Source organism: Aegilops tauschii, chromosome 7 (genome assembly GCF_002575655.3).
Source record: "Aegilops tauschii subsp. strangulata cultivar AL8/78 chromosome 7, Aet v6.0, whole genome shotgun sequence".
Classification (NCBI taxonomy): domain Eukaryota; kingdom Viridiplantae; phylum Streptophyta; class Magnoliopsida; order Poales; family Poaceae; genus Aegilops; species Aegilops tauschii.
Window position 1 is genome coordinate 392,954,218 of NC_053041.3, and position 72,089 is coordinate 393,026,306.

The window sequence follows — 72,089 nt, forward strand, 5'->3', positions numbered from 1 at the left end:
CATAGATTGCACCATATCCAATAAAGTGCGGTTATGATGTTCTGACACACCATTATGCTGTGGTGTTCCAAGTGGCATGAGTTTGTGAAACTATTCCATGTTGTTTTAATTGAAGGCCAAACTCATAACTCAAATATTTGCCTCTGCGATAAGATCGTAGAAACTTTATTTTCTTGTTACGATGATTCTCTACTTCACTCTGAAAATCTTTGAACTTTTCAAGTGTTTCAGACTTGTGTTTCATCAAGTAGATATACACATATCTGCTCAAATCATCTGTGAAGGTCAGAAAACAATGATACCCGCCGTGAGCCTCAATACTCATTGGACCGCGTACATCGGTATGTATTATTTCCAATAAGTCAGTGGCTCGCTCCATTGTTCCGAAGAATGGAGTCTTAGTCATCTTGCCCATGAGGCATGGTTCGCAAGCATCAAGTGATTCCAAAAGCCCATCAGCATGGAGTTTCTTCATGCGCTTTACACCAATATGACCTAAACGGCAGTGCCACAAATAAGTTGCACTATCACTATTAATTTTGCATCTTTTGGCTTCAATATTATGAATATGTGTATCACTGAGATTCAATAAACCATTCACCTTGGGTGTATGAGCATTGAAGGTTTTATTCATGTAAACAGAACAACAATTATTCTCTGACTTTAAATGAATAACCGTATTGCAATAAACATGATCAAATCATATTCATGCTTAAGGCAAACACCAAATAACATTTATTTAGGTTCAACACTAATACCGAAAGTATAGGGAGTGTGTGATGATGATCATATCGATCTTGGAACCACTTCCAACACACATCGTCACTTTACTCTTAACTAGTCTATGTTCATTCTGCAACTCCCGTTTCGAGTTACTAATCTTAGCAACTGAACTAGTATCAAATACTGAGGGTTGCTATAAACACTAGTAAAGTACACATCAAGAAGAAGTATATCAAATATACCTTTGTTCACTATGCCATCCTTCTTATCCGCCAAATACTTGGGGCAGTTCCGCTTCCAGTGACCAGTTCCTTTGCACTAGAAGCACTTAGTCTCAGGCTTAGGTCCAGACTTGGGCTTCTTCGCTTGAGCAGCAACTTGCTTGTCGTTGTTTTTGAAGTTCCCCTTCTTCCCTTTGCCCTTTTCTTGAAACTAGTGATCTTGTCAACCATCAACACTTGATGCTTTTCTTGATTTCTACCTTCGTCGATTTCAGCACCACGAAGAGCTTGCGAATCGTTTCCGTTATCCCTTGCATATTATAGTTCATCACGAAGTTCTAGTAACTTGGTGATAGTGACTAGAGAACTCTGTCAATCACTATCTTATCTGGAAGATTAACTCCCACTTGATTCAAGTGATTGTAGTACTCAGACATTCTGAGCACATGCTCACCAGCTGAGCTATTCTCCTCCATTTTGTATGCAAAGTACTTGTCAAAGGTCTCATACCTTTCGACACGGGCATGAGTCTGAAATACCAATTTCAACTCTTGGTACATCTCATATGCTCCATGGCGTTTCAAAAACGTCTTTGAAGCCCCGATTCTAAGCCATAAAGCATGGTGCACTAAACTATCAAGTAGTCATCATATCGAGCTTGCCAAACATTCATAACGTCTGCATCTGCTCCTGCAATCGGTCTGTCACCTAGCGGTGCATCAATGACATAATTCTTCTGTGCAGCAATAAGGATAATCCTCAGATCACGGATCCAATCCGCATCATTGCTACTAACATCTTTCAACTTAGTTTTCTCTAGGAACATATAAAAAATAAAATAGGGGAGCTAAACGCGAGCTATTGATCTACAACATAGATATGCTAATACTACCAGGACTAAGTTCATGATAAATTAAAGTTCAATTAACCAAATTACTTAAGAACTCTCACTTAGATAGACATCCCTCTAATCATCTAAGTGATCACGTGATCCATATCAACTAAACCATGTCCGATCATCACGTGAGATGGAGTAGTTTTCAATGGTGAACATCACTATGTTGATCATATCTACTATATGATTCACGCTCGACCTTTTGGTCTCAGTGTTCCGAGGCCATATCTGCATATGCTAGGCTCATCAAGTTTAACCCGAGTATTCTGCGTGTGCAAAACTGGCTTACACCCGTTGTATGTGAACGTAGAGCTTATCACACCCGATCATCACGTGATGTCTCGGCACGACGAACTTTCGCAATGGTGCATACTCAGGGAGAACACTTGTACCTTGAAATTTAGTGAGAGATCATCTTATAATGCTACCGTCGAACTAAGCAAAATGAGATGCATAAAAGATAAACATCACATGCAATCAATATAAGTGATATGATATGGCCATCATCATCTTGTCCCTTTGATCTCCATCTCCAAAGCACCGTCATGATCACCATCGTCACCGGCGCGACACCTTGATCTCCATCGTAGCATCGTTGTCGTCTCGCCAACTATTGCTTCTACGACTATCGCTACCGCTTAGTGATAAAGTAAAGCAATTACATGGCGATTGCATTTCATACAATAAAGCGACAACCATATGGCTCCTGCCAGTTGTCGATAACTCGGTTACACAACATGAACATCTCATACAACAAAATTTAGCATCATATCTTGACCATATCACATCACAACATGCCTTGCAAAAACAAGTTAGACGTCCTCTACTTTGTTGTTGCAAGTTTTACGTGGCTCCTACGGGCTGTGAGCAAGAACGTTCTTACCTACGCATCAAAACCGCAACGATATTTCGTCAAGTATGTGATGTTTTAACCTTCACAAGGACCGGGCGTAGCCACACTCGAGTCAACTAAAGTTGGAAAAACTGACACCCGCCAGCCACCTGTGTGCGAAGCACGTCGGTAGAATCAGTCTCGCATAAGCGTACGCGTAATGTCGGTCCGGGCCGCTTTATCCAACAATACCGCCGAATCAAAGTATGACATGCTGGTAAGCAGTATGACTAGTATCACCCACAACTCACTTGTGTTCTACTCGTGCATATAACATCTATGCATAAACCTGGCTCTAATACAACTGTTGGGGAACGTAGTAATTTCAAAAAAAATCCTACGCACACGCAAGATCATGGTGATGCATAGCAATGAGAGGGGAGAGTGTTGTCTATGTACCCTCGTAGACCGAAAGCGGAAGAGTTATGACAACGCAGTTGATGTAGTCGTACGTCTTCACGATCCGACCGATCCAAGTACCAAACGCACGGCACCTCCGAGTTCAGCACACGTTCAGCTCGATGACGTCCCTCGAACTCACGATCCAGCAGAGCTTCGAGGGAGAGTTCCGTCAGCACGACGGCGTGATGACGGTGATGATGATGCTACCGACGCAGGGCTTCGCCTAAGCACCGCTACGATATAATCAAGGTGGATTATGGTGGAGGGGGCACCACACACGGCTAAAAGATCAACTGATCAACTTGTGTGTCCATGGAGTGGCCCCTCCCCCGTATATAAAGGAGTGGAGGAGGGGGAGGGCCGGCCCTCTACTACGGCGCGCCCTGGGGAGTCCTACTCCCACCGGGAGTAGGATTCCCCCCTTCCAAGTAGTAGGAGTAGGAGAGAAGGAAGGGGAAGAGAGAAGAGAAGGAAGGAGGGGGCGCCGCCTCTCCCCCTAGTACAATTCGGACTAGGCCTTGGGGGGGCGTGTTGGAAATATGCCCTAGAGGCAATAATAAATGGTTATTATTATATTTCTTTGTTCATGATAATAGTCTATTGTTCATGCTATAATTGTATTGTCCGGAAATCGTAATACATGTGTGAATACATAGACCACAATATGTCCCTAGTAAGCCTCTAGTTGACTAGCTCGTTGATCAACAGATAGTCATGGTTTCCTGACTATGGACATTGGATGTCATTGATAACGGGATCACATCATTAGGAGAATGATGTGATGGACAAGACCCAATCCTAAGCATAGCATAAAAGATCGTGTAGTTTCGTTTGCTAGAGCTTTTCCAAATGTCAAGTATCTTTTCCTTAGACCATGAGATTGTGCAACTCCCGGATACCGTAGGAGTGCTTTGGGTGTGCCAAACGTCACAACGTAACTGGGTGACTATAAAGGTGCACTACGGGTATCTCCGAAAGTGTCTGTTGGGTTGGCACGGATCGAGACTGGGATTTGTCACTCCGTGTGACGGAGAGGTATCTCTGGGCCCACTCGGTAATGCATCATCATAATGAGCTCAATGTGACTAAGGCGTTAGTCACGGGATCATGCATTGTGGTACGAGTAAAGAGACTTGCCGGTAACGAGATTGTAAAAGGTATTGGGATACCGACGATCGAATCTCGGGCAAGTAACATACCGATTGACAAAGGGAATTGCATACGGATTGATTGAATCCTCGACACCATGGTTCATCCGATGAGATCATCGTGGAACATGTGGGAGCCAACATGGGTATCCAGATCCCGCTGTTGGTTATTGACCGGAGAGGCGTCTCGGTCATGTCTGCATGTCTCCCGAACCCGTAGGGTCTACACACTTAAGGTTCGGTGACGCTAGGGTTGTAGAGATATATGTATGCGGAAACCCAAAAGTTGTTCGGAGTCCCGGATGAGATCCCGGACGTCACGAGAGGTTCCGGAGGTGAAGAATTATATATAGGAAGTCAAGTTTCGGCCACCGGGAAAGTTTCGGGGGTTACCGGTATTGTACCGGGACCACCGGAAGGGTCCCGGGGGTCCACCGGGTGGGGCCACCTATCCCGGAGGGCCCCGTGGGATGAAAGTGGAAGGTAACCAGCCCTTAGTGGGCTGGGGCGCCCCCCTTGGGCCTCCCCCCATGCGCCTAGGGTTGGGAACCCTAGGGTGGGGGAGCTTCCCCCTTGCCTTGGGGGGCAAGGCACCCCTTCCCCCCTTTTGGCCGCCGCCCCCCCTTGGAGATCCCATATCCCTGGGCCGGCGCCCCCCAGGGGGCCTATATAAAGGGGGGGAGGGAGGGCAGCAACCAACAGCCTTGGGCGCCTCCCTCCTCCCCTGCAACACCTCTCTCTCTCTCGCAGAAGCCCTGCCGGAGACCCGCTACATCCACCACCACGCCGTCGTGCTGCTGGATCTCCATCAACCTCTCCTTCCCCCTTGCTGGATCAAGAAGGAGGAGACATCGATGCACCGTACGTGTGTTGAACGCGGAGGTGCCGTCCGTTCGGCACTCGGTCATCGGTGATTTGGATCACGGCGAGTACGACTCCGTCATCCACGTTCATTGGAACGCTTCCGCTCGCGATCTACAAGGGTATGTAGATGCACTCCTTTCCCCTCGTTGCTAGTAGACTCCATAGATGCATCTTGGTGAGCATAGGAAAATTTTAAAATTATGCTACGATTCCCAACAGTGGCATCATGAGCCAGGCCTATGCGTAGTTACTATGCACGAGTAGAACACAAAGCAGTTGTGGGCGTTGAGTTTGCCAATTCTTCTTGCCGCTACTAGTCGTTTCTTGTTTCGTCGGCATTGTAGGATGAAGCGGCCCGGACCGACCTTACACGTACGCTTACGTGAGATAGGTTCCACCGACTAACATGCACTAGTTGCATAAGGTGGCTAGCGGGTGTCTGTCTCTCCTACTTTAGTCAGAACGGATTCGATGAAAAGGGTCCTTATGAAGGGTAAATAGAAATTGGCAAATCACGTTGTGGTCATACGTAGGTAAGAAAACGTTCTTGCTAGAAACCTACAAACCACGTAAAAACTTGCAACAACAATTAGAGGACGTCTAACTTGTTTTTGCAGCAAGTGCTATGTGATGTGATATGGCCAGAAGATGTGATGAATGATATATGTGATGTATGAGATTGATCATATTCTTGTAATAGGAATCACGACTTGCATGTCGATGAGTATGACAACCGGCAGGAGCCATAGGAGTTGTCTTTATTATTTTGCATGACCTGCGTGTCATTGAATAACGCCATGTAATTTACTTTACTTTGTTGCTAAACGCGTTAGCCATACAAGTAGAAGTAATCGTTGGCGTGACGACTTCATGAAGACACAATGATGGAGATCATGATGATGGAGATCATGGTGTCATGCCGGTGACGAAGATGATCATGGTGCCCCGAAGATGGAGATCAAAGGAGCATGATGATATTGGCCATATCATGTCACTATTTGATTGCATGTGATGTTTATCATGGTTTTTGCATCTTATTTGCTTAGAACGACGGTAGTAAGTAAGATGATCCCTTGTAATAATTTCAAGAAAGTGTTCACCCTAATTGTGCACCGTTGCGAAGGTTCGTTGTTTCGAAGCACCACGTGATGATCGGGTGTGAGAGATTCTAACATTCGAATACAACGGGTGTTGACGAGCCTAGCATGTACAGACATGGCCTCGGAACACACGCAATACACTTAGGTTGACTTGACGAGCCTAGCATGTACAGACATGGCCTCGGAACACGGAGGACCGAAAGGTCGAGCATGAGTCGTATAGAAGATACGATCAACATGGAGATGTTCACCGATCTTGACTAGTCCGTCTCACGTGATGATCGGACACGGCCTAGTTGAATTCGGATCATGTTTCACTTAGATGACTAGAGGGATGTCTATCTGAGTGGGAGTTCATTAAAATTTTGATTAGATGAACTCAATTATCATGAACTTAGTCTAAAATCTTTACACTATGTATTGTAGATCAAATGGCCAACGTTGTCCTCAATTTCAACGCGTTCCTAGAGAAAACCAAGCTGAAAGATGATGGCAGCAACTATACGGACTGGGTCCGGAACCTGAGGCTCATCCTCATAGTAGCCAAGAAAGATTATGTCTTAGAAGCACCGCTAGGTGAAGCACCAATCCCAGAGAACCAAGACGTTATGAACGCTTGGCAATCACGTGCTGATGATTACTCCCTCGTTCAGTGCGGCATGCTTTACAGCCTAGAACCGGGTCTCCAAAAGCGTTTTGAGAAACATGGAGCATATGAGATGTTCGAGGAGCTGAAATTAGTTTTTCAAGCTCATGCCCGGGTCGAGAGATATGATGTCTCCGACAAGTTCTTCAGCTGTAAAATGGAGGAGAACAGTTCTGTTAGTGAGCACATACTCAGAATGTCTGGGTTGCACAACCGCTTGTCTCAGCTGGGAGTTAATCTCCCGGATGATGCGGTCATTGACAGAATCCTCCAGTCGCTTCCACCAAGCTACAAGAGCTTTGTGATGAACTACAATATGCAGGGGATGGAAAAGACCATTCCCGAGGTATATTCAATGCTGAAATCAGCGGAAGGGGAGATCAGAAAAGAACATCAAGTGTTGATGGTGAATAAAACCACTAAGTTCAAGAAGGGCAAGGGTAAGAAGAACTTCAAGAAGGACGGCAAGGGAGTTGCCGCGCCCTGTAAACCAGTTACTGGGAAGAAGTCAAAGCATGGACCCAAGCCCGAGACTGAGTGCTTTTATTGCAAGGGAAGTGGTCACTGGAAGCGGAACTGCCCCAAATACTTAGCGGACAAGAAGGCCGGCAACGCGAAAGGTATATGTGATATACATGTAATTGATGTGTACCTTACCAGTACTCGTAGTAGCTCCTGGGTATTTGATACCGGTGCGGTTGCTCATATTTGTAACTCAAAACAGGAACTACGGAATAAACGGAGACTGGCGAAGGATGAAGTGACGATGCGCGTCGGGAATGGTTCCAAGGTCGATGTGATCGCCGTCGGCACGCTACCTCTGCATCTACCTACGGGATTAGTTTTAAACCTCAATAATTGTTATTTAGTGCCAGCTTTGAGCATGAACATTGTATCTGGATCTCGTTTAATTCGAGATGGCTACTCATTTAAATCCGAGAATAATGGTTGTTCTGTTTATTTGAGAAATATGTTTTATGGTCATGCCCCGCTGGTCAATGGTTTATTTTTGATGAATCTCGAACGTGATGTTACACATGTTCATAGTGTGAATAACAAAAGATGTAAAGTTGATAACGATAGTCCCACATACTTGTGGCACTGCCGCCTTGGTCACATTGGTGTCAAGCGCATGAAGAAGCTCCATGCAGATGGACTTTTGGAGTCTCTTGATTACGAATCATTTGACACGTGCGAACCATGCCTCATGGGTAAGATGACCAAGACTCCGTTCTCCGGAACAATGGAGCGAGCAACCAACTTATTGGAAATCATACATACCGATGTGTGCGGTCCAATGAGTGTTGAGGCTCGCGGAGGATATCGTTATGTTTTCACTCTCACTGATGATTTAAGTAGATATGGGTATGTCTACCTAATGAAACACAAGTCTGAAACCTTTGAAAAGTTCAAGGAATTTCAGAGTGAAGTTGAGAATCAACGTGACAGGAAAATAAAATTCTTACGATCAGATCGTGGTGGAGAATATTTGAGTCACGAGTTTGGTGCACACTTAAGGAAATGTGGAATAGTTTCACAACTCACGCCGCCTGGAACACCTCAGAGAAATGGTGTGTCCGAACGTCGTAATCGCACTCTATTGGATATGGTGCGATCTATGATGTCTCTTACCGATTTACCACTCTCATTTTGGGGCTATGCTTTAGAGACTGCCGCATTCACTTTAAATAGGGTTCCGTCGAAATCCATTGAGATGACACTGTATGAATTATGGTTTGGGAAGAAACCTAAGCTGTCGTTTCTAAAAGTTTGGGGATGCGATGCTTATGTCAAGAAACTTCAACCTGAAAAGCTCGAACCCAAATCGGAAAAATGCGTCTTCATAGGATACCCTAAGGAAACTATTGGGTATAGCTTCTACCTCAGATCCGAAGGCAAGATCTTCGTTGCCAAGAACGGGTCCTTTCTGGAAAAGGAGTTTCTCTCGAAAGAATTGAGTGGGAGGAAAGTGGAACTTGATGAGGTGATAGTCACCCCTTCTGAACCGGAAAGAAGCGCAACGCGGGAAAATGTTCCTGTGGTGCCTACACCGACTGGGGAGGAAGTTAATGATGATGATCATGAAGCTTCGGATCAAGTTACTAAACTTCGTAGGTCCACAAGGACACGTTCCGCACCAGAGTGGTACGGCAACCCTGTCCTGGAAATCATGTTGTTAGACAACGGTGAACCTTCGAACTATGAAGAAGCGATGGCGGGCCCGGATTCCGACAAATGGCTAGAAGCCATGAAATCCGAGATAGAATCCATGTATGAAAACAAAGTATGGACTTTGACTGACTTGCCCGATGAGCGGCGAGCCATAGAAAACAAATGGATCTTTAAGAAGAAGACGGACGCAGATGGTAATGTGACCATCTACAAAGCTCGACTTGTCGCTAAGGGTTATCGACAAGTTCAAGGGGTTGACTACGATGAGACTTTCTCACCGTAGCGGAGCTGAAGTCCGTCCGAATCATGTTAGCAATTGCCGCATAGTATGATTATGAGATATGGCAGATGGACGTCAAAACGGCATTCCTTAATGGCTTCCTTAAGGAAGAGTTGTATATGATGCAGCCGGAAGGTTTTGTCGATCCTAAGAATGCTAACAAAGTATGCAAGCTCCAGCGCTCAATCTATGGGCTGGTGCAAGCATCTCGGAGTTGGAACATTCGCTTTGATGAGATGATCAAAGCGTTTGGGTTTACACAGACTTATGGAGAAGCCTGTGTTTACAAGAAAGTGAGTGGGAGCTCTGTAGCATTTCTCATATTATATGTGGATGACATACTATTGGTGGGAAATGACATAGAATTCTTGGAAAGTATAAAGTCCTATTTGAATAAGTGTTTTTCGATGAAGGACCTTGGAGAAGCTGCTTATATATTAGGCATCAAGATCTATAGAGATAGATCAAGACGCCTCATTGGTCTTTCACAGAGTACATACCTTGACAAGATATTCAAGAAGTTCAGTATGGATCAGTCCAAGAAGGGTTCTTGCCTGTATTGCAAGGTGTGCGATTGAGCACGGCTCAATGCCCGACCACGGCAGAAGATATAGAAGAGATGAGTGTCATCCCCTATGCCTCGGCCATAGGGTCTATTATGTATGCCATGCTGTGTACCAGACCTGATGTAAACCTTGCCATAAGTTTGGTAGGAAGGTACCAAAGTAATCCCGGCAAGGAACACTGGACAGCGGTCAAGAATATCCTGAAGTACCTGAAGAGGACTAAGGATATGTTTCTCGTTTATGGAGGTGACAAAGAGCTCGTCGTAAAGGGTTACGTCGACGCTAGCTTCGACACAGATCTGGATGACTCGAAGTCACAGACCGGATACGTGTATATATTGAATGGAGGAGCAGTAAGCTGGTGTAGTTGCAAGCAAAGCGTCGTGGCGGGATCTACATGTGAAGCGGAGTACATGGCAGCCTCGGAGGCAGCACAGGAAGCAGTCTGGATGAAGGAGTTCATTACCGACCTAGGGGTGATTCCCAATGCGTCGGGCCCGATGACTCTCTTCTGTGACAACACTGGAGCTATTGCCCTTGCGAAGGAGCCCAGGTTTCACAGGAAGACCAGGCATATCAAGCGTCGCTTCAACTCCATTCGTGAAAGTGTTCAAAATGGAGACATAGATATTTGTAAAGTACATACGGACCTGAATGTAGCAGATCCGTTGACTAAACCTCTCCCTAGGGCAAAACATGATCAACACCAGGACGCAATGGGTGTTCGATTCATCACAATGTAACTAGATTATTGACTCTAGTGCAAGTGGGAGACTGTTGGAAATATGCCCTAGAGGCAATAATAAATGGTTATTATTATATTTCTTTGTTCATGATAATAGTCTATTGTTCATGCTATAATTGTATTGTCCGGAAATCGTAATACATGTGTGAATACATAGACCACAATATGTCCCTAGTAAGCCTCTAGTTGACTAGCTCGTTGATCAACAGATAGTCATGGTTTCCTGACTATGGACATTGGATGTCATTGATAACGGGATCACATCATTAGGAGAATGATGTGATGGACAAGACCCAATCCTAAGCATAGCATAAAAGATCGTGTAGTTTCGTTTGCTAGAGCTTTTCCAAATGTCAAGTATCTTTTCCTTAGACCATGAGATCGTGCAACTCCCGGATACCGTAGGAGTGCTTTGGGTGTGCCAAACGTCACAACGTAACTGGGTGACTATAAAGGTGCACTACGGGTATCTCCGAAAGTGTCTGTTGGGTTGGCACGGATCGAGACTGGGATTTGTCACTCCGTGTGACGGAGAGGTATCTCTGGGCCCACTCGGTAATGCATCATCATAATGAGCTCAATGTGACTAAGGCGTTAGTCACGGGATCATGCATTGCGGTACGAGTAAAGAGACTTGCCGGTAACGAGATTGAACAAGGTATTGGGATACCGACGATCGAATCTCGGGCAAGTAACATACCGATTGACAAAGGGAATTGCATACGGATTGATTGAATCCTCGACACCGTGGTTCATCCGATGAGATCATCGTGGAACATGTGGGAGCCAACATGGGTATCCAGATCCCGCTGTTGGTTATTGACCGGAGAGGCGTCTCGGTCATGTCTGCATGTCTCCCGAACCCGTAGGGTCTACACACTTAAGGTTCGGTGACGCTAGGGTTGTAGAGATATATGTATGTGGAAACCCGAAAGTTGTTCGGAGTCCCGGATGAGATCCCGGACGTCACGAGAGGTTCCGGAATGGTCCGGAGGTGAAGAATTATATATAGGAAGTCAAGTTTCGGCCACCGGGAAGTTTCGGGGGTTACCGGTATTGTACCGGGACCACCGGAAGGGTCCCGGGGGTCCACCGGGTGGGGCCATCTATCCCGGAGGGCCCCGTGGGCTGAAAGTGGAAGGGAACCAGCCCTTAGTGGGCTGGGGCGCCCCCCTTGGGCCTCCCCCCATGCGCCTAGGGTTGGGAACCCTAGGGTGGGGGAGCTTCCCCCTTGCCTTGGGGGGCAAGGCACCCCTTCCGCCCTTTTGGCCGCCGCCCCCCCTTGGAGATCCCATCTCCCTGGGCCGGCGCCCCCCCAGGGGGCCTATATAAAGGGGGGGGAGGGAGGGCAGCAACCAACAGCCTTGGGCACCTCCCTCCTCCCCTGCAACACCTCTCTCTCTCTCGCAGAAGCTCGGCAAAGCCCTGCCGGAGACCCGCTACATCCACCACCACGCCATCGTGCTGCTGGATCTCCATCAACCTCTCCTTCCCCCTTGCTGGATCAAGAAGGAGGAGACGTCGCTGCACCGTACGTGTGTTGAACGCGGAGGTGCCGTCCGTTCGGCACTCGGTCATCGGTGATTTGGATCACGGCGAGTACGACTCCGTCATCCACGTTCATTGGAACGCTTCCGCTCGCGATCTACAAGGGTATGTAGATGCACTCCTTTCCCCTCGTTGCTAGTAGACTCCATAGATGCATCTTGGTGAGCGTAGGAAAATTTTAAAATTATGCTACGATTTCCAACAGGGCGCGGCCTGCCCTAGGCAGCCCCTCTCTCTCTCTCCCCTAAAGCCCAATAAGGCCCATATACTCCCCGGCGAATTCCCGTAACTCTCCGGTACTCCGATAAATACCCGAATCACTCGGAACCTTTCCGATGTCCGAATATAGTCGTCCAATAATCGATCTTTACGTCTCGACCATTTCGAGACTCCTCGTCATGTCCCCGATCTCATCCGAGACTCCGAACTACCTTCGGTACATCAAAACACATAAACTCGTAATACCGATCGTCACCGAACGTTAAGCGTGCGGACCCTACGGGTTCGAGAACTATGTAGACATGACCGAGACTCATCTCCGGTCAATAACCAATAGCGGAACCTGGATGCTCATATTGGTTCCTACATATTCTACGAAGATCTTTATCGGTCAAACCGCATAACAACATACGTTGTTCCCTTTGTCATTGGTATGTTACTTGCCTAAGATTCGATCGTCGGTATCTCAATACCTAGTTCAATCTCGTTACCGGCAAGTCTCTTTACTCGTTCCGTAATGCATCATCCCGCAACTAACTCATTAGTCACATTGCTTGCAAGGCTTATAGTGATGTGCATTACCGAGAAGGCCCAGAGATACCTCTCCGACAATCGGAGTGACAAATCCTAATCTCGATCTATGCCAACTCAACAAGTACCATCGGAGACACCTGTAGAGCACCTTTATAATCACCCAGTTACGATGTGACGTTTGGTAGCACACAAAGTGTTCCTTCGGTATTCGGGAGTTGTATAATCTCATAGTCATAGGAACATGTATAAGTCATGAAGAAAGCAATAGCAATATACTAAACGATCAAATGCTAAGCTAACGGAATGGGTCAAGTCAATCACATCATTCTCTAATGATGTGATCTTGTTAATCAAATGACAACTCATGTCTATGGCTAGGAAACTTAACCATCTTTGATTCAACGAGCTAGTCAAGTAGAGGCATACTAGTGACACTCTATTTGTCTATGTATTCACACATGTACTAAATTTCCGGTTAATACAATTCTGGCATGAATAATAAACATTTATCATGATATAAGGAAATATAAATAACAACTTTATTATTGCCTCTAGGGCATATTTCCTTCAGTCTCCCAATTGCACTAGAGTCAATAATCTAGTTCACATCGCCATGTGATTTAACACCAATAGTTCACATCACCATGTGATTAATATCCATAGTTCACATCGCCATGTGGCTAACACTCAAAGGGTTTACTAGAGACAGTAATCTAGTTCACATCGTCATGTGATTAACACCCAAAGAGTACTAAGGTGTGATCATGTTTTCCTTGTGAGAGAAGTTTAGTCAACGGGTCTGCCAAATTCAGATCCGTGTGTATTTTGCAAATTTCTATGTCTACAATGCTCTGCACGGAGCTACTTTAGCTAATTGCTCCCACTTTCAATATGTATCCAGATTGAGACTTAGAGTCATCTGGATCAGTGTCAAAACTTGCATTCACGTAACCCTTTACGACGAACCTTTTGTCGCCTCCATAATCGAGAAACATATCATTATTCCACTAAGGATAATTTTGACCGCTGTTCAGTGATCTACTCCTAGATCACTATTGTACTCCCTTGTCAAACTCAGTGTAGGGTATACAATAGATCTGGTACACAGCATGGCATACTTTATAGAACCTATGGCTGAGGCATAGGGAATGACTTTCATTCTCTTTCTATCTTCTGCCGTAGTCGGGCTTTGAGTCTTACTCAATTTCACACCTTGTAACACAGGTAAGAACTCTTTCTTTGACTGTTCCATTTTGAACTACTTCAAAATCTTGTCAAGGTATGTACTCATTGAAAAAACTTATCAAGTGTCTTGATCTATCTCTATAGATCTTGATGCTCAATATGTAAGTAGCTTCACCGAGGTCTTTCTTTGAAAAACTCCTTTCAAAAACTCCTTTATGCTTTCCAGAAAATTCTACATTATTTCCAATCAATAATATGTCATTCACATATACTTATCAGAAATGTTGTAGTGCTCCCACTCACTTTCTTGTAAATACAGGCTTCACCGCAAGTCTGTATAAAACTATATACTTTGTTCAACTCATCAGAGCGTATATTCCAACTCAGAGATGCTTGCACCAGTCCATAGATGGATCGCTAGAGCTTGCACCTTTTGTTAGCACCTTTAGGATCGACAAAACCTTTTGGTTGCATCATATACAACTCTTCTTTAAGAAATCCATTAAGGAATGTAGTTTTGACATCCATTTGCCAGATTTCATAAAATGTGGCAATTTGCTAACATGATTCGGACAGACTTAAGCATCGCTACGAGTGAGAAAATCTCTTCGTTAGTCAGCACCTTGAACTTTGTCAAAACCTTTTTCAACAAATCTAGCTTTGTAGATAGTAACACTACTATCAGCGTTCGTCTTCCTCTTGAAGATCCATTTATTTTCTATGGCTTGCCGGTCATCGGGCAAGTCAACCAAAGTCCACAGTTTGTTCTCATACATGAATCCCATCTCAGATTTCATGGCCTCAAGCCATTTTGCGGAATCTGGGCTCATCATCGCTTCCTCATAGTTCGTAGGTTCATCATGGTCAAGTAACATGACCTCCAGAACAGGATTACCGTACCACTCTGGTGCGGATCTCACTCTAGTTGACCTACGAGGTTCGGTAGTAAATTGATCTGAAGTTACATGATCATCATCATTAACTTGAGCCGAAATAAATTTCCGTGTGATCGCTTCACGTCGCACAGATCAATCCCGCAAGAACCAGTACCAGTGAACCATTTCATCAGATGGTCTTTTGACCCAAGAACTAAATAACAAAGGGTGAATTCAAGCTTCCCGCGGCACGGTTTGGGCCTTTGTCTAGGATCCAAAGTGTCGAATCACAAGTCTGCATCCGAAGATGGCGAAAAACAGTGTTCCTCTGGGATAATGATTGTCGTCTCCTCAAGAGAGTTAGCCCAAACTCCATAATCATCACTCAGATTTTATGACACATCCCAGTTGGATAACTAGTCAGCCTCTTCCGAGAGATGATTGAGTACAACCATACGTTTCCTAAAACTTGTTCGCTACAATTTGATCCACAAAGGGTTTGCTCTTTTTAGAATCCATCAAGATCTTTTCTCGAGCAAACGTACGGTTCATTCAAACTTCAAGATCATTCGAGACTCGGTCCCCTATTAACATTCAGTCGAATCCAACGGATAGTGAGACTCGGTTCTCAATATCCTAATAGATTCAGGGGCTAATGACGAGGTTATCTCACGCATGGTAGGCCCTCGGTGACCTAAAACCCAGTACAAACCAATGAGAGCCCAGGCCCACATTATCCAAGTGTCATTGAATCATCCTGATGGACGAGGGTTTAGTCACTCGGGACAGACTACCCGAATGGAGATTAAGTCACCTAGATGAACCCTCCAATGGGCATTAGCATTGATGGGAACGTTGCCACATCTATGGAGCCTGGCACTGCATCTAGGCATTAAGGAGCCTGTTACTGATGGTAGTGGGCATGCATTATTACTAGCCTTAAACTCACCCGTAACATAGAAGAAGGCCAAGGGTAGTGAACTCTATATAAACATCCCTATTGGCATCTTGTTACAAGTTTGGAACATCTGTACTCAAAAACTCATACGCAAGAACACTCTCCTCGAAGAACGGGAATAGGGGTTTTACCTCCACTACGAGGGGGTTGAACCTGTATACACCATTGCATCACCCCCTGCATCTCGCTTGATCAGGCCTTGTTCCTCCTCTATCTTATTGTCATATTTCACACCACAACAATCAAATATCTTCCTGGTGATAAAGCCCCATGTCCATATGGCATCACTGGGGCTTTTTTCAAAGGGTGTTGGGACATCATCAAGCCCGAGATTATGCAAGTTGGCAATAATTTTCTACTCTCCATAGTTCCAACCTCCACTGACTCAACTCGGCTAACATTGCGGTCATCCCAAAAAGGATGGGGCGGAGGACATCTCTCCAACTTTAGGCCCATAACTCTATTTCATGTGGTTGCTAAGATAATGGCCACTTGACTAGCTCCTCACATGCTCACACTCGTTTTCAATGCACAAAGTGAGTTCATCAAGAAAAGGAGTATCCATAATAACTTCATGTATGTCCGCAACTTGGATCGTCGATTTCACCGCAACAAATCTCCAACCTTGCTCTTCAAGCTTGACATCATGAAAGCCTTCGACTTAGTTAGATGGATTATATGATGGATTTATTGAGTCACCATCATTTCTCGAGCCTTTTCCGCAACTGCATCTCCGCTCTTTGATACGTCTCCGTCGTATCTACTTTTCCAAACACTTTTGCCCTTGTTTTGGACTCTAACTTGCATGATTTGAATGGAACTAATCCGGACTGACGCTGTTTTCAGCAGACTTTCCATGGTGTTATTTATGTGCAGAAACAAAAGTTCTCGGAATGACCTGAAACTCCACGGAACATCTTTTTGGAAAATATTAAAAATACTGGAAGAAAAATCCATGTCAGGGGGCCCACACCTTGTCCACGAGGGTGGGGGGCGCCTGCCCCCCTGGGCGCGCCCCTGCCTCGAGGGCCCCCTGACGCTCCACCGACCTCAACTCCAACTCCATATATTCACTTTCGGGGAGAAAAAAATCAGAGAGAAGGATTCATCGCGTTTTACGATACGGAGCCGCTGCCAAGCCCTAAAACCTCTCGGGAGGGCTGATCTGGAGTCCGTTCGGGGTTCCGGAGAGGGGGATTCATCGCCGTCGTCATCATCAACCATCCTCCATCACCAATTTCATGATGCTCACCGCCGTGCGTGAGTAATTCCATCGTAGGCTTGCTGGACAGTGATGGGTTGGATGAGATCTATCATGTAATCGAGTTAGTTTTGTTAGGATTTGATCCCTAGTATCCACTATGTTCTGAGATTGATGTTGCTATGACTTTGCTATGCTTAATGCTTGTCACTAGGGCCCGAGTGCCATGATTTCATATCTGAACCTATTATGTTTTCATGAATATATGTGAGTTCTTGATCCTATCTTGCAAGTCTATAGTCACCTACTATGTGTTATGATCCGGCAACCCCGAAGTGGCAATAATCGGGACCACTCCCGGTGATCACCATAGTTTGAGGAGTTCATGTATTCACTATGTGTTAATGCTTTGGTCCGGTACTCTATTAAAAGGAGGCCTTAATATCCCTTAGTTTCCGCTAGGACCCTGCTGCCACGGGAGGGTAGGACAAAAGATGTCATTCAAGTTCTTTTCCATAAGCATGTATGACTATATTCGGAATACATGCCTACATTACATTGATGAATTGGAGCTAGTTCTGTGTCACCCTATGTTATGACTGTTACGTGATGAACCGCATCCGGCATAATTCTCCATCACCGATCCAATGCCTACGAGCTTTTCACATACTGTTCTTCGCTTATTTACTTTTCCGTTGCTACTGTTACAATCACTACAAAACCCAAAAATATTAGTTTTGCTACCGTTGCCGTTACTTCCATATTACTTTGCTACTAAATACTTTGCTGCAGATACTAAGTTATCCAGGTGTGGTTGAATTGACAACTCAACTGCTAATACTTGAGAATATTCTTTGGCTCCCCTTGTGTCGAATCAATAAATTTGGGTTGAATACTCTACCCTCGAAAACTGTTGCGATCCCCTATACTTGTGGGTTATCAAGACTATTTTCTAGCGCCGTTGCCGGGGAGCATAGCTCTATTCTTTGAGTCACTTGGGATTTATATCTGCTGGTCACTATGAAGAACTTGAAAGACGAGAAAACAAAAATCTATCCCTCAACTACGAGGGGAGGTAAGGAACTGCCATCTAGCTCTGCACTTGATTCAGCTTCTGTTTTGAGTAAGCTTGAGACACCTAAACCTGCTTCTGCTATTCGTTCTGATATGTCGCATGTTATTGGTGATGCCACTTCTGCTATGCATGATAATTATGATGATACTACTTCTATGCTTGATACTACTGTGCCACTTGGTGAATTTCTTGATGAACAACTTGCTAGGGTTAGACAGAATGAAATTATTGAAACTGATAACATTGATGAAAGTGATGATGAAGACTCTCCCCCTAATAAATATGAATCGCCTATTGTTCCTGAGGGTTATGTTTTGGAAAAAGAAGCTGCTATAGCTATTTTAGCTTGCAAAGATAGATATGAGCTCAAGAGGTTATTAGCTAAATGGAAGCAGCAATCTCTTAATGCTAGAATGAAACCTGACCCTGCTTTTGCTACTTCACCTATCTGTGTTACTGATAAGGATTATGAATTCTCTGTTGATCCTGATGTAATTACTTTGGTTGAATCTGATCCTTTTCATGGCTATGAATCTGAACTGTTGTGGCACATCTTACTAAATTAAATGATATAGCCACCCTGTTCACTAATGATGAGAAATCTCGCTACCTATATATCCTTAAAATATTTCCATTCTCATTAAAGGGTGATGCTAAGATATGGTTTAATTCTCTTGATCCTGGTTGTGTGCGTAGTCCCCAGGATATGATTTATTACTTCTCTGCTAAATATTTCCCTGCTCATAGGAAACAAGCTGCTTCAAGGGAAATATATAATTTTGTGCAAATTGAAAAAGAGAGTCTCCCACAAGCTTGGGGGAGGCTTCTCCAGTTACTTAATGCTTTGCCTGATCATCCTCTTAAGAAAAATGAAATACTTGATATCTTTTATAATGGACTAACCGATGCTTCCAGAGATTACCTGGATAGTTGTGCTGGTTCTGTTTTCAGGGAAAGAACACCGGATGAAGCTGAAATTCTATTGAATAATATGTTGACAAATGAAAATAATTGGACACTTCCTGAGCCAGCTCCTGAGCCAACTCCTGAGCCTATTCCTAAACCAACTCCGAAGAAAAGAGGTGTTCTATTTCTCAGTCCCGAAGATATGCAAGAGGCAAAGAAATCTATGAAAGAAAAAGGTATTAAAGCTGAAGATGTTAAGAATTTACCTCCTATTGAAGAAATACATGGTCTTAATTTACCGCCTGTTGAAGAAACATATGATCTTAATCCTTCACCTATTGAAGAAACACATGGTCTTGATAACCCGACACAGGTAGTAAAGGTAAATTCTCTCTATAGATTTGATGAAGGTGATATTCCTCACTATAAGTCTGCTAGACAATGCTTAGAAGAGTTTGATAATTTTATTGTCAAACAAGAAAACTTCAATGCTTATTTTGGTAGACAATTGAAATACAATTCCGATACGCTTGAACACTTGAGTCATTACATGGCTAATGTTAAAGGTGAACTTAAACTCATTAGTAAACATGCTTCTATGGTTACCACTCAAGTAGAACAAGTACTTAAAGCTCAAAATGATTTGCTCAATGAATTGAATAGTAAGAATAATGATTTTGCTGTTAGAGTGGCTACTAGAACTGGTAAAATGACTCAGGAACCTTTGTATCCTGAAGGCCATCCTAAGAGAATTGAGCAAGATTCTCAGAGAAATAATATTGATGCACCTAGTCCTTCTAAAAAGAAGAAAAAGAAAAAGGATAGGACTTTGCATGTTTCTAGTGAACCTATTGCTGAAACACCTGAGAATCCAAATGATATTTCTATTTCTGATGCTGAAACACAATCTGGTAATGAACATGAACCTAATGAAAATGTTAATGATGATGTTCATGATGATGCTCAACCTAGTAATGATAATGATGTAGAAATTGAACCTGCTATTGATCTTGATAACCCACAATCAAAGAATCAACGTTATGATAAGAGAGACTTTGTTGCTAGGAAACATGGTAAAGAAAGAGAACCTTGGGTTCAGAAACCCATGCCTTTTCCTCCCAAACCATCCAAGAAAAAGGATGATGAGGATTTTGAGCGCTTTGCTGAAATGATTAGACCTATCTTTTTGCGTATGCGATTAACTGATATGCTCAAAATGAATCCTTATGCTAAGTATATGAAAGAAATTGTCACTAATAAAAGAAAGATACCGGAAGCTGAAATTTCCACCGTGCTTGCTAATTATACTTTTAAGGGTGGAATACCTAAGAAACTTGGAGATCCAGGAGTACCAACTATACCATGCTCCATTAAAAGAAACTATGTTAAAACTGCTTTATGTGATCTTGGAGCCGGTTAGTGTTATGCCTCTCTCTTTATATCGTAGAATTGATTTGAATAAGTTGACACCTACTGAAATATCTTTGCAAATGGCTGATAAATCAACCGCTATACCTGTCGGTATTTGTGCGGATGTGCCTGTTGTGGTTGCAAACGTTACTATTTTAACGGACTTTGTTATTCTTGATATTCCCGAGGACGATATTATGTCGATTATTCTTGGAAGACCTTTTTTGAATACTGCAGGGGCTGTTATTGATTGCAACAAAGGCAATGTCACTTTTCATGTTAATGGTAATGAGCATACGGTACACTTTCTGAGGAAACAACCTCAAGTCCACAGTATCAATTCTATTGGAAAAATTCCATCGATTATTTTTGGAGGTTTTGAATTTCCTCTTCCTACTGTCAAAAAGAAATATGATATTCTTATTATTGGGGATGTGCATATCCCTGTTGAGGTAACATAGTGTCATTCGAAATTTCTCCGGTTCCATGTTATTCGGAATGAGTTTGTTAACAAGACTTGATCAACCTTGTTAATGGATTCCTTTTGATGAGCATGAGATGGATGAAACTAGAAGGCACAACCTTCTGTACCCTCTTTCTACTTTCTGTTATTTAGCTGAAATAAAGTAAAAATAGTATTTTTCTGTCTGTTTTCTGATTTATCCGTGCAATATAAATACCCCGAAAATAAAAGTTCTCCAAATGCCCTGAAAATGAAATATGATTTTTTCTGGAATATTTGAGAATATCTGGCACTGAGAACACAGCAGGGGGAGTAAGCACCTGGCCACGAGGGTCCAGGGCGCGCCCCCTGCCTCGTGGGCCCATGGTGGCTCCCCTCCACTTATTCCTGCACCCACACACTTCTTCTTCCTCCCAAAAAATCACCACCCAGCTCAAGCACGAGTTCTAGCTCATTTTGGTGCGATTTTCGATCTCCTTGCTCAAAGCACCTCTCACAAAACTGCTTGGGGAGATTGTTCCTTGGTATGTGACTCCTCCATTGGTTCAATTAGTTTTTGTTCTAGTGCTTTATTCATTGCAAATTTGTGCTGCCTAGGTGACCATGTTCTTGAGCTTGCATGTCAAATTTATATGGTTCCAAGTAGTTCTAATGCTTGATATAGGCTCTAGGCACTTGTAGGAGTAGTTGCTATCAATCTTGTTGAGCTTGGTTCACTTTTATTTTGAAGTTACTAAATTTTTTAGGAATTTTCAGAAAATAATGAAGAGATTTTTGAGGGGTTCATCGAGCCGAAGCTCGAAGGAAAAAAAGCAAAGTGAAGAGGCACAGAGGCCCAAATATAATTTGCCTCGCACCGCGGAGGTCCGGCCGTGTGAATGGCCTTCCAATGATTTCTTGAGTGCAGCCGGGATTTATGATGATTTTTATGAATTGACTGAGAATGCAGGACTCACCGACTTCCTCCGCGACCAACGCAAACAGTATCTCTTACTCACCAATACTTTTGTGCAAAACTTCTACTATTATCCTAAGGAACCACCTCCTTCAGTAGAGTTTCATTTATATGATGTGGTTAAGAAGATGCCACTAGATGAATTTTGCAAGATTTGCAAAATACCTTTTGAGGGTAGTTTAGATGAACCACATCGTAAAGATATGGATGGGTTTATTGACACTATCACTGTGGGGGAAACCAGGAAGGTTTCCGATGCAAGAATCACTAGCATACATTTTCCTGTTTTACGCTACTTTGCCATATTTGCTAGTCGTTGCTTAATTGGTCACAGAAACTGTGGAAACCTTAGCGTTCTTGATATTATTATTTTGTTCCATGGTTTATTCTGTGATAATACAGTTAGTATGGGCGGTATTGTTGCCAAACGTTTAAGTTTGAACCATACAAAGGGTCCCATCTTTGGAGGTATTTACGCTTCACGCCTTGCTGCACATTATAACATACCTATTAGGCACTATGAAAAAGAAGAAAAATTGCTGCCCACTGTTTATTTAGATTATAAGAGTATGGTAGCACATGACTTTATTGTTAAGAATAGGGAAGGGGCACTTAAATACAAATTGTTCTTTGATAAACATCACCCTGAGACTATTACCTTGCCTGCTCCTTCCTTGTTTGATTTATCTGCAGGTCTGTATCTCGTTCCGCTGGCGGCCATTCACGCCTACCGGAACCCTACATCAGTCACGGAGCCGGAACCACAATTTGAACCTCCACGACAGTCTAACTACCAGTGGGATCCGGAGATGATTGCCAACCAGTGGCAGTCAGAGTCTTCTTCATCTCAGTACGACCCCGGCTACAACTATGGATATCCGCCAGGTCATCCGTGGCAATAAACCAACTTAGGCCAAAATCCTAAGCTTGGGGGAGTACGTACTTCCCACCGACATTACATTTATGTTCACACACTCATTGCTAGATGTCGGTGCTCATACTCTTTCACTGTAATATCCATGCTAGTTTATTTTCTTTTTCTTGCTTTCTTCTTGTGTGTTTAATAAACCTTAAGAAAAACCAAAAGAATTAGTGTAGTTTTTAGTTAGTTTACTTTTCTTGCTGTAGTAGTATTAATTAAAAAGAAAACCCAAAAAGATTTCCTGTTCTTCTTTTGCTTGTTGGGAGCTTTCCCGTGGAAATAGTTTTATTTCTTTTCTTTTCTTTGGGGGGTCGATAGGAGAATACCATAATTAAATTGTTGAAGTGGCTCTTATATGCATTATTGTTGATTTAACCAAGAGCCCATATTGCCTTGTCTTCTCCTGTTTATTGAATGCTCGCAGATTCCAGCTTAGTCCAATGCACGTGCACTCTTATTATTATTCACTTCATTCGGTCGTGCAAGTGAAAGGCCATTATGACGATATATGATGAACTGACTGAGATGAGAAAAGCTGGTATGAACTCGACCTCTCTTGTTTTTGTAAATATGATTAGTTCATCGTTCCTGATTCAGCCTATTATGAATAAACATGTTTGCAATGACAATTAGAGATCATAGTTGCTCATGCCATGCTTGATTACCTATGAGTTATAATGGTTTACCTTGTGTGCCAACATGCTATTAAAATGGTTGTGATGTGGTATAGTAGGGTGGTATCCTTTTTTGAATGATTTAAGTGACTCGACTTGGCACATGTTCACACATGTAGTTGAAACAAATCAACATAGCCTTCACGATATTTATGTTCATGATGGATTATATCCTACTCATGCTTGCACTCAATGTTTATTAATTTTAATGCATGTTCATGACTGTTGTCGCTCTCTAGTTGGTCGCTTCCCAGTCTTTTGCTAGCCTTCACTTGTACTAAGCGGGAATACTGCTTGTGCATCCAATCCCTTAAACCCCAAAGTTATTCCATATGAGCCCACTATACCTTCCTATATGCGGTATCTACCTGCCGTTCCAAGTAAATTTGTATGTGCCAAACTCTAAACCTTCAAATGAAATTCTGTTTTGTATGCTCGAATAGCTCATGTATCAACTAGGGTTGTCCGTATCTTCCATTCTAGGCGGGTTATTCTCAAGAGGAGTGGACTCCGCTCCTCACTCACGAGAAAATGGCTGGTCACCGGGATGCCCAGTCCCATGCTTTATGCAAACTAAATCAAAATAATTGCAAACAAAACTCCCCCGGGACTGTTGCTAGTTGGAGGCACTCGTTGTTTCGAGCAAGCCATGGATTGATGCTTGTTGGTGGAGGGGGAGTATAAACTTTACCATTCTGTTTGGGAATCGCCTATAATGTGTGTAGCATGGAAGATATCGCCATCTCTTGGTTGTTATGTTGACAATGAAAGTATGCTGCTCAAAATATTATTTATCTCTATTTCAAAACCGAGCTCTGGCACCTCTACAAATCCCTGCTTCCCTCTGCGAAGGGTCTATCTATTTACTTTTATGTTGAGTCATCACCCTCTTGTTAAAAAGCACTAGCTGGAGAGCACTGCTATCATTTGCATTTATTACTGTTAATTTATATTGGGTATGACTATGACTGGATCTCTTTTACCATGAATTACAATGTCTAGTCAATCCTTGATCTTTAAAGGTGCTCTGCATTTATGTTTTGCGGTCTCAAAAAGGGCTAGCGAGATACCATCTTATTATATCATATCATGATTGTTTTGAGAAAGTGTTGTCATCCGAGATTTATTATTATGGCTCGCTAGTTGATTATGCCATTGATATGAGTAAACATGAGACCTAAGAGTTATTGCGAATGTGGTTAGTCATAAAATTTGCTGAAAACTTGAATGCTGGCTTTACATATTTACAACAACAAGAGCAAACAGAGTTTGTAAAAGTTTTTCTTTATCACTTTCAGTTTATCAACTGAATTGCTTGAGGACAAGCAAAGGTTTAAGCTTGGGGGAGTTGATACGTCTCCGTCGTATCTACTTTTCCAAACACTTTTGCCCTTGTTTTGGATTCTAACTTGCATGATTTGAATGGAACTAACCCGGACTGACACTGTTTTCAGCAGAATTGCCATGGTGTTATTTATGTGCAGAAACAAAAGTTCTCGGAATGACCTGAAACTCCACGGAACATCTTTTCGGAAAATATTAAAAATACTGGAAGAAAAATCCATGTCAGGGGGGCCACACCCTGTCCACGAGGGTGGGGGCGCGCCTGCCCCCCTGGGCGCACCCCCTGCCTCGTGGGCCCCCTAACGCTCCACCGACCTCAACTCCAACTCCATATATTCACTTGCGGGGAGAAAAAAAATCAGAGAGAAGGATTCATCGCGTTTTACGATACGGAGCCGCCGCCAAGCCCTAAAACCTCTCGAGAGGGCTGATGGAGTCTGTTCGGGGCTCCGGAGAGGGGGATTCGTCGCCGTCGTCATCATCAACCATCCTCCATCACCAATTTCATGATGCTCACCGCCGTGCGTGAGCAATTCCATCGTAGGCTTGTTGGATGAGATCTATCATGTAATCGAGTTAGTTTTGTTAGGGTTTGATCCCTAGTATCCACTATGTTCTGAGATTGATGTTGCTATGACTTTGCTATGCTTAATGCTTGTCACTAGGGCCCGAGTGCCATGATTTCATATCTGAACCTATTATGTTTTCATGAATATATGTGAGTTCTTGATCCTATCTTGCAAGTCTATAGTCACCTACTATGTGTTATGATCCGGCAACCCCGAAGTGACAATAATCGGGACCACTCCCGGTGATCACCATAGTTTGAGGAGTTCATGTATTCACTATGTGTTAATGCTTTGGTCCGGTACTCTATTAAAAGGAGGCCTTAATATCCCTTAGTTTCCGCTAGGACCCCGCTGCCACGGGAGGGTAGGACAAAAGATGTCATTCAAGTTCTTTCCATAAGCATGTATGACTATATTCGAAATACATGCCTACATTACATTGATGAATTGGAGCTAGTTCTGTGTCACCCTATGTTATGACTGTTACATGATGAACCGCATCCGGCATAATTCTCCATCACCGATCCAATGCCTACGAGCTTTTCACATACTGTTCTTCGCTTATTTACTTTTCCGTTGCTACTGTTACAATCACTACAAAACCCGAAAATATTACTTTTGCTACCGTAATCGTTACTTCCATATTACTTTGCTACTAAATACTTTGCTGCAGATACTAAGTTATCTAGGTGTGGTTGAATTGACAACTCAACTGCTAATACTTGAGAATATTCTTTGGCTCCCCTTGTGTCGAATCAATAAATTTGGGTTGAATACTCTACCCTCGAAAAATGTTGCGATCCCCTATACTTGTGGGTTATCACTCTTCTATCCACGACCTCCTCTAGAATTTTTCTCAATGATGTTGCTGGTGACCCAATCATGCATGGGTGTGGTCTACGACCGGGAGAGGGTCCTCCCCCCTACTTTTCATCCTCGCCATTGACCCGCTGCATTATATCCTCGCCAAGACTACCGATCAAGGCAAGCTCCATCCCCTCCTCGGTTGCCCCATCAGGGCATCCTTGTATGCTCATGGTGCGGCCATCTTTGTTGCGCCGCTCAAAGATGACATCAATCTCCTGGCCTCGACACTAAGCTCCTTTAGGTTTGGTCACCAACTACGGCAAAAGCCTTGTGGCGCCCATTCGTTGTGGCAACATCGACCTCGATAACATCCTATAGGACTTCCCAGTGGTCCGAACCTCTTTCCTCATGAGATATCTTGGTCTTCCTCTATCAGTTACGAGACTCAAGCGCATCCACTTTCAATATTTAGAGGAGAAGGTGGCAGGCAAACTTCCACCCTGGATGGCTATGCATGTGGCTGCACCAGGACGCATTGTTGTGGCTGCACCAAGACGCATTGTTCTAGTCAAAGTCGTCCTTACGACCATCTCCATTTATCACCTCACATCACTTGATTTCCCAGTTGAAGTAAGGAAGAAGATTGATAGCTTGAGACGTGCCTATCTTTGGGCAGGTTGTGATTAGATGACTGGTGACAAGGGTAAGGTTAATTGGGACCTCGTTTGCAAGCCCAAGATTTATGGTGCCCTGGGTGTGCTCAACCTCGAGAAGTTTACAACCGCTCTTCGACTGCGTTGGCTGAGGTTCGAGTGGGCTGACCCAATCAAGACTTTGGTTGGGATGGGAACGCCTTGTAATGGAAGTGACATAGATCTTTTTGTTGCAACCACGCGGGTGTTCATCGGATATGGTAAAAGGGCTAAATTCTAGGAATCTTCATAGTTGAATGGTCTTCAACCCCAAGATGCCACGCCTAAGATCTTTGAGGTATCAAAAAAGAAGGCATGATTGGTCAGCAAGGCTCGTAACAACAATGTTTGGATCCCTCGAATTGACACCCAAGGCACGGTCCCTCCTTCCCCCTCCCCCCGCGTCGCTCCCGCGAGGCGACCGGGGGGCAACCCTAAATCCCGCCGGTCTCCGCCCCCTCTCCCCTCCCCCTCCCTCGCCGCCGCCCGTGGGCGCGGCTGGGCAAAGCCCAGCCGTCACCGGCGGCGGCGGGGCCTCCTCGCCCTCCTGCTCGGGCGGTGCTGGCACGGGCCGGCGCCTCGGGTCGGAGCGTGGAGCTGTGCCGGGCGACACGGCGGTGCAGCGGGCAGAGGCGGAGCTCCGGTGCCTCTGCTCCCCCTCGGCGGGCGGCCAGGTGTTGGTGCGTGCGCGGCTCTCCGAGATCGGCGACGGCGCGGCCAGATTTGACGGGCGCGGCTGGATCTGGGGCCGGGCGACGCAGGCCGAGGGGGGCACGGGCTGCAGCGTCGCAGCAGCGGCAGGTCGGTGGGCGGGCTCGCCGGCTCCAGGTGCTCCGGTGGTTGGGCGGCGGCGGGTAGCGCGGATGGGCTCCCCGGTGAGCTTTCTTGGTGGTCGGCAGCGGACCTTGGGGTTTTCCTTGCCGGCGGACGGGTGTGTGTTGGTGGCCTCGCGTGGAGCTGCGTCGGCTGCCGAGGTGGGGCGACACAGGGGGTGTCCGGTGGGGAGGTAGGCTGGAGGAATGGGAGGCGCCGACGAGAGTTCGGGCCACCCGTCACCGGCATGGGGTGTGCCGGTCCGGATGCGTCCGCTCCCCCTCCTCCCCCTTTCCCCGGCCGAGTGCGAGCCGATGTAGCTCCAGCGTTGTTCGAGGCGGGACGTATGCTGCGGTTTGGCGGTCGGGTGCGTCCTTTGGGCCAAAGCCGGTGACTTTGGCTGGTCTTGGGGGTGTCTGGATGCAGGGCGGTGGCCTTGGCGGTGGGAGACGCGACGTTCGTGGGCGGAGCTCGCGTCTCAGGTGCGGGTGTGCAGCCATGGCCACGCGGGTGGTTTGGTTGTGGGTGGTTGGCGGAGGTAGGGTGCGTTGGAGGGGTGTGAGCGCCGGGGTACACCACTTGCTCATGGGCCGACGGTGGCGACGTCCGGGGACGCCGTATCCTTCATGAAGGCTCCGTCGCGGTGTTCCCACTCCTTCGTGATGCTTCAGGTGAAAACTTGATCTTCCTGATCGGACGGTGGCGGCTACCCATAGTCGTGCCCTTCTGGAGGCACCGTCCTGGAGTCCCTGCTCCATCGTTATCCGCCTCGCCTCTCCTCGGAAGATTGCGTTGGAGGTCTCCGTTGGCTCCAAGCGATTCATGTTGTTTGGTAGTCGTTGGGGTGGCGTGGCGGTGCTTGGCACCTTTGTATTTGCCTTGGGTGTGTGTCGTGTGCGGTGGTGGCGTGTGTTTGTATCGGTGTGTTTGTATGGTCGGTGTTTTATATATAAAACGGGGTGAAAGCCTTTTTCGGTAATTGACACCCAACAGGGCCTCACCTTGACTTATTCACCCAACAGGGCCTCACCTTGACTTATTCAGGAGTTTGCAACCCTTTGGAAGATGCTTGCTGGTCCTACCCTCAGCCAAGATAGGAAAGACATAATATCTTGCAAATTCACATCTAGTGGCGAACATACAACTTCGGTGTAAATGGTGCAGATTGCTAGGCTCGCCTTTGGACGGACGGCTGCTATGATTTGGAAGATGTGAGCTCCGCCAAAATGTAATTTTTTTTGCTTGGCTAATCCTCCAAAGTAGTGTGTGGGCGGCCGATCGGTTCCATCGGCGGGGATGGCCAAACTACGATCTATGCCTTCTCTGCAAGCAAGTGCAAGAATCTGCTGCCCGCCTCCTATTCTGATGTAGAATCACTACCCGAATTTGAAATGAGATCTCCACTTGGCTTGGCAATCACGACTACTCGCCAATGACTTGGCGACATGTAGATTTTGTTCAAGCTTGGTGGCTAAAGGCGGTGAATGGTGGAGGTCACAATAGAAAGGCCATCGGTCATGTGATGACGACTGTCTTTTGGGAAATTTGGAAGGAGCGCAACACAAGAATTTTTCGCAACACCGTTGGCTCGATCTCTATTATCGTCATGAAAATCAAAGAGGAGCTCCATCTTTGAGCGTTGGCGGGAGCCAAGCACTTGAGTATTATTATGTCGCAAGAGTAGGACTTTTCTTTTTACCACTACGCCGGCTTATGTCTAAACCTTCTCCTTAATCAATGAATGAAAATGGCAAGTCTTCTGCCTTGTTTCAAAAGAAAAATAGGTGAACCTGCCGGACACAGCCGCCAGTTGGAGGACAAGGAATTCATCCAGACTGCATTCCCAAGCTTCCACACTTGAGAAGGAGTGCACTCTGGGAGGAAATTTTCATGAACTGAAGATAAACATCCCTGAAGAAATCGACACCCGAATTAGTTCAGTTAATGGACAGCCAAAATCTACAGATACCGCATCGTTTATGAGCATCTGGTGGCACACGAGAAAGGGAGTGGTCGGCCGTTATTTGGCGCGCTCAACGTCGTCAGTTTCTTCGACTCTGTAGTTGTCACCTGCTTTTGTTGATCGCCGTCGGTGTCGCTCGCTGGAGTATAAACGAAGCCTGTAACCCAAATGGGGGCTATCTACTCCCTCCGTCCCATAATATAAGATGTTATTACATCCAATTTATATAAGAACCCTAGCTGCCGCCACCAATTGGCTGGGCCTAGCTCATCCCCTTCTCTGTTTTCTTTCTAATTTTCTGAAATTCTCACCTATTTTCTGAAATACATCGATTGTTGGGGGAATTTCGTAGTACAGGTTGTGACTTGTGACACTAGATGAGATGGAGAAGAATGGCTCACTATACTATGTAAATTGTGTGAAGCGTCCCACCCTCCGAAGAGGGCCGCAGCCCGCATGGGCTTATATTGATAGGATGGGGCTTATCCCATAGCTGCATACAGTGGGGTTTCAGTTGTAACTGGGGAGAAGATTTACAGGAGGAGATAGAGGAGAATTACAACAGAGAATAAACCTCTAACTACTCCCTAACAACTACTATATCATATGTGTTCAGTTGGAGATCTTCTAGATGTCCTTGACGTGCAGCCTTCATACTTCAACAGATGCTAGATAAATCGCAAGCTAGAACACATGTCAAATACAGTATATAAAATGATTCACTATATTACTTTGGGTAATGGTGCATCACAGTATGTTGCTTTAACTCTACATAGACCTACAGACCCAAAATGAAGTGGGACAGTGTGGTCCGTATATAACAAAAGCAAATTAGGTGTATTCGAGAACATGCTGTAAATTATCTACTCCAAATGAGTATCCAATATTATTCAAGAATCACTACGAATGCATCGCGATCAATTCATCATCTTTGCATTTCCTGATGTCAATGTCCATGGTGATTTCAGATGAAGAAGGTACGATGTCACAGCAGTGTCGTCTTAAAGCCTGAAAAGTAAAACCATGTTATAATTTATTTTCAGCTAAAAATGCAGTTTAAGCCACCATTCCCAACAACACTAATCCTAGTCATACCTTCCCAGGAACCAGATGCAGTAGCTCTGATCTCACTTTTATTTGTTGCATATTCCTCAACTGAATCAAGTTTGGCAAGCATTTCTGGGGCAGCTGCCTACTGTAATTGCTTTCCGTCTTGCCTTTGCCGGAAGAAATACTTTTTAGGAAGAAAAGAGCAGCTCGTTTGCACTCGTCCCTTGGATAATGCTTGGTGCTAAACATAAAAACATCCGTAACATTGCGACCTCTTCTCCATGGCACAAAGGTTTTTTGCACAGCAAGGATGTCAGGAAGCAGTACATTGCCTTTGAAAACCTGGACAGAATAGCCCCATGCTACTGAAGCAGTAAGTGATCTTGAATGGTCATAGCACACTGTTTGTTGAAGGATCCTCGCTGGGTCAGCATTAGCTGCTCGGAACAAATGCTCAACCGCCTTTGCACGATCCATACCAGGGTAAAGAGGATAGACATGATCAAGGTGGTGAAGTGACACTAAAGGAGCAAGAGGATGTGCTCTTAGAAATCCAGATATATCCCCATGAAGGTCGATCTGGAGATAATAAAATGCAACAGCCCACATAAGTTCAGAATCATGCCTTTTCTGTGTGCACAATTTCAAGTAAAACCACAGGCTAGTTTCATGTTCAAAGATTGAATAAAGAGTTTTTTTTTTTGAAAAACAGCAGCCATGCTCTAGGTTTCATTGGTGCAAACTACAGATAAAGGAGGCCTCTATTGGGCATAAAGGAAGCCCCTACATAACATTGGTCCTCCGAATTGTTAAAAAAGCAAATCAATGGAGCAGAAAGAGATGGATACTTCAACCATGTCCAGGTCACTGTTCTGCTGCTGCTCACACTAACGTTTATTTCGGCAAAATTGCTTTTCCAATGCATCAAGACTGCAATGCCCGAAGCTTTAGGATATCTGACAGGGACATATTCCAGTATGCCACAATGGTCGCCTAGTACTCCAAATGTGGACCAGAACGCCCCTCTCAAGTGCCATCACGTCAAAATCTGTAGAGGTACCAGCAAGGATCACTAAATCCAGTGACACAGATTTTGAACGGATTCAGCACTAGGAGAGTGCAGCAGTTAGCCAGTAACCATCACCCTGGTGGTGTAGCTGTGGTTGTACATTTTCTTTAGAAGCATTCTACAGGATTGGTGTCGTGTGGTTCGGCGTATCTTGAGGGCATGGTAGAGGATAAGCTTTTAACCTATGCTCTGAAATAATGTATAACAGAATTCATTCAGACAAAAATTGTAGTACTTGAGAGTTTAATTCAAACCTTTCAGTCTCTCACCAATAGTTCCCCTCGGAGTATTATTCAAAGTTTGACACTAGAGACAAGTTTCCCTCTCAACAACAATCCTAGGATGAATCAAGAAAGACTGAACAGCAACATGACAATCCTGGGCAGACTTCAATTATCTAGAACAATCATTGTCGTGATTGCGATTATGAGGCATAAATAAAACATAATCAAGGACCAGGAGTACCAAAGAGTGCTTTATCAATTTCCCCATAACTATGAACTAGCATCCAATAGAAACACACAGTTGATTTCCCAGCAATCTCTGTAGAAACATTCCACAAGGAAATAGCAGTAGCACATGCAGAGGCAAAGAGAAATTCGGAGTAGAAGGGGAAAAAGAGAGGCGGCGGTGCACCTGACCTGGTGGAATCCTGGCTCGTGGGTGAGCTCGACGCCGAGCTCGGCGAGGCAGGCGTAGATCCTGGAGTCGCTGCCGTAGAGGTGGGGGTACCTGATGATGCAGGAGTCAAGCACGCGGGCCAGGCGCGCTGCGAGGGGCCAGCTGATGGCGATGCCGCCGCCGCCATAGGCCATGTTGAAGCCGTGCCAGACGTTCTGCGCGGCGGACTCGGAAGGCGCGCCGAGGTACCATGGCTCGTGCCAGTCGTACTTAGAGAGGGTGTGGAGGAGGTTGGGGAGGACGAAGGCGGTGTCATCGTCGGCGAGCACGAGCCACCTCGGCGGCGGCGACTGGTGCTGCTGCTGCTGGCGGAGCTCGAGGAGGAGCTCCTTGGCGATACGCGCGACGCGGACCGCGGAGGGGAGGCCCTTCCGGTAGGAGTAGGGGAAGCGGGAGGCGTCGCGGGAGACGCGGAGGTGGAGGTTCGCCGGGACGGAGGCAGCGCGGGGCGGCGCGTCGAGGAAGAGGAAGGCGCGCGCGGGCGGGTGGAGCCAGAGGCGGAGGAGAGGGAGGCGCAGCGGCAGCGTGCGGCGGGAGGAGGCCACCCCGAACACCACGTGCGAGAGCGTCGTCGGCGAGGGCGACGAGGAGGAGGAGGGGTCGGCCTTGGGCTTAGGCTGGGCGGCGGCGGCGGTGGTCCGGAGGGGCGTGGGGAGGATGAGGGGGGCAGGAGGGGCCGGGTGGTGGCGCGGCGGGAGGTGCAGCGTGAGGAGGAGGATGAGCGACAAGAGCGGCAAGGCGAGCAGGAGCGTCCGGAGGGGCACGAGCGGGAGCCCGTGCGCGTGCGACGGCGTTGCCATGGACGCCGGCCCGGCCGCGAAGTGGGAAAGTGGAGGTCGAGGTGCAGCAACCGGAAAGAAGAAAGGAACCCAAACCGCCGTGCCCAACGAGTGGAATCCAGTTCGAATCAGTTTTCTAGAGGCCAGAGCCCAGAGGCACGGATCACTCACAAATTTCCTTTTTCTTCTCCTTCACTGTTTTGACAGCCAGAGGGAAAATATTAAAACGGTGTAGATAAAGGACAGGAATTTTCCTGCTAATGCATGATTTTTTTTTTACACTATATTAGCAGGCCATAATTTTTTTGAACTGGCGAATCGTGTAATAGGTACGCCAAGAAAAATAAGAATCAATAAATATCTTCCTCTAACTAGTAAGAAGCCTGTGCATTACAACGGGACATACATACGGGATGGGACTTGCCTGCTCCTCAATACGCTCTGTGCTCCCCGACCGCTCATTTCTAATCCAACAGGCCAAAATAGTTTTCCTCCCTGGTCGGTCAACTCTCTCTCTCTCTCTCTCTCTCTCTCTCTCTCTCTCTCTCTCTCTCTCTCTCTCTCTCTCTCTCTCTCCGTTGCTGACTTCTCCTCCCGCTACCGAACCCCCAGCCTCAAGGTGGCAGGCCCTACTGCCGCCGCACCATGTGAATTGAATTGATCGGGGGTCGACGCATAGCTCTGAAGTTGCGGAGACCGCAAAGATGTGCTCGTCATTTCGCGGTTGTTGCGACCCAAGATTGCCAGTCGACGAGAACGACATCATGCTCTTGCTTAGGTAGCTCTTGAAATCCTTGCGGCGGGGCGGAGCAGTGAGCCGACAGAGGACTTCACGAGGGACAATGAGGCAACGTTCCTAGGGGCGGACCACTGGTGATGTTGGGCATTGAGGCCAACTCCAACGCCACGATGCAAATGGATGCGGAATTGCTTCGCTTTATGTCCATTTGGGTCGGTTGTAGGGGCGAAGTCCGCGCAAATTTGGCCATGCACCCAACCGGCCGACCCATTTGGTTTGCCTGGCTGAATTTTTTCTAACAAACAAACATATTTGCATACTAGCTAGAATTCATGCCAGCATTCAGACATGCCAGCATACAAAATAATCTCCATCACCAGCCATAGTTTAAATTCATGTCGGCACACATGTCGGCATACAAAAAGAATCGCATCATGGCCATAGTTCATGCATCTTGGCCAAACATAAGATGATCACGCTAGCTTGAGCATCTCCTTTTGCTTCTTCTCGAACCAAGCCATTTGGGGCGGGGGGGGGGGGGGGGGGAGGGGGCATCTTGCTCATGTCCACCGCCATGATCTCCGATTGTTTCAAGATTAGCTTGAGCTTTATCTCGTTTCCTCTTGTCTGGGCATTGGTCTCATTGATCTTGAGCTTTTCTTTTGTATGTCAAAGAAGGTCTTCATTTGCTCCTCTTTCTCTTGGTGCTTCCTCTCATCCCTCTTCTCAATTGTCACCTCCTTTTGGGTCATGAAACCCTTCAAAGTTTCTTGCAAGGCGATTGTCGAAGCATCACGCTTTTCGTCCACCTTGGAATTGGTCTTCCTCTCGGCCGCATCCCACCTTCGCTTCGTTCGGCCACCGATGAAGTCCCCCCACCTTTATTTTAGGCAGCATGTTGCTCCTTAAACTTTTCGCAGTCACAAATCATCGTCCAACAATGGGTCAAAGTGAATGGCTTGTTCCCATGTTGGGCCTTGAAGATTTCTGAAGTTTGAAAGCCTGCAAATGAAGATGAAAACAAGAAGATACATTCATATGCATAGGAGAACGACAAATTCTCATATGAACAAGGGTAGAAACTGTACACCATGTCTTTTGATGCCAAGGCCACTCACGGGCCGACCGGTGATATTGTCAAGGGAGGCACAAAACTTGTTACACTCTAATTGGATGAAGGCCGGCCTCTTTTGGATTGAAATGTCAATACGGTCACTTTACCGAAAAAGGCTTTCGCCCCGCTTTATATTATAAAGCCAACCGCACAACAAGCATCCAACAAGGTCCAACACACACACACGCACACACATTGTAACACCCCGGATGTAACTTTCCATATTTGTAACCCCAACTCTTGCCATTTTCGGCTATGTGTTATGATATTCCCTTCGTGGTCGGGTTTTGTCTTTCGTTTTGCATTTTGTTCATGTCATGCATCTCATATCATGTCATCATGTGCTTTGCATTTGCATACATGTTCGTCTCTTGCATCCGAGCATTTTCCCCGTTGTCCGTTTTGCAATCCGGCACTCCCACCTCCTCCGGCGCACCCCTCTTGTTTTCTTTTCGTGAGCGGGTGTTGAACGCTCTCGGAATGGATCGAGGCTTGCCAAGTGGCCTTGGTATACCACCGGTAGACCACCGGTCAAGTTTCGTTCCATTTGAAGGTCGTTTGGTACTCCAACGGTTAACCGGGCATCCGCAAAGTCCGTTTATGTGTTGCAGCAAAACCCCTCTCTAAACAGCCCAAAACCCCTCTAAGTCATCTGCATGCTCTAGGTCGTTCGATCAAGATCGTGTGGGAAAAAACCGCACTCCATTTGGAGTCCCCTAGCTCCCTCTAGCTATATATATGCATCCCTCCCGAAATACGTTCGCAGTCCAAACCCTAACCCGCTCCTCCGCGCCGCCGGACACGTCCGCCGCCGGCCGGACATTTCTCCACCGACGCCCGCAGCCAACGGGACGCCGCCACGTGGCGCCCCGCGCCCACATCGCCGCCGGCCCGCAGGGGCCCGTGCGAGGCCCCCCGAGCCCGCTCCTCCAGCCCCGCGCCCCTTCTTCCTCCCGCGGCTGCTCACACCGGCCGGCCCCGCCGCCATCGCCACCGCCGCTCCCGCTGTTCGCCGCCACCGGTCGCCGTGCGCCGCCGCCTCCTGTCGCCTCTCCGCCTCCGCCGGATCTCGCCGGCGCCACGCCCCTCCACCGCGCGCCCGAGCTCCTCTCCTCCTCTCCTCCGGCCGCCGCGCCGCCGTCTCCATCACGCCGGCAGCAGCTCCAGCCCCGATCGGATCTGAGAAGCCCTCGGGTTGACTTTCCCTCTTCCCCCGATTCTCCAAGTCTTTTATTCTTACAGTACATGCCCATGTTCATCGCATCATAACTTTCTGCATATAGCTCCGTTTCATGCGTGTAATATATCAAAATGTCCGTCTCGTGATGCTCTACATTTTGTTCCATTGCACCATGTTCACTTGAGTCCATCTTGATGCCCAAATCTCTGGTGCAAGAGTGCTAGTTGCTGTTATCTGCTGTTACTTAGCAGAACTTGGAGATTTGTTATTTTTGTTGCATTTAATCTGTGCATCTTATGGGCATGAGCTCTATATGTGTTTTGTTGTATGCCATGCTATCTTTCCAGTGGTATATGCCATGTATTTTTGTGATCTCTGTGGTGACTAGCACAAGCATGCAAACTAGGCTCCGTAATGTTTCTGATTTCAAAGACTTTTGGTATTTTCTCCAAGTCTGTGGCTGCTGTTATTTTGTTGCTATGTATCCATGTGGCTACAGCGAGATCCATGCTTATTTTGGTGATGTTCAGTAAGGATGTTTTGTAGATATTGTTTTAATTGATCCATTCATGCCCTTTTTGCAATTATGTAGTGCCATAGTATGACTCAATCTTGCTCTACTTTTGCTATAAAATATTTCTGGCAGATTGTTTACGTGTTATTCAATTTTGCCAAGCTTATTTTAGTTGATCCATACATGCTATGTATTTTCTCTTGCCAGGGATAGCTTCATAAACTTGCCATCTTGCTGTATGTATGCTTTTTTTGTCATGCATTGCTTTGTGGTGAGTGCATCAAGCTCACCAAGATGCCTTCATAATGTCTGTTTCTGCCATGCTCTGTTTTCTGCTAAGTCTGATACCTGTTAACGGAACTTGCTATGTTTATATGGTTGCCATCATATCTTCTGGTCCTTTTCGGCTTAGGGTCAGTAAGGAACTTTTGTCATATGCATTTAGTAGAATACTGCAATGCCTTGTTTTTCCATGTTAAGTTCCTGTAGCATGTTCATTTTGTGCTCTGAACATTGCTACCTGATGCTGTTTCTGCCATGTCCAGTAATTTCTCTAAGTCTGTGAACCTGTTATCTTTTGCACTTTTGCCATGCCTGTTTGAACCTGCTGTGGTGTGAACTAGCCGTAGCTCAGTGTTCATCTTTTGTCAAGAATCTCCTGTATATTACTGCCATATGCTTTGTTGCTACATTGGAGTGCTTTAGCATTGTTACTTGTTGCATTCGAAGTGCTATCATGCTGTTAATTGGAGATTCGTGTCATTCTTGTTTTGCTTGCCATTTGCAAACCGTGCATCCGTTTCCGGTGATCTTTATATCGATTTCGACCGAAATCATCTCATCTTTCCAGTGGCATGCTTGGTTTGCCAAGTTACTGCCTTATTCATCATTTTCCTTCCGGAGCACGCATATGCATCGCATATCATATCTTGCATATCATTCATGTATTGCATCATGTTGCTTGTGCATTTCCCGTGATTGATTGTGGTTCCATTTGCTTGTGTTCTTGTCTTGGGTAGAGCCGGGAGACGAGTTCGTGAACGAGGAACCTGTTGAGTACGCTTACGAGGATCAAGCTTTCGACAACTCTGAGAACCTTGCAGGCAAGATGACCACCCCTCGAAATCACTTCTATCTTTGCTTTGCTAGTTGTTCGTTCTATTGCCATGCTGCGCTACCTACCACTTGCTATATCATGCCTCCCATATTGCCATGTCAGCCTCTAACCATCCTTTCCTAGCAAACCGTTGTTTGGCTAAGTTACCGCTTTTGCTCAGCCCTTCTTATAGCGTTGCTAGTTGCAGGTGAAGTTGAAGTTTGTTCCATGTTGGAACATGGATATTTTGGAATATCACAATATCTCTTATTATATTAATGCATCTATATATTTGGTAAAGGGTGGAAGGCTCGGCCTTATGCCTATTGTTTTGTTCCACTCTTGCCGCCCTAGTTTCTGTCATACCGGTATTATGTTCCTTGAGTTTGCGTTCCTTACGCGGTTGGGTGATTTATGGGACCCCCTTGACAGTTCGCCTTGAATAAAACTCCTCCAGCAAGGCCCAACCTTGGTTTTACTATTTGCCACCTAAGCCTTTTCCCCCGGGTTTCGCGAGCCCGAGGGTCATCTTTATTTTAAACCCCCGGACCAGTGCTCCTTCGAGTGCTGGCCCAAACTGGGCGATGTCCGGCGCCCCCTGGGCAACCAGGGTCTATGCCAACCCGACGTCTTGCCCATCCGGTGTGCCCTGAGAACGAGATATGTGCAGCTCCTATCGGGATTTGTCGGCACATTCGGGTGGCTTTGCTGGTCTTGTTTTACCATTGTTGAAATGTCTTGTAAACCGGGATTCCGAGACTGATCGGGTTTTTCCGGGAGAAGGTTTATCCTTCGTTGACCGTGAGAGCTTATGATGGGCTAAGTTGGGACACCCCTGCAGGGTAACATCTTTCGAAAGCCGTGCCCGCGGTTATGAGGCAGATGGGAATTTGTTAATGTCCGGTTGTAGAGAACTTGTCACTTGACTTAATTAAAATACATCAACCGCGTGTGTAGCCGTGATGGTCTCTTCTTCGCGGGGTCCGGGAAGTGAACACGGTTTGTGTTATGAATGACGTAAGTAGGAGTTCAGGATCACTACTTGGTCATTACTAGATGACGACCGTTCCGTTGCTTCTCTTCTCGCTCTTTTTTGCGTATGTTAGCCACTATATATGCTTAGTGCCTGCTGCAGCTCCACCTCATTACACCATCCTTTCCTATAAGCTTAAATAGTCTTGATCTCGCGGGTGTGAGATTGCTGAGTCCTCGTGACTCACAGATTCTACCAAAACAGTTGCAGGTGCCGACGATGCCAGTGCAGATGACGCAATCGACCTCAAGTGGGAGTTCGACGAGGAACGTGGTCGTTACTATGTGTCTTTTCCTGATGATCAGTAGTGGAGCCCAGTTGGGACGATCGGGGATCTAGCATTTGGGGTTATCTTATTTTCATTTGGATCTTGACCGTAGTCGGTCTATGTGTGTATTTTGGATGATGTATGGATTATATTTATGTATTGTGTAAAGTGGCGATTGTAAGCCAACTCTCGTTATCCCATTCTTGTTCATTACATGGGATTGTGTGAAGATGACCCTTCTTGCGACAAAACCACAATGCGGTTATGCTTCTAAGTCGTGCCTCGACACGTGGGAGATATAGCCACATCGTGGGTGTTACACACATACGGAGGTCCACAGGGACAAATAGTACACGAAAGGGTCAATGCTGAGGGCACAGCACAACAAGCCCTAAACCCAAAACACACACGCCACAAACCACATAACCGCCAGGCGGTCTAGTCAGGCTCAGGTGGAGGAGGCGGCAGCGGGGGAGCCACGCGGAGCGCCATCGAGCGAAGATCGGAGAGGAGGGCGGTGATGACGTCTCGGTCCTGGGGGCGGCTAAGCGGCCGCCAAAGCTGCAGGTAACCACACAATTTGAAGATTGCGTCAGTCGCACGACGGAGGGGCACCTTCTGAATAACAAGCTTATTTCGAATGTTCCAAAGCGTCCAGGCGAGAACCCCAACGCATAGCCATCTAATATGACGGTAGCGAGCAGGGCAGGCGTTAAGCTTGGCAAGCAGGTCGGGAAAGTTGGTATTACACCACTGTCCGCCAACCGTTTCGCGGAAGTAGGCCCAAAGGAACTGGGCAGAGTGGCACGAGAAAAAGATGTGGTTAGCATCCTCAATCGTGCCACAAATGGGGCACATCCCATCACCCGGGCCATTACGCTTGAGGACTTCAACCCCAGAGGGGAGGCGTCCACGGATCCATTGCCACAGGAAGATCCTGATCTTCAGCGGGAGACGGATGTCCCAGATCAGGCTAAAAGGTTCCGGGGTCGTCGAGGGAGCAATGGCGCCGTACAGGGACTTCGTGGAGAAACGTCCAGAGGGCTCGAGGCGCCAGGACAGAACATCCCGGTCCTCCGCCACGTCCATCGGCATAAGAGCGATGTCTTGGAGGAGGGAGTCCCAGGCGGCCACCTCGAGGGGGCCAAAGGGGCGCCGGAAGGCGAGACGCCCTAAGCTTTGCAAATTTGTAGGGATCAAACTTGCGACGTTCATGGAAGTATGCATGTACCCTCTTCCAAAATGTTGTTCCTTTTTGCTAGGCGCCGGTTTTGGAATCTTGTCCAATTTTCATCCAAGCTTTGCAAATTAACTTGTCATCATTCTTCGTGTATGCTCCCGTCCTCACTCTTTGCCGCCTTTTTTGTGCATTGGCTTGATGCGATAGCTCATCATGAAACAATGGCTCATCGTCGATGTCGACACCGTCATGGTCTTGACTTTCTTGGCCTTGGGTGTCTTGGCCGAGGTGGTCGTGGGGGTCTTGGCCTTGGGTGCCTTGGTCGCGGTCGTCTTGGCTTTGAGTCTCCTCGGGATCGTACCCTAGGCCACCCTCATTGATAATCTCCTCCATGAATGCCAGGTCGTCCATCGTCGAGGTCTACATATCAACAAACAACTTGCGGGCATTGGGTAAGTTGCCTGTGAGGATGGCCCGTGGGCGCTTCCTTTGCGTCCCGGTGGACTTGCCGGCAACGAGGTTGGCATTGAGATCAAGGGGGGACACCACCAAGACGATTGGCACGAAGTCTCCCGTTTCTCGCGAGCCATCCCCAGGCTACTTGGAGAAGCGAGACGATGTCGGGTCGTGTCCGGAACAGTACCCATACATCGGCGGCGGTGTTGGCGTGTGTGGCGACTCCGGAAGCTTGGGCAGACGGGCCGCCGACAAGCCCGTGCTGGCCGTCATGGTGGTGGCGGCAAGAAGGGTCGCCTCTTGGTACCGTAGAATGAGGAAGGCCTGTTGTGTGGCCTTGGCGACAAGGGCATTGCTCTCCGTAGCGGCGGCCTGGCCTGAGCGACTGTGGCTAGGGCGGCGGCGGCTTCTTTTTCCGCCTTCTCCTTCCTCCTCCGTCCAGCCATCTTTGTCGTCTCGGCGACAGTCTCTTCCGCGGTGCGCACCTTCTTCGGCCCCTTTGGGCCAACGGCACGGGCGGCCCCAACGGCGATGGTGTCGGCCCGGAAGGGGGCGACGGCAGGGTTGGGCGCGTCGGCCATGGTGCGAGGGTTTTGGGAGAGAGTGCGAGCATCACCCCCTGGCCGTAGCCGCCGTCCACCACCGCAGCACCACCGCGACCACCTCCACCGCAGCCACCAAAGCCGCATTGCGAAGTGCAGCAACCAGATCGAACAGATCGAAGAACTAGCTCAGATCCAGATCGGAGCTACACGAACGGAGCAGCAGAGCATACGCGCAGCTCGTCCCTCCGCGGCGCACCTCGCGCTCCAGAGCCACATCCGCCACGCCCAGCCGGTCGCCACGCCCGCCGCACGCCAGCCGCTGCCGCGCCCAACGTCGATCTGCACCCCACGCTCCGAAGCCGACCGCCACCGCGCGCACGCACGCCGTCCACGCCCAGGCCACGCTGGAGCCCGGACCGAGGCCGCCGCCCCAGCTCCCCATCCGCCGCCCACAGCCGACGCCAGCACCGTACACCGTCCGCCATCCGTCGCTCGCCGCTGCAAGTCTCCCCCTCACTAGCGACGCCACGGGATGAAGAGGTCCCGCCGCCGCCGGATCCGCACGGGCTTCGCCCGGCGGAGCCCACCGGCGACGGCGAGGGGAGGGGAGTGAGGAGGGGATCCGGTGGAGGGGCGCCTGAGCCGCCGCCCGTGTCGCCCCGGGGAGGGAGGGACGCGAGGGCCTATTGCACTGTTGCTTTTTTTTTATTCAGAAAAAACATCGTGTGACTTGAGGTCGCCAATGGCTGCGAGGAACAAGACGATTTCTTTCCCGGCCCGCGATCACGACCACCCGACCACGGCACATTTTGGCGCCAAACGGCCACCTTTCGTATCATATCCTCCTCCTCTTGTCTTCGCTAGGCCACTAGCTTCAGACCAAGCTCATAGCTAGAGCCTAGAGAGACTTCAGGTTCAGCAACACATTTGAAAAGAAATGCTTGAGGAACAGAACGAGGAACCGGTCTCGCGCGACTGATGCAGGAATGGGCAATTCTTGACAAATTTCCGTGGAGTTCAGGGAATGCGCCATTTATAAGCCCACTTATTGGTCTAACAGTTCAAGAAAGTTTTTTACCGGGAAAATGAACTAAACGGGCGTTGCGGCGCCATTTACATCCCCAAGCAGAGTTCCTGTAAAATTCACGCGTTCCAAACAGACCGCGAAGACGGCACAAGAGAAATTTAGGCCATTCCGGCATCAGGATTATGATGAAGTCCTTCACCCAACAAAGTGTTTCGTTTGGGTATGTGTTAAAAGCCAGCAACGGCAGGTTCAGGCAACTCAATGAGAATGCACAACAAACTAGTAGCAACGAGGATTTAAGTTTAATTCCCACATTCGGTGCATGATAGAGCAAACATAATAAACTGGGACATACGGCAAATCATCGAGTCAACAACATCCTAACTTAAAACATTGTAAGCTCATTCCCCCAGCTTCTGGGCTAAAGGCTGATGGGTACCACCGACTAAGTAAGCACACAACAAACCCCCAAGTCAAGCTCAAACTGGCTGGCATTGCCATGGGGTCCCACGGCATGGGGGTTTTCGGTTGCTTCAATTTTTCGCAGCTTGATGTTCCACTTCGTCCCAGCGGTATATGCTGCCATCCTCGCCGCAGGCAAGGATCGTGCTGAAGAATGGAAGAAAAGAAGAAGAGTGACACACAATTCTTATGCGCCAACACCAAAACCGGACTTGAAAGAAGAAAAACTATGATGGATGCACATAGCACACATGAGAAGCTATATCAACAAAAGTACAGGATAAAAAAATGCTAGAGAGGTACTACTGGATCAGAGGTGGCGAATGGAATATGGTGATGTACCTTCCATCAAACGACACTGCAGTCTGCCTTATTGGCATTTTGCATTGCGGACTACTCAGCCTGGAAATTATCAGTGTGTACATGCAGGAACATACAAGTCAGTAGCTAGCACCACCACCACATGCAGAGGAGGAGAAATCGGGAATAGCTGAACTTGTTCGGTTAAACTTACCGGGTAATTAGCACAGGAGGGCTCGCCTGCACTTCCCACACATAGATTTTGCCTTCGCGGTTGCCTGTTTACGAGCAAACGATTAACCACAAGAGTTGTACTTTTTGAATTTCATCTAACCCTGATCAGGTGCATGTAGATGAGTTCGTTTATGAGCAAACGATTAGCCACGAGCATGTTTTCTACAAATATCAGTTTTTTCACATGTATAAGTACGGCCATCCTCAGAAACTTGTTGACAATCACATAAGTACAATACAGAAATATGTCCGCAGATAATAATTTCAATATAAAATGTTACCTATTGCTAATTGATTGAAGTGAAAATCACATGAGAATTTGATAAACCAAATGTCACAATCGGGCACAGGGTACTTCTGAAGAACATCAATGCTACCCTGCATATAGAATGAAGAATCACTTCAGACGAAGGCACATAGTATGGCCGGCATCATTTTTATAAACAAAGGAGCACAACCAGAACTAGTTTGGATCAGTACAAAATTATAATGTGTTAAGCCCTATAGTTCTTTAAAAGTAAAACTGCATCACCTCGCCAGGACCCTGCTCTTTTATTTTTGGCTCCCACAGAACAATTTCATTGTCAACACTCTGCAAGTTCAAGGCGAAGCAGATCAGATGTTCTCATTCTTCAGGAAATAATTAAATCAGCATTGAAAAACAGGTGGCAACGCTAATCTTTGATGTAAAAAAAAGACTATAAAGTATGATATTACAGGTTTCAGGTATAGTCTGAAATTTTGCACCAGTAAGCATTCTAACATTGTGTTCACACTAATTCGTCTCTCCTACAAAAATGAGCAATTTACCTTCGACAGGATGAAGTCACCAAGCCACCTAGTACAGTCAACATAGTTAGAATGCACCACGGAAGTCATAAGCTGAAAGGGGATAGATCAGCACGATGCTGAGAGGATTAAGAACAATACTAAAAGTTTGCATAATAACAGGTTCAAAGATGAGAGATACTTAACATACCGGAAATTGGACAAATTTTGTTGGAAATTTTGATGGAAGGTCAGTCCATGTAAAGGATTTCTCCACGTATGGCCAAAATTCTATGACAACGTTAGCAAACCATGTCAGTGATCAGCAGTAATAAAATGTAAATAGGAAGCAAGATTGATGAAATGGTTCGCTAACCTTTCATTGACCAGATTTTAACAGTATTATCCATGCCACAACTGGCAATTCGGTAGATATCAGAAGGGTGGAAGTCCTGATATAACAGAAGTATGAATGAAAGGACAGTTAGTGCCGAGATAACATGTTTTATTTTTCAGAAATACTAACTAAAATGATCCACTCAATAATGCCAGTAGCTGGCAGACAGCTATATTTAGAGTGTATTCGGATTTAGCCCAAGCTAGCCAATATTTGGCTAGCTATAATTTTGGTGAAGATTTTGCTAGCCCATGATTTGGCCAATATTGGTAAGAAAACTGAACTAGGGTGGCCAAACGAGCATTGGCACAACAGAAAATTGGCCATGATCCTAACAAAGAGCAAGTTTTTGATTATGAACAAAATATTGGTAGGGTAGCTTTTGGCCACAATCCGAACATATCTTTGGGCAGTGAAGTGAGTGGTAATATAAAACAATGTCACTAGGAGGTAGGTGTAACTTACAACACTCAATACTTCATTACGGTGACCACCTCCTCCAGCAAAAATCAAGATGCAGATACCTGTATGGACATTCCATAGCCTAACAGACTCGTCCTATATAAGGCCATATAAACTGCATCAGAAAGGTAAAAGGCATAGGTATATCCAGCATCACACCAGGTTATCTGCCAACCTTGCTTGCAGAAATGAAGAGCGAAGGCTTCAATGGTTGAGTTCTTATCTCATTTATTGAATCACCATGGCCAAGAAAACTCTGCATGATTTGTAAGACGGAATAAGAAACTTACTGCACGTTCGTAATCATTAGTTTAGGATATTGAATCGTCATATATATGCCCAATTTCATGACTACCTCAGAAGAATAGATCTGCTAGGTTGTACGTGTTTTCACCATGCTAGACGTACTAAAGTATTTGACATCTACAATCTCTTTTGGACAAAAATAAACTACTGTATAGCAGAAACACAACTTTTCATAAAAGTCCAAATCATCATCTCGAATGGACAATACAGAGAAACCAACAATTATCAAATAAGTAACTGTTTTCAGAAAGGACATCAAATAAGCAGCTGAATAGTAGATTGATGCAAGTGAAACTTCATCCATGTTGGCCACAATAAGAAAGTAGAAAACTCTGGCACTATTATACCTTAAACAACTTCTCGGTGGCACAGTTGATGACCCGAATGACCGCATTGCTTCCTGCTGCCACTAGCAGTGGTGTGCCGTCAAGGTCACAAGCCCAGCTCAGAGTGTAGAATGACTGAGCATCCTGAGATAAGATGCAGACCTCATCAGCCTCAGATAAAGTACAACTAATATAAGAAACTGAAGATTCTAGAGATTGTAATGGAGCTTACGTCCGCATCAATGTATGCTTGCAGAACAGCCAAGTTACCGTCGGGGAGGCCACGGTACGTCGTCACCTGCAAGATCAGCAGAGTCAACTTGTGGACAGGAGCACACCAGAAGTAACAATTAATCGAATCAAACTACGATCGGATGCCTATGGAAAAGAAAACTAAGACCGGATTCTCAACAATTCCCTCCACTGTGATATTGATCGAAAGTTCCATCGAATATGCAAGTTGTTATCAGATACAATATATCAAAACTTGTGGCAAACAGCACCCTGTTTCCCAATCGAAGGTCCAAATTTTCGGAACCAAAAGCCAAACTTGCAGCTCCATCGACCTTATTTGGGAGGTTCCTTCACCCCTTGGCCTCGACGGTGAGATTTGGCCAGCGGTCGCCCGCTCCATTTTGTGGAAAATTTGGGACTCTCGGAATCCCTCTACGAAGGTCGGATCCTCCTATGGAGCCCCGCGCACCGGAACCCCAGCTCTCCCGCTCAACCACTCGCAATTAAGAACATTCCCAAATCTAAAGACAGAGCAAAGATCGAGCGGGCGGGCAACCACAGAAGGCTTACACGATTCCCGCCGACGGTGGCGAAGACGTCGTAGTAGCGGGCGTCGATGAAGTTGAAGCCGATGGCGTAGAGCGGGCGCTTGCCCTCGGTGTGCTTGCTGCAGAGCTTGTACTCCCGGCTCCGGCTGGGCGCCAGCGACCCCACCGCCGCCTCGCACCCCAACCCCTGCCCCGGGCCCAGCCTCGCCATGCGCGCCGGGAGAGGTTGGGGCTCTGGCGCCTCCTTCTCCTCCGCCGCCGCCGCCTTCCGCTTCCCCTTCCCCTTCCCCCTGCCCTTCCTCTCGGCCCACGCCCTGGAGGCAGCGGCGGCGTCTGCAAAGAAGGTGGCGGCGCGGGCTTCGGCTTCGGCGGGTGTGATGGGGCGGCGCTGTGACCTCCGGCGCGTGTCGACCCCAGGCGTTGTCGCGCTTCAGAGTTTTGAGAGATTTGGGGTTTAAGCACCTCGTGGAAATCAGATTTACATTTTCTTCTTACGAAAATCAAATTAGAAAGGAATCAAGTGATACAAAACTTTGATGTATCAATAAAAACAATTACTCGGGCACCTGCAGTTTACACTTGGATTTAGTACATCTTTCATTTTTTGGCAAACATTTAATGTAGTACAGTAATTGGGTTGTTGGGATATGGCTGGTTATGGGTTTTCAAATTGCAAATAGAGGCACGAGCATATCAATAGCAAACATTTAATTACAGCTGGATTTGGACTGTAACTGAGATTGGGCCATTGCCCTCTGCAACTGGACCTTACAACCAAATCCCCTTTTTTACAGAACTGAACCGAGTCATTGTTTTGCAGGATTTGCTAGAATTTTTTGACCTGATTTTCTACTTTTAAGGTTCAAGAAACACTTTTTCATGCGAACTAAGAGAGCTACCACAATGCAAGAACCATTGTACAACAAGTTGATGCACCTGGATTTTGCCTCAACTTCACTTAAAAAGTTGTGTGATCAAATTTCTCACTATGAGGAAAATCACTCATACTAAAGTAAAAAAATAATGTTTTTGAAAAAAACATGATAAACAATTTGTGTTACCAATGATAATAAACCACATACCATAACTAGATTGAGAACCAAAGGAACTATATAGCATAGATCTAAAAATAAAATTTACTTTGATTTAGTAAGAAAAAAGGTTCGGAGTAACAGTATTTTCCATGTACCACTTACTTTTTGCGACGCGATTTATACCGCATCTTGCCATTGGACCCCATCAGCGGCGTCTCATCGTTCGGGGTGCTCATGCTGTAGCAAGTAGTTGGAGTAAGGGTCATTGGTAAGATGCCTAAGGTGTAGTTGTGTGGGGTTTTCTAGATAGTTGTCTAAACAACGACACTAAACATGTATTGTATGTTTGACATGCTTTGCCGGATATGGAAGAAAGCGTCGATTTTTCTTCAGGGGAGTCTCGGATCCACATGTGCGGCTGTAACCACAAAGAAAAGATGGTCAAAATTGAATAAGGCAATGAGATGTCACTGTCCGATGAAACCGGGTAAGTGTTAAGGTGCGATAACAACAAGACAACTGGAGAAGAAGAACACGAGGAAGATAATGGATACTGGGAGTGCAGGATGTTGACGGCGGCGGCGGATGGAATGAATTGTATGTTCTGGTGTATGTTCGGGTTTATATAATTGAAATTTAGGGTTTCAAAACTAGCTGATGAAAATATGTGTTCATGGGCCTGTCGTTTTCATGGGCCTACCCGTTACTTGGGCCCGACACCTTATAGAATGTCCGTGGAATGAACCCATAGATTTTTCATCATCTATAAAGGTCATTTCGATAAATAAAAACTAGATTAAACTGTCATTGATTGCACTACCCTAATTTCATAAGGATTATTCGAGTAGCTAGATCTCAAAAAAATACTCTTTAAACTCTGGCGTGCATCTAGTCCCTACATTTGAAATTATTCGGTATATTTGTAGTTTATATATATAGTATACAATGTACTATTATTAACATAATTGATTTTTGTATGGCTTTGTGGTAGCGCAAATCCTGCTTTAGACCTCCCTTTACCAAACTGTTGATAAACTTCCAAGCCGGATATTCTGATTTACCCTAGAAACCTTCATCGGTTGTAACATCCTCCCTTCATGGATCTCGGAGGCTTTCTACTCCTGCACAAGGGTACGTGAATCGCGGTACTCCTTCCTCGAGTCTGGATTTCTGCCAAACGAAAAGAGCATCGAGCACGTCTTTGCCTGCTGTGACCCATGGCTCTTCTCCTTGGTGACCTTGCAATGTGCCATTGTTCTTAATGACTCATTATCTGATGATGAAAATGAAAAATGAAGACATAGATCTGATCTGATATCGTTAGAACCCCATAGGCGGCGCGGGAGGACGCAGCCTGGGAAAATGTCTCACGGGCAGGCGAGGACTCTTACAGGCGCATGCATGCGATCGTCCATAGCTAGATGGATCAGATCTCCGGCTGGGCGAGGTTGCAGGACGACATCTCTGCTGCATTCGCGACGCGGTGGGACATCTCTTCTGCTTCCGCGGCATGGCCGGACCAATCTACCGCATCGACGGCGCGGCGGGACCTGCGTACTGCTTCGGCGGCGCGGCGGGACCTCTGTGCTGCTACGGCCGTGCGGCGGGACATGCCGGCTGCGTTCGCGGCGAGGCGGGACATCTCTCGTGCTTCCGCTTCCATGCTCGCATCTCCCTGGTGGCAATCTCTCGACCCAGAACTCACGCTAGCCATGGCAGACGCAAAGGGAACAATGATGAATGACTTGTTTGTTTTTGTGGATGAGGAGTTGAGGAGGAATGTGCAGTCATCTTGGAGTAGTAGTATTTATAATCGAGTAGTAATACACTCCTAAGTGGGAAGCCGTTTAGGTTTTGATCGGTGTGAACAGGTTTGCAATTTGGAATGTGACGGGACGCATGCTCAAAATTTACTGACGGTTATAAGTGCGGCACTATTCCCTGAAGGCGTAATGTGGGCACGTACGCCTTCTCGGCCGCGTACGTGGCGTTTGCACCATAGGGTGCACCGCAATAGGCAATGTCAGCACACGTCTTCTTCCAACAATCGTGCGCGCTCGTTATTACCATCGCGCACGCTTCTTCTAATTAGAATGTGTGTGCCCGTCTAGCTCACACACCTTGATCTATCTAACTGTTTCAGTTTGTTGTGGCTAATTGCAAACAGTTCATCTGTGTGAAGTGTATGCCATCAATCGCAGACACTTTGATCTGGCTGACCCGTTTCTGTTCTGTTGCCTAATCGCAAATAGTTAATCCTTCTGAAGCGTATGCCCTCAATCGCACACACATTTATCTAGCTGCCCGTTTCTATTGTTCCTCCTCATCACAAACAGTTCATCCGAGTGAACCGTATGCTGTATATTGCACACGCCTTCATCTGGCTGCCCGTTTCTTTTGGTCCGCCTCATCGCAAATAGTTTATTGAACTGAACCGTATGCCCTGCATCGCACACGCAACTAAAATCTGAACCGTGTTTGATGGCTCCGCCATCGCAAATGTTTTGCACCTTTTTTGATGGTTCTTTTACACCACCGTTTGCGATTATTGCATCACACACAGTTTCGTCGAAGGGTCTCTGATCGTAGTGTCGCGTTAGCAGCATCCTGCAGTAGTGCTTGGACGTGATGCCTATATAATGATCATTGCCTGGTTATGGTCATGAGTATTTGAAGTTCTATCAATTGCCCAACAGTAATTTGTTCACCCAGTGTTTGCTATTTTTCTCGAGAGAAGCCACTAGTGAAACCTACGGCCCCCGGGTCTCTTTCTCATATATTTGCCTTTGCGATCTACTTTTCCTTGCATTTATTTTCAGATCTATTAAACCAAAAATACCTTGCTGCAATTTTTCCTTATTTATTTTATTTAGCGTTCGATCTATCAATTTACTACAGATTTATCTCACGTCCGTTTGCCTACTTGAGGCGCCGTACCCCGGAAGGGATTGACAACCCCTTTAACACGTCGGGTTGCGAGGATTTGTTATCTGTGTGCAGGGGTTGTTTACGTTGTGTTGCTTGGTTCTCCTACTGATTCGATAACCTTGGTTTCATATCTGAGGGAAATACCTATCGCCGCTGTGCTACATCATCCCTTCCTCTTTGGGGAAATACCAACGTAGCTTCAAGCGACATCAGGCGGCCTCGACATGGTCGTGGGCGGCCTCCATCAGGGCTAAGGCCGCCACTCTCGCCAGTTGCTATCCCCGAGGCAGATGTTGCTGCCGCCACCTGAGAAGCGGCAGCGGCCGTTTGGGCTGCCTTGGCCGCCCGGTCACAGATTGCGGCCGCGCTCATGCACCTTGTTAGCACGCGCATGGCGGCTACAGCCGCGCTCTCGCCGGAGTGGGCCGCAGAAGTTGCCCTCACGACACGGGTCCACGTCCCCATCTTTCACCGGCGATGATTGAACAGTGAAATGATACTTGGGGAGCAAGTTAGTGTGCTTGACACGCTGGCTGTGGACTATAGCCGACGCACCTTCTCGTGTAAGCCATAGGCATACTAAACACCGACAGTGCTCCAGGATATTTTGTACTGCATCTCACACAGTTGGTGATAATAAACTGTGTGGGATCTACTTGATTTTTCATCTTGATTTGAATTGCATAATGGGGTCACAACAGCAATGGACGGTGTTTGAATTGCTAGAACTTTTATCTGCAGTGAACATGCAACTATAAGTGTGTCGTAAAAGAATTGGAATTATTCAGGGTTCGTTTGGACATTTTATACATTAAATTGGTTTTCTAGCCATTTCAGGTGCACAATTCAAAATTAAACTACATGCACATGCTCCGGTGCACCAACATGGGTTGTAAAATCATATATATGTCCATGGGTTTATGCTTATGTCCCATGCAAGAGATGAGGATGAATTTCGAACACCACGGCACCGTGGCTCTCCGGCAAACGTCGACGTACTTTCTTTTGTAATTCTAGTAAATCCAAAAGTCATCCAAAATTCATGAAACTTGGCATGCTATCATGGAGCGGCATCAACATGCCGCGGTAAAAAATTTGTTCCATTTGGGGCAGGTTTGGGTATAAACTTCTCACAAACTAGAGCTTCTCACAACAAGTGTGATGGTTTCGGTAGAGAACGTTTCACCTTTCTGGACGAAACGATATCCGTTGCCTCTTCTTGATTTCAATTTTTTTCTAGTGTCAACATAGAACAACAAGAGTGTTGTGTTAATTTTTGGAATTTTTCGAGGTTCGTTTGGACATTTTTATACATTAATTGAGTTTTCAATGCATTTATGTGCATAATTCAAATTTGAACTACATGCACATGCTCTAATGCATCTAAATAGGTTGAAAATTCAAATCCGTGTCCTTGGTTGCATGCTTAGGTCCCAGCAAGAAATGGGGATGGATTTTGAACACCACGGCACCGTGGCTCTCTGGCAAACATCGGTGTACTTGCTTTTTGTCGGGGGAAATCGACACCTATGCAATCACTGGGATCCCTTCTACGGTTGGCGGGCGTGGGGTTGTGCAAAGAGCGGGTCTGACAGGAAGCACACGGATCGTTTACCTAGGTTCGGGCCGCAGAGACGCGTAATACCCTAGTCCTGCTTTGTTGATGTATTTGAGTGTTCTTGAGCTAGCTACGGGGCATGACTTGCCCAAAGGATCCAAATCCTTCTCCTGGTCGCCTCAGGCCTCCTTTTATAGACAAAAAGGGGTTGCCACAGTGGCACATAGGAGGTGGAAAGGTGTACAGTAGATGAGTCTATCCTCTGGCGCCGTCGGACAAACACATTTAATACGCTGCCGACGTGCCCCTCTCGCTTTATCGGGGACGGCAAGGAAGCACGTCCCAACTGTCGCCGCCTCGCCTGGCTTCAACACACGCCCGAGCTGACGAGGCGTCGTGGCGCCACGTTGGCTAGCTGCTGGGCTGGCGCGGTGGTGGAGCCTTCATGAAGATCTGCATGCCACCACGCAGGTGCTTGCTGGGTCGGTGTAGAGGCCGCTCGTCGCCACGCAGGTGCCTGCTCAGCTGGTTGAGCTGGCAGCTGCATGGGGACGGCGGTGGTGTCTTGGCAGGCGTGGGCCTGGCTGCGGCCCCGTTGGTGTCCTCGGCAAGGGTCTTGCCGGGGCCCCGGCAAGGGTACTCTTGCCGCAGCGTCGTGGTTGTCCCCGGCAAGGGTCTTGCCGGGGGTCTCGTGGATCCCCTCGGCAAGGATCTCGCCGAGGGTCGTCGTCTTCTGGTCCTCATCTGATCTTGCGTGTTTATGATCTTGACGAAGATCTGCATGCCATCACAGAGGTGCCTCCCGAGCCTTGGTTCCAATGTGGTTTGTTGGTGATGTTGGAACCTGTGGGCCCAAGGGTGGCACACTCTGCTGGCGTCGGGCAAGTTACCCCGGCAAGGGTCTTGCCGGGGGAGTCCGCCTTGCCCCCTTGCTCTTCGTGTCTCTTGATCTTGGCGTTGCCTTGTTTGCCTTGTGCTCCAGCTCCCCTCTTCTCCCCTGCTTGGTGTGGTCGTGGGCGCGGCTCCGACTGCCCGTGCACAAGTAAAGGGGTCAAAAGGAGAGCCCCTACTTTTGTACACCGACAGGAGCCCCCGGGCCTGGGCCACACACAAGCGCGACGCATTGTTGGGCCAGGCCCAGAACGGTGCGCGGGCAGGTGGGGCGGATTTCACCGTAGTAACTTTCCGTCCGTTGCGCTTCCCCACGACCCGCGTTGAACACGCGACGTGGAGGGTCGTGCGTGATGTGGGGGTCATGCGTGGGGCGGTCTCCACACGCATGCATCACATCGCAGTTAATGGGAAAGGAGGCGGCCCGCGCCTTCCTCGTAAAAAGGAATAACCGCGGGCGCGCTGCTCATTTACCCCCTGCACCTTCTCCAATCTCGGAACCGCCGTCCCCTTCTTCCTCCCTCTTAAGCTTTTGCCTTTGCTTGCCACCGCTCCGCCTTCGTCGTCCTTCGTCCTTCGCCTGTCGCAGCTGCCATGGCACCCAAAACCAGCAGAGGCAAGGGAGTGGCCAAGGACGCCGGGGCGAACGAGCCACCGGAGACCAAGTTGGCGGTGCGGCAGACGCAGTCCGCCTGCTTCCCCACGACGGTCGACGCGGTCCACCTCCGGGACTACTTCAAGCACCTATGGGGGTGCAAGACGGGGGGGGAGAGAAGACGGGGCATCCGGCCACCCGCGTCATCCCTGCCGCCTTCGCCAAAGCCGGCCTGAATCGGTACCCATTTTTCGTCGACTACTTTTCTTGCGACCTCTGCCCCCCCTTCTCTGATTTCTTCAATGACGTCATGCACACCTACGGCTTCCACCTTCTGGATTTTACCCCAAACGTCGTGGCGTGCATGGCTCTTTTCGCGCACCTCTACGAGGGCTTCGTCGGGGTGCATCCCAACACGGCGCTCTTCCGCCACTACTTCTTCCCTCGGATCCAAAAGGGGGCGCCATTTCCGGTTGTGTCGTCTGGATCCCAAGGTCCAAGGTCCAAGGGGACATACCCGGAGGGCACTCAGAAGGAGAGGTGGGAGGAGTGGCGGGGTCGGTGGTGCTGGATTGAGGAGGATGATCCACAAGATTTCTGCCGGGTTCGCCAGGCGCCGCCGGTTCGCCAAAATGACTGGAGCAATGTTGACGCCGACGACGCGAAGCTCACGGTTGCCACCACCAGGATTCTCCGCCTCACCAAGGCCGGGCTCACCCTTGAGATGATCGGGGCGGATTTCATCCGCCGCCGAATCGCTCCGCTGGACAACAAGGGGAGGCCGTCCTGGCTCTTTACGAATGCGGCCGACATCATGAGGCTTCGCCCCGGCCTCGACCACAACCTCATGGTGATGGGGCATGCCCACTTCTGCCAGCGGCTCTTCCAGCGCGACGTGAACCGCGACGGCAAGGTCGAGCGGTCCGGCAAGGCTGCCAAAACCGGCAAGGTTGCCAAGGGGCCCTTGTTCGGGTTGCCGGCGGGGGTGGTCCCGCTGGGCAATAACTCGTGCCGAAACGACATCATCGCCATGATGCCGGAGTTCAACGCGCACAGCCTCGTCTCAACTTGGGCCGAGCCACCAGAGGATCAAGTGCAGGAGTTCTTTGATACCTTGGAGGAGAAATACGTCTGCGCCGAACCGCGGCTCGTCTAGGACACCACCCAGGCAGAGCTGGACTACATCGCCGCCAGGGCGGCGGAGGCGGAGCTCGCCAGGGAGGCCGGCAGTGCCGGCGGCGTGGAGGACAAGGCCGCGGTGGAGGCAGAGGAAAAGGAGCTCGCCAGTGGGCGGAGGCCGCTGGGGAGGCCAGCAGCGCCGGCACTGGGGCCCCTCTCATCGAAGATGTGGTCGACGAGCCGTCGGAGGAGGAGCTCGAGACTGTCGACCCCCTGGCAACGGGGAGAGGGCGAGTCCTGCCGCGGGCCAGCTCTGGCGAGCCGGTCCGGCCTGGCAGGGCCGTGCAGCCGCAGCAAACCCAGCAGGTGTCCGTGCGCCAGACGAGGGCCGTGGCGGCGAGGAAAGTGGTGAAGGCCGCGGTGGCGAAGAAGAAGGCAACTGCCTCTGCTTCGTCCAAGCGTCCACGGACTCCACCTGCTTCCCCTCCTCCCGCAGATGACGACGCGGAGGTTGTCTTCGATTTTGGGTCTCTCAGCCCAAGGAGGAAGAGGAAGGCGACAGAAGAGGAGGTGGAGGACGAGTAAATATCTTGTTCCTTTTTTGTCATCTCTGCCTCCTCAAACTGTGCCGCTTATCTTGATTTGTTTCTTTTATTGCAGGGATGCGGAGACACTGGCCCAGAGGGTGAAGAGGGACAGGGCTTCGGCGAGCGGCCAGCCCCCGGCGGGTACTTCTGGCATACCGCTGCTGGTGTTGCGCAGCCCGGACAGCAGCCCCCGGCACAGCCCCCAGCGTAAGCTCACCACGCACCCCTCATCGACATGTGTTGGGGGTATGATCCCTTGGCGCTGACCTTGCCGTGGCTGCAGGAGGAGGACATCAGCAGGAGGAGCCACTGAGGGCTACCCCCAACACGCCGCCCCCATCGACCACGCCGCCCCGAGGGGCGTCCCCGGCAATGGCGCCAAGCACCGAGCCCATGCACACGGAGGAGGAGGAGGCAAACTCAGGCGCTGGTGGCTTTGCCTCGGCGCCAGATGTTGGCGGGGAGGGGGCCTCTTCTTCCCAGCCCGGCACGGGTAAGTCACTCGCTTCTCGTCCCTGTTCTTTTTCTTATTGAATCTTGGTCTTGGCTTCGCCTCACCCCCTTCTCGATATCCAGATCCTCCCTCGACGGACCGGGAGGACATAGACACCGTCATCGAGGACGTCGCCAAGGATGCCGCAGCGGAGGCCGAGAAGATCGCCACCGAGGAGGCCGCCAAGGATGCTGCTGAGGGCGCCGCCAAGGGGTCCGCCAGGGAGCCTGGCAAGGCCGCTGCTAAGGAGGCCGGCAAGGGGCCTGCCGGGGAGGCCGGCAAGGCCGCTGCCGAGGAGGAGGTGGTTGACGACCAACCTTCCTCCTCCGCTGCCTCTGGCCCCGGCAGATATCTGAAGGTGAGCGACGACCTGTTCGTCCACCTCCCAGGGACGGCGAGCACCGGGGCGCCCGTCGAGGGGGAGGTGTTCGACGGCGAAGTGCTTTCCGCCGCCGGGCTTGAGGTTGTTGACGAGACGAGCGCCGGTGGCGGCGGTTCCCAGGAAGAGCGGCTCCTCCGGGCCATGAGCGCCAACTTCCAGAAGCTTCAGGTGCTTCACCGCGCCCGTCTGGACAAGGCTAAGTCTAGGATGGCGGTGGTGGACAAGGCGGAGGCGGACCTCGAGGGGTGCGTCACCGAGGCGCAGGCTTGGTTCCGCCAGGCCCACAAGGACCTGAAGGCCGCCCAGGACGCGCTGGCTGAGTGCAACCTGGAGCTTTTCATGAAGCAGGCCAATATTGAGAAGGCCCAGGAACTGGCGGAGCAGCAGGCTGCCCGGGCCGAGGCTGCTCAGCAGCAGCAGCAGGCCGCGCTGAATTCCCAGGAGGAGGACCTTGCCGCGCGTGAGGAGAAGCTCGCCGCAACGCTCCGCGGCAAGGACGGGGAGGTGGAGAAGCTTGTCGTGCAGCAGACCCAGGAGATGGAGCAGAGGCACAAGGAGGCACTCAATGCCCAGGCTCTGGTTCACGCCGGCAAGGTGAAGGAGCTGGAGGTGGAGCGGGACGGGCTGAAGGATCAAGCCCTGAAGCTGGCCGAGGAGAAGGACACGCTCAACGGTGCCCTGATGGAGGCGCCGGGCGCAGTCCTCAGCAAGGCTGAGCAGCTCTCCAAGGCCAACGACTCCATCAAAGACCTGAAGCTGAAGCTGGAGGGTCTTGAGGAGACGCTCTTGGAGGCCAAGGCCCGAGAGGAGACCCTGGCCAAGGATCTGGAGGCCGAGAAGCAGATGTGGAAGAACGAAGCCGCCAACCACAAGGATTTTGTGGAGGGCGAGAACCGCTGGATCGGCCGCCTCGAAGATGTCGCCGGCAGGATCACCACGCAGCTGGCCACCATGGGGATGCCAAATGTGAGGTACACCCCGGAGCGCAACGTGAGCCCGAACGCCAAGCTGACCCTGTTCTTCGAGGGTGTCCTCGGGGCCCTGGAGCAGCTCCACTCCAACCGGGCGGCCTCTCTGGCTGATGAGGCCTGGAGGCTTTGCCGGGGTGCCATGACCAAGGTCCTCACCAAGGTGGCGCACTGGAATCCCAACCTCGACTTCGACGCCGCGCTGGAGAGCTTGCCGGAGCATGCGGACCTCGCAGTGCTCAAGGAGTGTATCAAGCCCATCATCAGCCGCATCGATGGAATTCAGAGGATAGAGGGCCAGCGCCGGGATTAGGCACCCCGTCTCTCATCGCCGCTGTAGGTTCACGACCAAGACAATTTTTTCTTTAGTTAGAACCGCAGCAACAATTAATGTAATATAACTCTGCAACACTTTTGATATTATGCATGTTACTTTCCTGTTCAATCCCCCCTTTCTATGTTCACCCTACGTTAACCGGGTAGGCTTGCCGGCGCGTAAACCCAAGGCACGGCGCCTTGAGGACGGATCCCCAATGGCCTGCCGGGTGTGCTTGCTGCCAGGCGAACCACCTTACCGCTCCCAACGCGGCCGCTCGAACTGTCGAGCTTGACTCGAGTCAGAATCGAGAGCATTGCTAATTGCGGAAGGCTACCCTGTCGGTCTCGACACGTCCGCTTGGGGCTGTTGAGCAGACTCGAAAGAGAGCAAGGGCATTGCCAATAGCGGAAGGGCCCCTTTGCGTGCAGGTTTTCCATACATAGGGCAGGACCTTTGAGGACGATAACCTTATATATAAAAAGAAATTGCTTAAAGTTTCGCACGACTTAGCTTTTCTGTCGCCGCGCGAGCGCCCACCGCATCTGCAGACGGTGCCATCAAACTTGGTCATCTTCTTCCTTGGAACGATGGCCACGACGAAGCCGTTGCTCCGATCAGACCAGATTTCCACAACTGCGCCCCCTACCTGGCGCGCCAAAGATGTCGGGGGAAATCGACACCTATGGAATCACTGGGATCCCTTCTACGGTTGGCGAGCGCGGGGTTGTGCAAAGAGCGGGTCTGACAGGAAGCACACGGATTGTTTACCCAGGTTCGGGCCGCAGAGATGCGTAATACCCTAGTCCTGCTTTGGTGGATGTTTTTGAGTGTTCTTGTGTTCTTGAGCTAGCTACGGGGTGTGACTTGCCCAAAGGATCCAAATCCTTCTCCTGGTCGCCTCGGGCCTCCTTTTATAGACAAAAAGGGGTTGCCACAGTGGCACACAGGAGGTGGAAAGGTGTACATTAGATGAGTCTATCCTCTAGCACCGTCGGACAAACGCATTTAATGCGCTGCCGACGTGCCCCTCTTGCTTTATCGGGGATGGCAAGGAAGCACGTCCCAGCTATCGCCGCCTCGCCTGGCTTCGACACGCGCCCGAGCTGACGAGGCATCGTGGCGCCACGTTGGATGGCTGCTGGCTGGCGCAGTGGTGGAGCCTTCATGAAGATCTGCATGCCACCACGCAGGTGCTTGCTGGGTCGGTGTAGAGGCCGCTCGTCGCCACGCAGGTGCCTGCTCAGCTGGTTGAGCTGGCAGCTGCATGGGGACGGCGGTGGTGTCTTGGCAGGCGTGGGCCTGGTTGCGGCCCCGCTGGTGTCCTCGGCAAGGGTCTTGCCGAGGCCTCGGCAAGGGTACTCTTGCCGCGGGGTCGTGGTCGTCCCCGGCAAGGGTCATGCCGGGGGTCTCGTGGATCCCCTCGGCAAGGATCTCGCCGAGGGTCGTCGTCTTCTGGTCCTCATCTAATCTTGCATGTTTATGATCTTGACGAAGATCTGCATGCCATCACAGAGGTGCCTCCCGAGCCTTGGTTCCAATGTGGTTTGTTGGTGATGTTGGAATCCGTGGGCCCAAGGGTGGCACACTCTGTTGGCGTCGGGCAAGTTGCCCCGGCAAGGCTCTTGCCGGGGCCGCAGAGGCCGCCCCGGCAAGGGTCTTGCCAGGGGAGTCCGCCTCGCCCCCTTGCTCTTCGTGTCTCTTGATCTTGGCGTTGCCTTGTTTGCCTTGTCCTCCGGCTCCCCTCTTCTGCCCTGCTTGGTGTGGCCGTGGGCGCGGCTCCAACTGCCCGTGCACAAGTAAAGGGGTCAAAAGGAGAGCACCTACTTTTGTACATTGACACTTTTGTAATTCTAGTAAATCCAAAAGTCATCCGAAATTCATGAAACTTGGCATGCTATCATGGAGCGGCATCAACATGCCGTGGTAAAAATTTTGTCCCATTTGGGGAAGTTTGGGTATAAGCTTCTCACAAACCAGAGCTTTTCACAACAAGCCTGATGGTTTCGGTAGGGAACGTGCCACCTTTGGGGACGAAATGATATTCGTTGCCACTTATTGCTTTCAAAAAAATTCTAGTGTCAACATAGAACAACAGGAGTGTTGTGTTAAGTTTTGGAATTTTTCGGCGTTCGTTTGGACATTTTTATACATTAACTAGGTTTTCTAGGCATTTTATGTGCATAATTCAAATTTGAACTACATGCACATGCTCCAGTGCATATAAATTGATGGAAAAATCAAATCTGTGTCCTTGGGTGCATGCTTAGGTCCCATGCAAGAAATGGGAATGAATTTTAAACACCGGGGCACTGTTGATTGCCGGCAAAATGTTGAGATACCTGGTTTTTAAATTCTAGTAAATCCAAAACTTGTCTGAAATTAAAGAAACTTGGCATGCTATCATGGAGCGTGATGTCTACTACGCAACTTTATTCTTGTAGACGCGTGTTGGGCCTCTAAGCGCAGAGTTTTGTAGGACAGTAGCAATTTTCCCTCAAGTGGATGACCTAAGGTTTATGAATCCGTGAGAGGTGTAGGATGAAGATGGTCTCTCTCAAACGACCCTGCAACCAAATACAAGAAAGCTCTTGTGTCCCCAACACACCCAATACAATGGCAAATTATATAGGTGCACTAGTTCAGCGAAGAGATGGTGATAAAAGTGTAATATGGATGGTATAAATATATTTTTATAATCCGAATAAATAAAAACAGCAAGGTAGCAAATAGTAAACGAGCACAAAAACGGTGTTGCAATGCTTAGAAATGAGGCCTAGGGTCCGTACTTTCACTAGTGCAACCTCTCAACAGTGCTAACATAGTTGGATCATATGATTATCCCTCAAAGTACAACAAAGAATCACTCCCGAGTTCCTATTAGCGGAGAACAAAAGATAGGAATTGTTTGTAGGGTACAAATGTGAGAAATATGCCCTAGAGGCAATAATAAATTGGTTATTATTATATTTCCTTGTTCATGATAATCGTTTATTATCCATGCTAAAATTGTATTGATAGGAAACTCAGATACATGTGTGGATACATAGACAACACCATGTCCCTAGTAAGCCTCTAGGAGACTAGCTCGTTGATCAATAGATGGTTACGGTTTCCTGACCATGGACATTGGATGTCGTTGATAACGGGATCACATCATTAGGAGAATGATGTGATGGACAAGACCCAATCCTAAGCCTAGCACAAGATCGTGTAGTTCGTTTGCTAAGAGCTTTTCTAAAGTCAAGTATCATTTCCTTAGACCATGAGATTGTGCAACTCCCAGATACCGTAGGAATGCTTTGGGTGTACCAAACGTCACAACGTAACTGGGTGGCTATAAAGGTGCACTACAGGTATCTCCTAAAGTGTCTGTTGGGTTGGCATGAATCGAGACTGGGATTTGTCACTCCGTGTAAACGGAGAGGTATCTCTGGGCCCACTCGGTAGGACATCATCATAATGTGCACAATGTGACCAAGGAGTTGATCACGGGATGATGTGTTACGGAACGAGTAAAGAGACTTGCCGGTAACGAGATTGAACAAGGTATCGGGATACCGACGATCGAATCTCGGGCAAGTAACATACCGATTGACAAAGGGAATTGTATACGAGATTGATTGAATCCTTGACATCATGGTTCATCCGATGAGATCATCATGGAACATGTGGGAGCCAACATGGGTATCCAGATCTCGCTGTTGGTTATTGACCGGAGAACGTCTCGGTCATGTCTGCATGGTTCCCGAACCCGTAGGGTCTACACACTTAAGGTTCGATGACGCTAGGGTTATAGGGAATAGATATACGTGGTTACCGAATGTTTTTCAGAGTCCCGGATGAGATCCCGGACGTCACGAGGAGTTCCGGAATGGTTCGGAGGTAAAGATTTATATATGGGAAGTCCCGTTTTGGCCACCGGAAGAGTTTCGGGCGTCACCGGTAATGTACCGGGACCACCGGAGGGTTCCGGGGGTCCACCGGGAAAGGCCACCAACCCCGGAGGCCTGAGTGGGCCAAGTGTGGGAAGGGACCAGCCCCTAGGTGGGCTGGTGCGCCTCCCACAAGAGGCCCAAGGCGCAGGGAAGGGGGAAGGGGGAAACCCTAGGCTCAGATGGGCCTAAGGCCCACCTAGGGTGCGCCCCCCTCTCTCCCCCTCTGGCCGCCCCCCTAGATGCATCTAGGGCTGGCCGCACCCCTTTGGGGGGAACCCTAGATGGGGGCGCAGCCCCTCCCCCTCCCCTATATATAGTGGGGGTTTTAGGGCTGTCATAGACATGAGTCTCCCTCTCTCTTGGCGCAGCCCTACCCCTCTCCCTCCTCGTCTCTCGCAGTGCTTGGCGAAGCCCTGAAGGAGTGCCACGCTCCTCCATCACCACCATGTCGTTGTGCTGCTGCTGGACGGAGTCTTCCCCAACCTCTCCCTCTCTCCTTGCTGGATCAAGGCGTGGGAGACGTCACCGGGCTGCACGTGTGTTGAACGCGGAGGCGCCGTGGTTCGGCGCTTAGATCGGAATCAACCGCGATCTGAATCGCTGCGAGTACGACTCCTTCATCCGCGTTCTTGCAACGCTTCCGCTTAGAGATCTACAATGGTATGTAGATGCACTCCCCTTCCCTTCGGTGCTAGATTACTCCATAGATTGATCTTGGTGATGCGTAGAAAATTTTGAATTTCTGCTACGTTCCCCAACAACAAAACCATCTCAAAGCTATTCTTTCTGTTCGATCTATTCAAGAGTCCATACTAAAATAACACAAAGCTATTTTTTCCATTTGATCTATCCTAGAGTCCGTACTAAGATAACACCAAAGCAAGTTCATATTCATAATACCCAATCCACACAAGGAACTATAGAGAGACCCTGAACTTTCTACCGGAGAAAAATGTGCATCAACCCCTATGCATAGATTACCCCAATATCACCGCGGGAATCTGCGAGTTGAATGCCATAACATATATCAAGTGAATCAATAAGATACCCCAATTGTCACCTCAAGTATTCATACCGCAAGATATATATCATGTGTTCTCATCTCTGAATATTCAATCCGACATGACAAAACTTCAAAGGGTAAAGATTCAATTCATCACAACAAGAGTATAGAGGGGAGAAACATCATATGATCCGACTATATTAACAAAGCCCATGATATAGATCACGAGAGAGAGAGAGAGAGTTAAAACACATAGCTACTGGTACAAACCCTCAGCCCCGAGGGTGGACTACTCCCTCCTCATCGTGGTGGCCGCCTGGATGATGAAGATGGCCACCGAAGATGATTCCCCCCTCCAGCAGGGTGCCGGAATGGATCTAGATTGGTTTTCGGTGGCTACGGAGCCCTGCGGCAGCGGAACTTCTGATCTAGGCTAACCTCGAAGGGTTTCGGAATATTTGGGAATTTATAATGCAAAGAGGGGGTGCGGGAGGCCACCGAGGTGGGCACAACTCACCTGGACGCGCTAGGGGGGCCTGGCGCGCCCTGGTGGGTTGTGCCCCCCTCGGGGCACCCCCTAGGTGCAGCTCTGGCCCAATGGGTTCCTTCTGGTCCAAGAAAAATCTCCGTAAAGTTTCATTGCGTTTGGACTCCGTTTGATATTGATTTCCTGCGATGTAAAAAACAGCAAAAAACAGCAACTGGCACTAGGCACTGGGTCAATAGGTTAGTCCCAAAAAATGACATAAAGTTGCTATAAAATGATTGTAAAACACCCAAGAATGATAAAATAACAGCATGAATACTTCATAAATTATAGATACGTTGGAGACGTATCAGCATCCCCAAGCTTAATTCCTACTCGTCCTCGAGTAGGTAAATGATAAAAGAAATAATTTATGAAGTGTGAATGCTAGCAAAGTGCACAAATTTGATCAATGATAATTTCAATCACTTTTCCTAGCATCATAACATCATCTCTTTCTCATAAAACTTCTCATGTTATAGTAGCAACCAATTCACATGTTAAGGTTTAAACAGTGAATTCTCTTGAAACTCAACAACCTATGTTCTCAGTCACCAAGCAATTGCAATTCAACTTATTCAACAGAGTTTAAGTAAGAGCTCCACATACTCAACCATCATATAGTCTTCTATGATTGCTAACACTCACCTTGTACACATGAGCAAACCATTTCAACCGGACACATAGAAAGATAGGGGCTTATTGTTTTGCCTCCCAACGTATTCACCACAAGGGTGATGTCAACAATAATAAATCATGCTACCCATATTCAACTGGACATATGTGCCTAGATCTTTCCTCACCACATGATGCTTGCCAAAAGAGAAAAATAAAACGGAATAGAGAGAAAACTTTGACTCTTTGCATAAAAGTAAATACTGAATAGTAAAAGATAGGCCCTTCACAGAGGGAAGCAGAGGTTGCCATGCGCTTATTTGTTTGTATGCTCAACCCCTTAGTGGAAGAGAATGTCACGTTATATGTCCCCCTATGATAGCAACCTTTATTATGCAGTCCGTCGCTTTTATTGCTTTGCCATCACAAGTTCGTACAACACTCAATTTTCTCTTACACTAAATGATCTAACACTTTTAGGAGCAATTTTTATTTCCTTATTGCACCGATGACAACTTACTTGAAGGATCTTGCTCAATCCTTAGGTAGGTATGGTGGACTCTTGAAAATAAGATTTGGTTTAAGGGTTTTTGGATGCACAAGTAGTATCTCTACTTGGTGCGGAATTTTTGGCTAGCAAAGATGGGGGGCAAGCACCACATGTTGAAGGATCTATGACAATATGACTTCTATGTGAATATGAGCAAACATAAATCATTACGTTGTCTTCCTTGTCCAACGTCAACAATTTTGGCATATAATATTTTGATGGGGGCTCACAATCACAAAAGATTTCTAGGATAGTATATTTGCATGTGAAAGTTCTCTTCCTTATACTAATTATTCGCGAATTGCTTGTATGACCAATATTGCGATTGTCAAGCCTCAAAATATTTCACTTTCTAAACCCAATGTGAAGCTACCACTAGGCCTGATATGATTTCAACTTTATGATATTCAAATTTATTCAACAATTTACTCATAGGATATAAGTGAAGCACAAGAGTAAATGACAAGCTACTCCAAAAAGATATAAGCGAATATCAAGCGAGTAATTAAGTAAATAGGTGGCTATGTGAATACTCTCTTTTATTTAAAAACTTTCAGATTTAAGTATTTTATTCAAACAGAAAGGAAAACAAAATGAAATGACATTCCAAGGATAGCACAAGTCATGTGAAGAAGCGAAAACTTAGGCTCAACCGATACTAACCGATAATTGTTGAAGAAGAAAGGTGGGATGGCTACCGGGGCATCCCCAAGCTTAGATGCTTGAGACTTCTTTAATATTATCTTGGGATGCCTTGGTCATCCCCAAGCTTGAGCTTTTGTGTCTCCTTAATTCTTCTCATATCACGGTTTTCCTAAATCTCAAAAGCTTCATCCACACAAAACTCAACAAGAACTCGTGAGATAAGTTAGTATAAACCAATGCAAAACCTTATCATTCTCTACTGTAGAAAATCACTAAAATTATTATTCAACATTACATACTAAATGCCTCTGCATATTTAATACTCCTATCCTTAAATAGAATCATTAAACAAGCAAACTTATGCAAACAATGCAAACATAACAGCAATCTGCCAGAACAGTACAGTCTGTAAAGAATGCAAGAGTATCAATACTTATTCAACTCCAAACATTATGAAAATTTACCACACTATAGATAATTTATCGGAGCTTATTATGCAAAAAGTTTCAACTTTTATCACACTCTGACTTTTCTAGGGAATTTTTGCAACAGCGGTAAACTTTCTGTTTTCAAACAGCAACATGTAGACTTGTAAAATAAGCATAGTAAAGGCTATCATTGCCACTTTTATTGAAATAAAAGATGCAAAACATTATTATAAATAATAGCAAGAAAATCCTAACAAAATAAATTGATGCTCCAAGCAAAACACATATCATGTCACGAATGAAAACATAGCTCCAAGTGAGGTTACCGGTAATGTTGGAGACGAAAGAGGGGATGCCTTCCGGGGAATCCCCAAGCTTAGTTGCTTGGATCTTCCTTGGATATTAACTTGGGGTGCCTTGGGCATCCCCAAGCTTAGGGTCTTGTCACTCCTTATTCTCCTCATATCGATATCTCACCCAAAACTTGAAAACTTCAATCTCACAAAACTTAACGGAACTTCGTGAGAGAGGTTAGTATGATAAAGAGCAAACCATTCCACTTTTGGTACTGTCAAAGACAAGATTCATAATTGTTCTCACACAATGCCTACTGTATCATATCATTTCTACAATTTATATTGAGCAATATAAGCCATAGAAACTAGTAAACAAGCAAACTATGCATTGAAAACAGAATCTGTCAAAAACAGAACAGTCTGTAGTAATTTGTACTCAAACCATACTTCTACTACTCCAAAAATTCTGAAAATTTAGGACCACGTGAGCAATTTGTATATTAAACTTTTGCAAAATGAATCAACTCAAAAGCACTCTTCTGTTAAAAATGAGAATTATTTCCGTGAGCGCAAAAGTTTCTATTTTTCAGCAAGATCAAATCAACCATCACCTAACATGATCCCAAAGGCTTTACTTGGCACTTTATTGAAACAAAAGCAATAAAACATGATCAATACAATAGCATAATCATGTGAACACACAAAACAGTAGGTAAAAGTGTTGGGTTGTCTCCCAACTAGCACTTTTCTTTTATGCCTTTAAGCTAGGCATGATGATTTCAATGATGCTCGCATAAAAGATAAGAATTGAAACATGAAGAGAGCATCATGAAGCATATGACTAGCACATTTAAGTCTAACCCACTTCCTATGCATAGGGATTTTGTGAGCAAACAATTCATGGGAGCAAGAATCAACTAGCATAGGAAGGCAAAACAAGTGCAACTTCAAAACTTTCATCATAAAGAGAGGAAACTTGATATTATTGCAATTCCTACAAGCATATGTTCCTCCCTCATAATAATTTTCAGTAGCATCATGAATGAACTCAACAATATAGCTATCACATAAAGCATTCTTTTCATGATTCGTAAGCATAGAAATTTTATTACTCTCCACATAAGAAAATTTATTCTCATGAATAGTTGTGGGAGCAAACTCAACAAAATAACTATCATGTGATTGAAAATTAAAATCATGATGACAACTTTCATGGTCATCATTATTCAATATAGCATACATGTCATCACCATAATCATCATATATAGGAACTTTGTTGTCATAATCAATTGCAACCTCCTCCAAAATAGTGGATTCATCATTAAATAAGGTCATGACCTCTCCAAATCCACTTTCATCAATATAATCATCATAAATAGGAGGCATGCAATCATCATAATAAATTTTCACATCAAATCTTGGGGGACTAAAAATATCATATTCATCAAATATAGCATCCCCAAGCATATGGCTTTGCGTATCATTAGCATCATGGATATTCAAAGAATTCATACTAACAACATTGCAATCATGCTCATCATTCAAATATTTTGTGCCAAACATTTTATTGACTTTTTCTTCTAACAATTGAGCACAATTTTCCGAACCATCATTTTCAAGAAAGATATTGTAAAGATGATCAATAATATTATGCAACCTCAATTCCATTTTTTAGTTTTCTTTTATGAACCAAACTAGTGATAAAACAAGAAACTAAAAGATTCAATTGCAAGATCTAAAGATATACCTTCAAGCACTCACCTCCCCGGCAACGGCGCCAGAAAAGAGCTTGATGTCTACTATGCAACTTTATTCTTGTAGACGCGTGTTGGGCCTCCAAGAGCAGAGTTTTGTTCAAGAGTAGCAATTTTCCCTCAAGTGGATGACCTAAGGTTTATCAATCCGTGAGAGGTGTAGGATGAAGATGGTCTCTCTCAAACGACCCTGCAACCCAATACAAGAAATCTCTTGTGTCCCCAACACACCCAATACAATGGCAAATTGTATAGGTGCACTAGCTCGGCGAAGAGATGGTGATAAAAGTGTAATATGGATGGTAGAAATATATTTTTATAATCTGAATAAATAAAAACAGCAAGGTAGCAAATAGTAAACGAGCACAAAAACGGTGTTGTAATGCTTAAAATGAGGCCTAGGGTCCATACTTTCACTAGTGCAACCTCTCAACAGTGCTAACATAGTTGGATCATATGATTATCCCTCAAAGTACAACAGAGAATCACCCCCGAGTTCCTATTAGCGGAGAACAAAAGATAGGAATTGTTTGTAGGGTATGAAACCATCTCAAAGCTATTCTTTCCGTTCGATCTATTCAAGAGTCCGTACTAAAATAACACAAAGCTATTTTTCCGTCCGATCTATCCTAGAGTCCGTACTAAGATAACACCAAAGCAAGTTCATATTCATAATACTCAATCCACACAAGGAACTATAGAGAGACCCCAAAGTTTCTACAGGAGAAAAACGTGCATCAACCCCTATGGATAGATTACCCCAATATCACCGCGGGAATCCGCGAGTTGAATGACATAACATATATCAAGTGAATCAATAAGATACCCCAATTTTCACCTCAAGTATTCATACCGCAAGATATATATCATGTGTTCTCATCTCTGAATATTCAATCCAACATGACAAAACTTCAAAGGGTAAAGATTCAATTCATCACAACAAGAGTATAGAGGGGAGAAACATCATATGACCCGACTATATTAACAAAGCCCATGATATAGATCATGAGAGAGAGAGAGATAAAACGCATAGCTACTGGTACAAACCCTCAGCCCTGAGGGTGGACTACTCCCTCCTCATCGTGGTTGGCCGCCGGGATGATGAAGATGGCCACCGGAGATGATTCCCCCCTCTGGCAGGGTACTGGAACGGGTCTAGATTGGTTTTCGGTGGCTACGGAGCCCTGCGGCGGCGGAACTTCTGATCTAGGTTAACCCGAGGGGTTTCGAAATATTTTGGAATTTATAGTGCAAAGAGGGGGTGCGGGAGGCCACCGAGATGGGCACAACCCACCTGGGCGCGCCAGGGGGGCTCGCGTGCCCTGGTAGGTTGTGCCCCCTTGGGGCAGCCCCTAGGTGTAGCTCTGGCCTAATGGGTTCTTTCTGGTCCAAGAAAAATCCCCGTAAAGTTTCGTTGCGTTTGGACTCCGTTTGATATTGATTTCCTGCGATGTAAAAAACAAGCAAAAAACTGCAACTGGCACTGGGTCAATAGGTTAGTTCCAAAAATTTATATAAAGTTGCTATAAAATGATTTTAAAACACCCAAGAATGATAAACTAATATCATGAGTACTTCATAAATTATAGATACGCTGGAGATGTATCAGAGCGGCATCAACATGCCGTGGTAAATTTTTTGTCCCATTTGGGACAGGTTTGTGTATATGCTTCTCACAAACCAGAGCTTCCACAACAAGCATGATGGTTGCGGTAGGGAATGTCCCACCTTTGGGGATGAAACGATATCCATTGCCTCTTATTGCTTTCAAAAAATTTCTCGTGTCAACATAGAACAATAGGAGTGTTGTGTCAATTTTGGGGATTTTCGGTGTTCGTTTGGACATTTTTATGCATTAATTTAGTTTTCAATGCATTTATGTGCATAATTCAAATTTGAACTACATGCACATACTCTAATGCATATAAATTGGTTGAAAATTCAAATATGTGTCCTTGGTTGCATGCTTAGGTCCCATGCAAGAAATGGGAATGAATGTCAAACACCCTGCCACCGTTACTCGGTCGCAAACATTGAGATACCTGGTTTTAAATTCGAGTAAATCCAAAAGTCGTCTGAAATTCATTAAACTTGGTATGCTATCATGGAGCGGCATCAACATGCCGTGGTAAATTTTTTGTCCCATTTGGGGCATGTTTGGGTATAAGTTTCTCACAAACTAGAGCTTCTCACAACAAGCCTGATGGTTTCGGTAGGGAACGTGCCACCTTTGGGTATGAAACGATATCCGCTGCCTCTTATTGCTTTCAAAATATTTCTAGTGTCAACATAGAACAACAGGAGTGTTGTGTTAAATTTTGGAATTTTTTGGGGTTCGTTTGGACATTTTTATACATTAACTGGGTTTTCTAGGCATTTTATGTGCATAATTCAAATTTGAACTACATGCACATGCTCCAATGCATATAAATTGGTTGAAAAATCAAAGCTTTGTCCTTGGGTGCATTCTTAGGTCCCATGCAAGAAATGGGAATGAATTTCAAACACCAGGGCACCGTTGATTGTCGGCAAAACGTTGAGATACTTTGTTTCTAAATTCTAGCAAATCCAAAACTCGTCTGAAATTCATGAAACTTGGCATGCTATCATGGAATGGCACCCGACATGCTATGGTATTTTTCGTGTCCATTTTGAGAGAAGGCACACTCGAATAATAGCCAACAAAGGCATTTTGAAACAAATTGCTGCCACTCTAACATTGCAAATGTTTGTATAATTCAAATCGTGTGCGTTATGTTAGTCATTCACTTGACGCCACGTGTCTTCGTTTTAATGGCTATAGGAGGTGCCGTGCTGACATCTGCTTGACTGAAAGGGAGGCGTGCAAGCTCAGTCCGGTGCGCAGGCAGACCGATAGGCGTGCAAGCTGTCCTCCAATGCGCAGGCTCATCGGGAAGCGTGCGAGCTATATGCTGCGCAGGCTCACTGGGAAGCGAGCCCTTTGACTTCCATGGCCGCCCGCCTTCCTCTCCATTAATGGCGCCCGAGCCGCTACTTAATATGGGCGGCCTTACTGTTCGCCTCCTATTCCCCTCCCTCCCGCAGACCTCCACCAACGCCATGGCGCAGAAGGATCATCTGCCACTAGTCTTTAAGTTTGGTGAAGTCGACTCCGAGCCGGAGGAGATAGAAAATAAGGAGGAATGGGGCCTCATGGACATGGCCCAGAACGAGCTGGCCGCGGCGGTTGCTGCCCCCGCTCCCGTCCCAGCTCCCATCCCCGCGCTCGCGCCAGCGACCATCAACGTAGCATTGACGGGCTGGTCGCCGAGCACTATCACAGAGCTGGAAGCTGCGGGCGTCAGCGAGGTCTCCGCGGACCCGCGCGAGCTCGTGTACATGCCAGCGCCAGCGCCCGTGCCCGTGCGCGCCCCTCCACCCACCGCGGCGCCGGTCCCCGTGTGTTTGGCTGCACCCACCGCGCCCATGCCCGAGCGCGCGCCCCCTCAGCGGCATGGGACACCGCCGTTGACCGCTACCTCTCAGTGCCACCATCTACCGTCCTCTCGCGCCCCGCCCGTCGTTCGCGCGATGACATGATGTTTGATTTACAAGTGAAGAACATTCTGTGCTGCATTGAAGACTTCAACAACGGCGTCCCGGAGGACGACAACAACAACGACGGCGTGGCACGCCGCCTCCGCCGCCGCCAGAAATAGTTTTTTTCTTGGGTTTAATACTGTATCTCGATCATATGAATATAAATTCATCGTATGACTGAATGTAAGATATGGTTTGAGCTAACTTGCATTTTTCTCTCTTAATCTACAGACTTATCAAACGATTTTCTTTTGAAAAAAGCGTCAATGGTTTTTAAATATAAAACACTCATCGCAAACGTTTTAGTTAGAACACCCGTATGCAAACCGACAACTTCCCTAGGAAGCCAAGGAAAAATGTGCCGAGCAGGATTTGTCCAACTCTTGATCGCAAACGTTTTAGATAGAACACCCGTATGCAAAGTGAGAGCAGGATTTGTGCATCTCTTCAATGCAAACGGTTCTTTTGGATGATCCGTGTGCAACCACTTACAAACAATTTGGTAAGATTTGCATCTGTCATATTGGGTATGTTGCCATCTGTCAAACTGGAAAGATTGACATTTGTTGATCTAGTAACATTGCCATTTGTCAACCTTGTAACAATGCGGTTTGTCAAAATATGAAGCTAAAAATCACTAGCAGTATCTAACTTTTGCAACTAAAATTTAGTAATTAAGCATAGATTTCATTCATAGATTAAGCAGTCGTTCTTTATAGAAAAACAGTTCAACACGACAGCTGAACCGCCCAAACTTTTCACCAATTGTTGCCAACCACGTACTGAAATACCTAGTTCTACTTTATATACTAGCTAATTTTAAGTACGTTGTATAGTTCCACCACATCTATAGTCAGATGAACAGAACTAAATAGCCCGTAAGTACTACTACTATGGAGGGGCTTTGTACTACTTCCGGCAGCCTCTCCTCTGTCAAGCGAGCTCAGTAAGAGGCAGAGGAGGAGGAGCCTACCGACGAGCTGGACACCTGCAATACGGTGCCTGCCGCTGCTGCACCTTCAGCGGCGCTCACCTCGAACGCCCACTGCGGCTCCAGACGACCCCTCTCGAAGCGGTGGTTCTCCTCATAGATCTCCTGATTCCTCGCCTCTGAGGCGGCGTGTGCCGCGGCCATGGCGGCGGTAAGCCTCTTTGCGGGCTCGACAAGGCGCTCCTCCTCCTCCCGCGGGAACTCGGTGTAGCGCGCAAGGTCGTTGACGCACGTGCGTGCATCCACCTCCGCCTCCCGCCTTTGGGCGGCGGTGGCGGAGCGGGTGATGACCCCGGCGGTCGACGGTGGGCTGGCGGCCACGGCGGCCGACGATGGGGTGGCGGCCACGACCACCACCTCCCGCCTTCGGGTCGCG

At 47.3% G+C, this 72,089-nt stretch overlaps 2 protein-coding genes across 2 annotated transcripts; both read right to left on the reverse strand.

Moving 5' to 3' along the window:
- Window positions 1-30,181: 30,181 nt before the first annotated feature.
- LOC109762927 (uncharacterized) lies at window positions 30,182-33,511 on the reverse strand. The gene is made up of 3 exons (XM_020321811.4): window positions 32,528-33,511; window positions 30,863-31,396; window positions 30,182-30,775 (listed from the first exon to the last, which is right to left on the reverse strand). The coding sequence occupies exons 1-3, from the start codon at window positions 33,365-33,367 to the stop codon at window positions 30,668-30,670; spliced, it is 1,482 nt and encodes a 493-aa protein (XP_020177400.1). The 5' UTR covers window positions 33,368-33,511; the 3' UTR covers window positions 30,182-30,667.
- Window positions 33,512-42,778: 9,267 nt separating this feature from the next.
- LOC109762930 (polycomb group protein FIE1) lies at window positions 42,779-47,000 on the reverse strand. Its single transcript, XM_020321814.4, has 13 exons — window positions 46,558-47,000; window positions 45,986-46,051; window positions 45,775-45,897; window positions 45,297-45,377; window positions 45,125-45,217; window positions 44,639-44,714; window positions 44,474-44,553; window positions 44,305-44,376; window positions 44,027-44,086; window positions 43,776-43,872; window positions 43,475-43,538; window positions 43,303-43,362; window positions 42,779-43,107 (listed from the first exon to the last, which is right to left on the reverse strand). The coding sequence occupies exons 1-13, from the start codon at window positions 46,744-46,746 to the stop codon at window positions 43,032-43,034; spliced, it is 1,137 nt and encodes a 378-aa protein (XP_020177403.1). The 5' UTR covers window positions 46,747-47,000; the 3' UTR covers window positions 42,779-43,031.
- Window positions 47,001-72,089: the final 25,089 nt, after the last annotated feature.

Excerpts from the sequence above, each read along its gene's own strand:
- LOC109762927 (XM_020321811.4), bottom strand. The coding sequence starts at position 33,367 with ATGGCAACGCCGTCGCACGCGCACGGGCTCCCGCTCGTGCCCCTCCGG. Across the intron at positions 31,397-32,527 it reads ACGAGCCAGGATTCCACCAG|ATCGACCTTCATGGGGATAT; the intron begins GTCAGGTGCACC and ends TATTATCTCCAG. Across the intron at positions 30,776-30,862 it reads TGCATCTGGTTCCTGGGAAG|GCTTTAAGACGACACTGCTG; the intron begins GTATGACTAGGA and ends TTTACTTTTCAG.
- LOC109762930 (XM_020321814.4), bottom strand. The coding sequence starts at position 46,746 with ATGGCGAGGCTGGGCCCGGGGCAGGGGTTGGGGTGCGAGGCGGCGGTG. Across the intron at positions 44,087-44,304 it reads GTGACTTCATCCTGTCGAAG|AGTGTTGACAATGAAATTGT; the intron begins GTAAATTGCTCA and ends TTGAACTTGCAG. Across the intron at positions 43,108-43,302 it reads GCAGTGTCGTTTGATGGAAG|CACGATCCTTGCCTGCGGCG; the intron begins GTACATCACCAT and ends TCCATTCTTCAG.